Here is a 56,587-nt window from a genome sequence, read left to right as displayed (position 1 = left end):
GGAGATTTTTAAAAGATTAAAAAACTTTTTTTTTAAAAACCACCCTGTTCTAATCACTTTCAGCTCATTAACTACTTCTAAGCTATTAAAAACAAAACATTTGGAATGATAAGCTTGAAAATGTTGGGTGAATCAGTCTTCAATCCTGTCTGAATTTTTTTTTAATCATAAAGTTAAGAATGTAGGGAATCAGAAATAAACATTGAGGGAAAGTAAATTTGGAATATTGTAAATTTTCCAATAGAATTAATTCTAAAGGACAAACAGCTTTTTGCGGGAAATAAATTATGTTTTGATTTTTACAAAATAGAACAAACAGAAGCAATTTCATGATTTCAAAAACTGGTCACTAGAGGGGACTAAAGTTTTTAGGTAGAGCAAAGCTTTACAAGTCTGTAATATGTTGCAAAACGTTATTAGCAATAAAAATGCTGAAAGAGTTGATATTGAAGAAATGATAAGCGTAGAACAAATTTTAACTAACAAAATAATGATGATACTGAAAGTAGATTTACCAGTGATAGGCCAAGAGAACAACTAAAGAAAGGTCACATCTACAAAAGAAACCGACTGAGGTTTTACAATTTAAAAAGGAAATACAAATGAAAACACAAAGAGAATGACCTGGATTTTTTTTTTTTTACAAGAAAGGTTATTAAAGCTTTGAAGAGCTCTGTTCAATGGAACAAAGGCAAATCAAATCCTATGATAATATTTGAATTAAAGTTTTAAATTTAAGTAATTTAATTAAAGTTGCATCATAAGAAAGGATGAGGGCCAAAGAATGGAGGCCTTTGAACTATGGTGCTGGAGAAGACACCTGCAAGTCCCTTGGACTGCAAAGCGATCAAACTGGTCAGTCCTAGAGGAGATCAACCCTGACTGCTCTTTAGAAGGCCAGATCCTGAAGAGGAAACTCAAATATTTTGGCCACCAAATGAGAAGGAAGGACTCACTGGAGAAGAGCCTAATGCTGGGAAAGATTGAGGGCAAAAGAAGAAGGAGACAACAGAGAATGAGGTGGCTGAATGGAGTCACCAAAGCAGTAGGTGTGAGTTTAAATGGACTCCAGAGGATGGTAGAGGACAGGAAGGCCTGGAGGAACGTTGTCCATGGGGCCGTGAAGGGTCGGATATGACTTTGCAACTAACAACAACGAAGTTTGTTAACAAGTAAAGGGAAGAACAGTTGGTATAGTGGTTATGGTACTGGCCTAAAAACCAGAAGACCATGAGCATGAAGGCTGGTTGGATTACTTTGGGCCAATCTCTCTCTTGCAACCCAACCCACCTCACAGAGCAGTTGTGAGGAAAGGAGGAGAGAAAAGAGTATTATGTATGTTTGCCACCTTCAGTTACTTATAAAGTAATTAAAGAGGGATAGATTAAAAGAAGGTATGTTCTTACTTCGGGTAACCTGTTGCGCACTTTCTGCTGACACAAGGAATGAAAAGATGTTTTATAGATTTGTTTATGGATAAGATATAGAATATAGGGTTAAGAATAAATGTCTATAATATCAAAGGGGACGAAAAATAACTAAATCTGTTTATACTTGAAATGAAGGTTGGAAGTAACCTTTATTTCTTTTCTCTTAATTATGTCCTTTTTTCCTTCCTTCTTTTTTCTTGTAATCTTATTTTTCTATTCTTTTTTATTTCTAAGTTCAGTTTATATTTGAATATGTATTTGTATATGTATATACATGTCTTCTCAAAGAAAATATCAGATATTTGTCGCACAGCAAATTAGAGCTATGATTTAAGTCCTAAAAATGTTATGGATCATATAGGTACTCCTTAACTTACAATCACAATTGAGACCAGAATTTCCTCTGCTAAGCAATGCAGTTGTGAACTGAATTTTGCCCCATTTTACGACATTTTTTTGCAACAGTTGTTAAGTGAATCCCTGCAGTTGCTAAGTAAATCATGCGTATGTAAAGTGAATCTGGCTTCCCACATTGACTTTGATTGTTGGAAGCTGGCTGAGATGGTTGTAAATGGTGGTCACATGACCCTGGGCTATTGCAACGCTTATAAATACATCCCTGTTGCCAAGTGCCCAAATGTTTATCATGTGACCATGGGGATGCTACAACAGTTGTGTGAAAAATGGTCATGTCGCTTTTTTCCAGTAACTTTGAATGGTCACTAAACAAAAGGTTGTAAGTTAGGGTCTACCTGTATTAAAATCTCTGACAATCATTGATAGTAACAGACAAAGAAACTTCTGCATAAGAAGGCTGAGAATGAAAAGGCTAAGAATGATGACATGATAGATTATATAGTACTGCAATGAAATTAATGATATTTTCCTAGATCTACATTTGTCTGAAACGGATGTGGTTACATGCACATAGAATTCAAATGTAGGCTTGCAAAGTTTAAACCACAAGGAATACTTTAATTATGTTTCTAAATGTACTAGATATAGAAGCTGCAAGCTGAAGGAAATAAACTGGGCAGGAGACAAGTTTTGTTTTTTTAAGACATGTCAAATTACTTCACAGAATGAATTGCATTCAAGCCTTCAACAGAACAAAGTACTCTGTATTCTTTCTTTAGACTTTTTCATAAGGTAAATTAACATTTAACTCAGATTCTGAGAAATTACTTAAGAAGATGCTGTAGGGACGCTATGAAACAAAATGATGTTACGAAACATGATGTAATAAGAATCAAATGATTGTAGCAAATATATATATAGGCAACAACTGTATTGTATACAGAAGGTTAGAATTTAGGGATAAAATGGAACAGTATAGGATCAGTTAATATATAACAGCAGTTGGAAAAAGGAAATAGCTATTTATATACACACATACATACAATTCCTATGTTCCTGATAAAATTCTAAATGGCAGAAATATTATTCTGCCTTAACTTTATATAGAAGGCAATTTTAAAACGTTCTATAGCTAACAATACTCAGTCTGAGGTAAGAATTTAAATTCTTCTCTTTTCACACTGGTAGATCTTTATAAACTAAAGGACTTAATAATAACTTTATATAAGTGATGTGCCAAATTTGTAGGGTGAGATGTTCATTGATAACATACCCAAATTATAACAACAAAACAATACAATAAAAATCGGGGGGGGGGGAGTGATTATACAATAAAAGATTTCTACAAAAGCTCCAAATCTTATAATTTAGGGGAGGGGGGATGAAGTGCCATATATTCTTTGGTGTCAGGTCAATTCAATACTATAAGATTAAAAGTTAAGGAAATTGCAAATATATATTGTCTTCTCTTGAAAAATTAATGTTAATTATTTTTATAGAACCTAAGAGTATAATTTCAATTTTTTTTATCAGATTTAAAATAGCTTATGGTAAATCTGCCAGAGTTAAAAGAAGCCTGGGGTTTATACTTAAAGGAACAGTTAGACAATAATACATCTACATCAACAACTATACAGGAATTATGTCTTAAACCTTTGCATTGGTAGCATCAAACCCCAATAATAATCTCTTACCTTCTCAATATTCATTAAATTGCTGGTAAACCTCTAAAATAATCAAAGAGAATATTCTTTCATTTTTGGTGGGAATATGATAAAGTATCAGAGTTTTGGAATGATATTTAAAGAAATGTGTTACATACCTATAAAGGCAGTTAAAAATAAAATAAACAAAATATTCAATTCTCTCCAAAGCAGGTTTGCTAGAAATATTTTATGGCCACAATAAGAAATTACAAAGTAAAACAGCCTTTACGTTTTACATACTGTATAGCAGCCAAATTAGTTGCTGGAGAACAGTGGAAAGATCCAGATATTCCAGTACAGTAGATAGATGGCATGGTAAGATCTGGTCTATAGCTTTATTTGAAAATGTCTTTGATAAAATCTACCACATGACAATTCCAGTAGTGAAGCGTTGCTTTATAAGGAATGGCAAAATTTTAAATAAATAGTAACCTGTTGTGGCCCAGCAGGAGCCGCAGGAGCTGCAAACAGACTCCGCCAGCGCAGGGCCTTATGAGTCAGCTCGGGAAGAGGTGGAGGACCCTGGACAGGGTTCTGACTCCAAGCAGGGTGCAGAGAGGCTGGTTGGTCACCAGGAGGTGCCTGAGGCATGGAGCAGCGGTGAGAGCCGAAGGGAATGTGCTCATGCCTTGGAGTAGTGACAGGGGAGGTGGTCCTGGATGCCTGGCAATGCCGGGCAGATCGACGGAGAGAACAGCTATGCAGTTACAAAAGATAATTGGACCCAGGTGGTGGTAATTAGGCTCCTCTCAAGATTGTATTTAAGGAGAGACTCTGGGAGGAGTCTGGTTTGCAGGATTCAACTTCATTCTTAACATTGGAGAAGCTGTTATCTGTCTCTGTCGAATGAGTTGCTGCCAAGGTTCTTATCTGTTTGTTTATGCTTGGGCTTTCAGCCACCAAGATTTATGTTTCCTGCTAATAAAGTGCTGTGGAATTCCAGCTAAGCTTGTCTCGGCATTCGTTACTGGACGGAGGAGGGGGTCAGAACAGTAACCTAAAGATAGTTTGTGTCAAACGTTATAGGCCTATTAAAATCTATCTAAATTGAAATAAAATTTATATACACAGTACATAATTTGTCTTTGCCTTTTATTTCTTTAGTTTAGTATGTTTTACTGCTTTTCTGTGCTCCATAACATTGCTTGACATGAAAGGGAAAAGAATGGAGGAAAATCAAATATTTAGGTAGGTAGATATGAAGTTCTGTAGATCTGGAAATGGAGAAATTATATTTTTTATCTTACTGGCTGTTACTTCCCTTCTTTAATATTCCCAGGTTAGTTTTGAGGATATGCCTCATCAGTTATGTGCCGTCTACTGGCCTTTCTTTCTGCAAAAAGCCACTGAACTGGTGTGCCCAGAGTCATGGCACATGAAGAAACCAGAGGTGTGGTGCAGCAAGCAACTCCAGAGTCATGATTCTGGTCCTGCTTGCCATGCTTCAGCAATGTGATTTTGAGTGTTGCACAGCTCTGGAACTGCTAGAAACCCGAGCTATTGCATGCCAAGAAGCCCATGAGCTGCACCTTACTAAGAAGTCCACAAGTAGTCCATGAGTAGTGACAGCAAGCAGCCCTTGAACCGTGGCAAAGCAAGAAATGCCTGCTTAGGAGCCCATATCCTCCTGCACCCCCTTGCTTAGCTGGGTCAATCTCATTTATGCCTCTGCCACTGTAGAAACAGCCTTGCAAGAGCTTCACCACCTAGAGTAGCCCTTACACCCCAGCCTGATGTTATCCCCTGCAGAATGTTTCTGCAATGCCTCCCTATGCATGGCCAGGATGGGGATCCCAGTATAGGAGAAAGGCAGGCAAAGATGACAAAAGGCTTGGGGGGGGGGAGTGATCATAAATACAGGTAGGCTCAAATTTTTATAATTTGACAACAAGGATGCTGCATGTTAAATTTGAAGTCTGGTGACAAGTATTTTTTCAGCACTAGCCTTAATTTGGTTGCTGGATGAATGGACATTAAGCAAAGTCTACCTGTATTCCCAATATCCTCCTAGCCCATATATAGAAATTCAGATAAAAGTACATATATGGTAATTTTTTCCCTGCAGATTTGTTAACAAGTTCCTTGACCAATTATAAGAGGGATAGTAAATCACCAGAGTTTAATAAAGACTCCAGGCTAACAATATTTGAGACCAGGCATGAGATCCAATGCTTGAGTCCTGTTTTAGATTCAGTGTTGTATTGGCCATTTATCTTGGAGTAGGTACAATGGTCCTAAGGAAATTTGATTGGATGTTTTCTATTTGAATTCCATACTGTACTCGTGTGTCAAACTGGTGGCCCATGGGCCTGATGCGTCATATGCAGGCCATGCCCATCCCAACTCCACAAAGGAAAAGTCACGAAATGTCATGTGGCGGCAACATGATGCGAGTTTGACAGCCATGCTGTACATGTATCAATTGTGCAATTGCTTTGACCGGAAAGTGCTTAGTGCAGCCAGGCAAGTATACTTCCTTGTGTCCTGTACCAATAAGATGGGCTTGGTGATCTTTTCTGCTTTTGAAACAACATAGCTATTATTTTGAAAGACAAAGCTTATATATATATATAGGTAGGTAGATATATATATAATGTTTTCTGAGGTTTTCGCGGGTGTTAGTATGTAGGTCTCTAGTTGTTCGGGTTTTCTCCCGCGTAGAATTGGAGATGTCTTGGCGATATATATATATAGATAGATAGATAGATAGATAGATAGATAGATATAGATATAGATTATATATATATATATATATATATATATATATATATATATATATATATATATATATATATATATATATATATATATATATATATATATATATATATACACACCGTTTAACTTGTTCAGCTGTGTTATTTTTGATTGATCATTTGTATTTCTATCTTTGATTTAAAGAAACTAAAATTTTGGTTTTATCATAAAACCATATACTTATCTTTATAATAGCTTGACAGTTTTCAGTACATGCTTCAGGCCATTTTCAGTTTGGGGGAATATTAATACATCATCTACATAAACAAAGATTGGGAATCTTCTATCAGCAAGTTTAAGGGCACGAATGAAAGCTTTAAATTAAAGAATGCATATAAATATTGAACCACGATTAGGGTAATATATTGTACAACCCCGTTTCACACCTCTGGGGATGTTTTGATGTCATTAGAAAGCTCCCCCTGCTGACTGATCTGATTCTTAATTAAGTCCGTCTTTTCTTGCAGCTTCTTGGCCTTTTGGCTAAGATCAAGCGTCAAAAATTGCCTATAAAGGTTCTTGCACCCTATGTAACAGCAAATTTCCGGGTGCTGTTTTCTTTGTGCTAAGCCGACACAACAGCATTAATAATGGAAATGATGAGGCTGATAGCATCTCATTCATGCTCTCTGCGACCTACTTTCTCTCAGTCCTGGAAAGCTGCAGGCCCAGGAAGAAACCGGAGTGACGTCATAGGCATCACTCAAAGGTCTCCTCCCCCCCAATCCGCCAGGCATCAGCTCTTCCTTCTTCCTCCCCCGTCGATCTGAGCATCCGGGTTCTCAATGCATTATATTAAAGTAGGGAGTAAGAATAAGAGTAAGCATAGTAGAAACGACTGATAGTTGACTTTTGCCCGCCCGAGACAGAGAGAGAGAGTGAGAGAGACTCGGCTGCCAGGCGGAGAACGCATCCTCTCGCTCAGAGGAACGTTAAAAAGAAACGTTACGGCTCCCGCGCGCACACACCCCCGGCCTCCGTTGGAGGGCGTTCGATGCCGGACGCATGCGCACCAAACCAAACCCGAGCTCGGTCCCGGTCTCCTCCAAGTCCCGTCCCCCCTCGCCCAAGCCGCGCGCGCGCGCGGGAGGGTGGCTCCGCTGCGCGTGCGCCATCTTCGCTCTCTTGTTAGTCCGCCTGCCTACAGGAGCCGAAGAGCCGAGCGGCGCGGGGCGGGGGGGGGAGGGCGGGAGGAGAAGGAGAAGGAGGAGGAAAAGAAGCGGGGTGTCGTGGGAGGCTGAGCGTGCAGGCAGCCCGGAGGACGCCGCCGCGAGAAGGAAAGGCTTACGGGGAGGAGGGAGGGGGCGCGGGAGAAAGAGAAGCTGGAGGAAGAGTGAAGGAGGCAGGCAGGCAGGAGAGATGAGCGCTCGGTTCCTCAGGAGCAACGAGGAGGAGCAGCGGGAGCAGCCCCAGCCTCTGCGGCCGTGGTTGTCGTCGTCGTCTCTGCCGTGCGAATGAACTGAGGCGAAGCCCCCTTCGCCGGCTCGGCCCGGCCCGGCCTACTCCAGTGCTGTCCTTTCAACCCCCTTCTTCTGATAGCCGCCTCTCCTCCTGGCTCGCCTGGGCTGAAAGGTAAGCCGCTGCGGTTGGTGGCAGAGGTCGCGCCAAGGCCTGTGAGAAGGTAGAGGCCGCCGCCACCGCCTGGAAACTCGGGGCCTAGAAGCGAGACTTGCTTGTGCATGTGGGGATAGAGGGTGGGGGTGGGGGTGGGGGTCGGTATCATTGTAATCCCAGATTCCCCCCCCCCACCTTGTTAACCCAGCTGGCGTTTGGGAGAGAAGGGGGTTGATGGGCGGCTTCACTAAGGGAATTTGATACGTCAGGGCAGCTTACACTGCTTTTCTCTCTCTGTGTGTGTGTTGTGTGTAGGTGGTGCCGGCGGCTTCTCTTCTCCCCTGTAGAATCGTATCATATTGTTCACCTTGATTGCGTTGTTGTTGTTGTTGCTCGTTAATCATGGGATTGATACCGTTTGGAACCGCGCGTTGCGTTGTCACTGAGGATTTATTGCTCTGTGCAAGCCTTTAATAAAAGTAATAAACTAAAAGACCGTACCTTCCAGGCCCAGGTAAGGGCAGCCGGCAGGAAAACGATGAAGTTTAGGGAATAGAGTGACAGAGGTGGAACATGCGTGCCTTCAGTTTGGGGTGGCTTTTTGCTTCGGTCCCACCCCTTCCTGCCTGCTTTTGAAAGAGAAAAGTGTATAATTGGTAAGGCGCTGTGGTGATCTGGAATAAAAATGCTGAAATCAGGCATCATCTTGGTTAAGACCAGGCAAAAATGTAGAAACTGCTGCTCCCCGTATGTGTGAAATATATATATGTAAACTTTATGTCTATTAAAAACTACAAGTCCAGAATATATTTTGAAATGTGTACAGGTATTATAGGTGGAGAGCAGCTTTGCAGATGCCATTATTTGCATAGGTTTTTAAAATGTGTGTAGGAGGCATATATATATGAAATAACAAACAAGAAATATATATATGTGTGTGTGTGTGTGTGTCTAAAGCACATTTTAGCAATATTCAAATGTAGTACATCTTGCAAAAGTTATAAATGCATTCAAAGGCAGGTTCGTTTAGAAGAAAAGCCGGTTCCATTTTAGTATAATACATTTCCAGCTACGCTTTGTATGCTAATTGTTTATGATGTTTTCCATACATGTGTTGTAGAAAGTTCTTAAATGAGTTTAGACTCCCTTTGTTTTGGATCTGATTTCTCTGTGTTCATTGTTCTTGTCAACTCAGTCCAGTGATGACGTAGCATGATGTTGTTTTTTTCTCTGGAGAGACAGAAGTGGGCGAAGAACTCATTGTCTGCTAAGCTTTATTAAGCATGATTAAAAGCATACTTTCCCCTCCTGCTGCAAGCGTTCTGTCAATCAGACAGATATAACTGTTTAGAAGATTCCATATACTATAAGATAAGATTTGTGCTTGATCCAATTTGATGAGTAAATTCAAACATACAATATTTATAAAGCAATATACCTTACATGTCCTAATTGCATAGCTTATTACTGCCCTTTTAAAAAAAATGGGAAGGAGAAATTTATGAAACAAAAAAAAATTGAAATAAAATTCTTTTTTATGATATTTGGCATAGTCAATAGAGGCTGTAGGCACCATTATTTTCAGGTGACAGAATATGCCCAATGGGATGTAGATACTTTGTAATTCTTTAAAAGCCTGGAAGGTACCCTTTTAGCAGTCATTTTGAAATTTAAGATACTGTACAAGTTACTGTGGCTTGGTGTAGTCTCTGCTAATGTAATCTGTATTTTTTTAATCTATGTATGTAGATGTAATTTATTCTTTAGAAGTCCGTCAGGTAGTCTTGTTTTAAATATAATTCTGTAATTTAGGATACATGACTTTATCTTGGTCTACCTAATATAAGTCAAATTTTGTGTCTTTTATACTAGTACAACCCAAGTACACTTGCATGCATTTAATATATATTGTGTTAATGTAGCTTTTAGCATTGAGGAGAAATAAAACATATTGACACCCTGAGGTATAGAGGTATCATCTTATCTCTGGATTTGATTATATGTAGTTCCTATAGCTTAATATTGTCTTAGATTTAAAACTGAAATATTTTTTGAAAAGTTGAGATAGCTGGAATGCTGAATGAAGAAGTGTTCTTTTTATACACCTTGATTATATAATCTACACAGTTCTGGTGCTGATATTTTAAAATAAAGAGGTTTTTATATAGCGGAGTAAGCTTCAGAATGAATTTTCATATCAGAGTATAGGCTTGTAGTAGAAAGTATTTTAACATGTTTTGAACCTGTTTTAAGATATTCTTTAAATCATGTATTTATATGGTTTTATTATGTTGTAAACTGCCCAGAGTCACTTAGGTATAGATATTAAATGAATAAAATATTAATGTATGTGCTGTATGCTGAAGAAACTCTAGGTGGCTTGCAAAATATTTTATTCAATTAATATGGCCCACCCATCTCAATGTGGCAAGCAGAATTAAAATAAAAAACCTCCTATAAAATATAAAATGTGGGCAGCAGAGAAACAACTAAGACTATTGAAAAACAGGTCCCCGTTCACACTTGGCGTCCCAGGCTCAGGCACAGAACCAAATCTTTAGGGCCCTACGAAAGACCAGCAACGTCAAACTATCCTGATCTCTGGAAGGAGAATTAAATAGATATAGTAAAGCACTTATGATATATCAGATAAAAACTAAAAATAGTAATCATAATTTTATTACTTCTAATTTTGGTTACTTATCCAAATGTTTTCTGCATGAGAACTGCCTTTACCATCTTCCATCAGAACAAAAGGGTGGGGTTTTACCTGATCTCATGAGCCTGCTCTTGGCATGGAAGGGGGCTGCAACATCTGAATGCATTTTTCAGCTCTCAGCTTCCCCCATGGTTCCTCAGAAAGCATCCTTTCTCTCAGAACTAGTAGAATGGGTATAGTGTTCTTGGAAAAGTTGTAAACATGGTAAGAGAGACAATTTGATGCAATGGTTAAAGTTGTAGGACTAGAATCCAGGAGACTGTAAGTTCTAGTCCTCTCTTAGGCATGAATATTACTTTGATGGTTTTGGGCCAGCCACTCACTCTCGGCTCAGCTCATGAGAATGTTGGAGAAAAGCAGAAGCATTATGTATTTTATTTTGTAGTGCACAAAATAAAGATGGAATACTAGTACTGATGTTAGCAAGAGGCCAAGCTTTCCCTCATCAGCACTTTGAATCAGGCCTGGAAGCTTATTAGCAGCCTGTATAGCTCTGGCAAAATAAGATACCAACTAGTGCTGGTCAGCATGCTGAACAGCAGCTGCCTTTTGTGTCAAGTACAGCTCCCATAAAAGCAGCTTACGGTAATCTAACTAATAGATATAACATTGGCAAATTTTCAGCAACTAGCAGGTTGAAGTAATTATTGTTTTACTTGCAGATTAATGTTATAGGTCTGTGAAAGAATAATATTCTGTTTATTGAGGATAGTGGAAATTAAAGAAAATAATATTTATATGTGCAATTGATGAAGGCTAATTCTAAGCATGGCAGAATAATATTTTCTACCCAATGGAGCAGGATTGTCTTTAATGCAATATCAGCTCTGGAAAATTCCACTTCAACCCTTTAAAATCATACATGGTTTTCATAAACTTTATGAAACATTGGCAATCAAGATTTATTAATGTTTACTTGCTAAAATAGAATTAATATAAAGGATCCTAATTAATAGTTGAAATGTAAAGAATGGTTTACTTTCTTTAATTTCTCACTATACTCAGAGTGGGGAAAAGTTCCCATTATACATATGAGAAACTGAGGTTGAGACTAATGACTTCCTTAAAAGCTGCATACAAGTAAACTTTCAATATAATTTGAGAGGGTATTCATTAAAGCAGAATGTTAGTTAAACCTGCATGGGATTTTACGCATATGTGAAATTGGAATGAGATTTTGTAAAAATCTGTAAAATACAGATTCTGTCTTTTACACTGGAAGCCTAGTAGTTGAACTCCATTACATTAGGAGATTAATGATTTTATCAGATCTAAAATCAGCACACTCCCTATTTACCAACTTTTGTTCAAACTTTGATTTATTCAGGCTTTCATATAGTTTTCTAGACATGCATCTAGATCAGGGGTGTCAAACTCAAGACCCGCAGGCTGGATCGAGCCCGTGGGGTGCTTAGTTCTGGCCCACGGGGCTGCCCTGGAAACAGCAAAGGACCAGCCTGTAGAGCCTCTGCCAGCAAAAACAGAGCTCGCAGTCCTCCCAAGCTCCGTTTTTTGCTGGCAGTGCACTCAGGCTACTACAGGCACCTCCAACATGAGTGATGTCAAACTGGCCACGCCCACCCCTGCTCACCAAGGTCAAACATAACTCTAATGCGGCCCTCAATGAAATTGAGTTTGACACCCCTGATCTAGACCATTCATCTGACTGTAACTGTCTTACATTAAAAATGTCTAACAGAATACATTTTCAGAACAAAATAAGGTTTTTGGCACTTTACATTTGACTTTGGTTGTACAAGCAATTTGGTTGGATGAATTATCTTGGAAATAATATAGGGACTGAATAGGATGTGTTCTAATCTGGTTTTAGTTTGTGGAGATTTTTCTGTTTACACAAGTAGCATAAAGCACTAGAGTCAGGTGTTCAATTTTTTATTTATGTTTGTTATTTGAGATAATCAGTGACAGCTTCAAATCCTATGGGAGGTAAGGATTTTCACTTCTAACCATAATCTTTAAGATTTACAGACATATTAGCACCTAATGCTAGACTGTACTTATCCATGATGTATGTCCTAGACAACATGGAATACCATCTCTGGCAGCTGTATTCACCTTTCCCTGTCTAATTTTTCAGCCATTTTTGTTGTGAGTTGTGAGGAATCATTTTTTGCTTCATAAAAATAAATATCCATGGCGTCCAATCAAGTTGTGGTTAAATGCTGGATGTAGAAATCCTAATCTTTCTCCCACTCCGGAGTTTTGTAATATAGGGTGAAAAATGGAATTAGAGATGCTGTCACAGAAATAGTTTTACTTTTCAGCCATTCTTAATTACCTATGGTACATGCTCAGAGGAAGAGTCAACTGTTGAGTAACTCATATCCAGATGACATACCAGTTAAACTAGGATAAGTTAAAAACAAGTTAGAATTTTGGATTGGGCCAACCAGATTAATGTTTTTCAGTAATGGGATCACACTTCTACAGGTAGTCCTCAACTTATGATTAGTCACGGTATCCATTCAGAGTTACAATGGATTTACGTGAGACTATTTGCAACCTGGTTCTGAAGTTCTAATGGCTGTGCCACCCCTGTGGTCGCATGACTGCATGTCAGATGCTCTATAATCAGCCCACATTTATGGACATTTGAAGCATCCCCTCATCACATGACCTCTTTATATGACAGTTTTGCTGAAAAAGCATTTACTTCCAGTGTTCTGCAATACCATCTCATAGCAAACCATTGGTTAAATTAAAACCAACAGCATTCATTTAATGACTACCACAAAAATGGTTGTAAAATCAGATCAGTCATATGGGTGACTGCACTCCCCCCTCCCCCGTGCTCCCCATGCATGTGCGTTAGAGACCCAAAAACCAGCTGCCCAGTGTGAGGCACGCGCGCATGCGCAGTGGAGCTGAACTGGGCCAATGCTTCACATGCCGGCAGAAAGGACTCTGCATGTCACCTGTGCAATGCATGCCATAGGTTCGCCAACACGGGCCTATGGAAACAATCGAGTCAGCCACTGAACTATTTATTCTCTCAATACTTTTAAAGACATTTGGTCCCCTGAACCATATGAGCTCCTAAAACCTTTCTAACTTAGCATTGTATATCAGCAAATCACAGAAAACCTATTTCAGTTTATTTTATGGATTGTACCTGTAATGTTAGTATAGAATCTAAAGTTACTATAGTTTAAATAATTGGAATAGCTTGCTGTCTTGAAGTATAAATAACAAACAAATAAATCACACAGAAAAAACCTATGTGACAAATCATGAAGCCAGTTCTCTATAGTTCTACACACATAATAATTAATAGTTTAATATAGCAAATTCCAACTACATGCTCCCATGCTTGTTGGACTACACATGGATGTTTATATGTGTGTTTTTAAGACAATGTTCAGATGCTATTTATAGTAAATCAAGTTGTTAACTAAAAGGGTTTTATTAGTATTTTAATATTAAATATTAAAAACAAAATCTAAAATAATTCTAATATTTCTTACTATGTGGTATATATTGTGTAGTTTAGAAAAATGTAAATTTTAGTGATTCAAAAATACCTTGCTCAATAGGCACTAAAGAATGGAATCATACTGTTTAAATGAGTGGTGTTGATTTGTTACACTGTATTACACTTAATTTGTAATCTTGTCCTTAATTATACAATCTCTGCACTATCCATCTCACCTAAATTACACTAGCATAATATAATAAGCACTTGATGGGGAACCCATGGCACGCGTGCCACATGTGGCACTCAGAGCCCTTTCTGCAAGCATGCCAGCCGTTGCCCAAGCCCAACTCCATTGTGTGTGCTTGTGCGCCTCCCGCCAGTCAGATGGTCTTCGGATCTCTGCCATGCATGTGCAGGGGTGGGACACATGCAGAGGATGCCTGTACGCATGCAGTAGGGCACTCGCATTGCATTTTGGGAGTTTGCACACATCCATGCGTGTCCCCCCCATTTTGGACCTCAAAGGCCACCTGCACCAACCTGGAAGCCAAAATGGGGCACAGGCCCCCCTGAATGTGTGGGGATGTGCATACATTCCCGGGAGGAACGCGTGGGTTGTGGCACTCACATTGCATTTTGAGGGTTTGTTAGCGCACACATGCACATGCTTTGGGCACTCAGCACCAAACAGGTTAACCATCACTGGTATAGCAATTCCTGCTTCCAGGGTAATAATAATTGGCACCCAGCTTTTAATTCTGGTAACTTTCAGAACTATGAGATTTAGTTTCAGTACAGTTTATGTTCAGAAAAAGAAACCTCCCAGAAAGGATTCCAGTTTATACACCTTTATAAGATCATATGAACTTGGATGGCTTTTGTAGACTATCCATCAGTTTTCTTGGCATGGTGCTAAAGTGATTTGCCATTGCCTTCTGGAACAATATTTTACTTTCCTGTGTAACCAGTTATACTGGACTCCATGTTGGTCTTCCATGCAAGTACAAACAAACACCAAGTCTGTTTAACTTTTTAGAGAAGCTTAATTTAATTTTATTTCTTCTTCAAATTATGGATGAATGGAGTTCAGTTATCCTTCTTGCCTTTTAATTTTGTGTGTGTAATGGCTTACAGATGTAGAAAATTTCACACTAGTTCAGTAACAGTAGTTTGAACTTCAAAATTAGGTAGTTACATTTGTTTTCTTTAGTTGTAGTGATTATAGAATTTCAGAGATAGAATTCACTGTCTCGTGGCATAGGGGCTGCCGTAGTTTAAAAGGATCTTATTGGATTAGATTATCATGAAGATTAAAAATAAATAAATTGTTGCACCGAGAAAGTAGTGACGACCCCTTCTTACTGCCACTGACAATGTGAATTGGTGGAATTAACACACTTCTTTCAGGGTAAGGAAGTGCTACTCGGCTCATACAAGGTAACTTATTCCAATCCTGTTTATTAGTCAAGCATGAAAGAAAACATGGTAGTGGTTTTCAAATAATTTTAAAACTGCTATTAAGAATATTAAGAAATACTGTTTATCAGTGGAATATAAATATATAACAGATTATATATAATTATGTTACAGAATACTAGAATCAGTAATGGCCTTCCTTGCTCATTTCTTCCTAGTGAAGACAAACTTGAAATGATCGTCTGTACATGTTCAGTATAATACCAACCAGTGAGTTATTTTTTTGTAATTCTCTCTTAAGATGAGATTTCCTAAGTTAATTGTGCAATGTGAAACAATGTAAAACATTAGTTCATTCGAAATATAAAATATTACTTGACTTGAAAGTAAATATACATACCCATACATGTATATTGTAGTTCCACTCTTTAAAATAGTTTAATTCTTGAGTTGCACTTGATTTTGATTTGTTCTGTAAAAGTAGGTTTTTTTCTGATTTAAATATTTATTTTACAATTACCATTTGACATTTTTAATAAGTATAGATTTCATCCTTTCCTCATTATTTTTTTGTTTTTTCTTTATTCATAGGGTCTATTAGCATTGACAATTAATTTCCATTTTTGTGTTCTAGCTTCCGCTCTGTTAATAAAAGAAAATATTAACAAACACAAGTTGAATAAGTAACAGTTTCAGAATAAATGCCTGCAGGTTTTTTTTTCATTTTTTGGAGAAGGAGAATTTAGAATGGTCCCTTAGGTTTTGACAGATTTAATAAATCTACTTTGTCCCTTAACATCTTCCTCCCACCAATTAAAAATACAAAATAAATTCATAAAGATGATTCCATCTACTCTCTGCCTGATATAAGAAAGCCTTTCATAGGGGATATGGTTCTAATTCCTGTTGACTTTTGTAGGGAAAGGGATTTATGTGAAAATCTATGGAATAATATACTCTATAAACTTCCATTGTATATTATCTGAAACAAAAATATCTATCCTACTGGAAATTGATGAAAGGGAATTACATCCCCCTCCCTAGAAACAAAAAAACCTGTTACCATTTTCAAGTTCCAGACAAATCGAGGTTAGCTTGATTTAGGGCACTCACATTGCATTGATATCTATGGCATCTGAAGCACCATATCACAAGAATGCAGTAGTGATTTTAAATAAAGCATTTAATTCTCCAGCTAATTTGACTAAGTATATATCTGATCTATATCTAGTTTCCCAGGGGCAATTTAACACTGTGCTGGTGGTTCATGTTAACTTACAAGGCCTAAGTCTTTTTTATGTACTGAAATAAATCTATATTCTCTATTTTCAGTTAAGTCCAAACATACTTTATAGTTACATTCATTCCAACATTTCTCTCACCTTCCACAATTTTCTTCCCTACAAAGGTTTTCCACAAAGCTACTGTCACCTCAAGCCTCATTGGACTATATGATGTTTTTGTTTATTTTTAGCTACCATGCACATGGTTTTTTTACTTGTTTACATTTATCCCATTTGAAGAGAGATTACAGTAAATCTTCATTGTATCTTTTTGTTACTACAACTTTTAATTAGACTTGGTCATTCCTAAATTAAGATGGATTTTCGTATAGTTTAAAAAGTGCATGTTTTTTCCCCCAAAAATCTCACTGTTTATATTTTCCGGAGCGAGGGACAGGAGGATCCAGTAGAAGGTATTAACACGCCCAATTGGCCAAGAGACTGGGATGAAGCTGAAGCCACGCCTCTGTGCTCCACCCTTGACTCCCAGTTTCATCTCAGTCCGGCCAAAAAATGAGACCTATTTAATTTTTCTCCTCCAAAATTGATCTCTACTGAACCCTCCTTGCCTCTGCAGCCTCTGGAAAATTTCTCCCTGCTAAGGCCAGTAAGTACCTCTGTGTGGTTATCTTCCTAGCCACTAAGCAGGTTGTTTGGAATTGCTGGGGGCTGGGAAAGCTTGATCGGCATTGTGGTGGCCATTTTGGACTCCACTGAGCACATAGCGCCGGTCCTCGGGCCCGGGGCAATCAGGAGGCTTGCGGGTTCGGGCTTTCCAGCCCCACGACCTCCCGTCGCTCAAATACGCTGGCTGAAGTCTTCGGCACTGGATTTGAGCCGTAGCGGCTCTAGAGAGCTGGAAATGGTGCGAAGAGTCCCTTCGGAGGGCTTTTTTGGAACCGCACAGCTGCAGGAAGACACGTGGGCGTCCGGAGCCGAGGCAAGCCTCAGCAGCAGCCGCTACTCCACACCGTACTCGGTGTTGATATAGGGGCTGCCTGGATGGAGAGGAACAGCCTTCTTTTTGCCCTGGCTTATTCTCTCCATTTCCTGTGCAGCTGAAGAGGAAGATTTGGAGGCTTCGCAAGGAGGGTGAGTACTATTCCCACATGGCAAAGATAGTGGAGGAGGTGGGAAGGTCCCCTTCACCCCCATGTTCCCCTCGGGAGGGTCCTTCCAGGCAGCGCCCCACTGCCTCTGCCAGGGCTAAAAAGGCTGCTGTTGCCTCTCATCTCTCACGTGCCACCCAGAGGAATGAGCTTAGGAGGCACAAAGCCATCTCCAAGACCTTCTCTAGAGCAGAGAAGTTGAGGGCCGAGCAGGATAGGCCCAGCGCTTCTCCCTCTTGCTCTAGATCTCCATTGGGGAGGTAGGTTTCCTGCCCCCCCCCCCGGGCTCCCCGGATTCCCTAGGGACGTTTTTGAGGAACTTTTCTCCATCAGCACCCCTTTCCTTGGAAGACCAGGAAATGGATCTGGAGGATTCCTGTATTCATGAGGATTCCTCAGGGGATCAGGCCTTGCCTAGGCCTATTCTGGCTCCCCAGACTGAGGCAGCTCAGGATCCTGGGAATTCCTTCTGGGATTCCCTGGATGTGGATAATCTTCCCAGGGGGTCGCAGAGCCTTATTTAAAGGGCAATCTCCTCTGGCATTGCGGCGGGCTTCCAGCAGCAGGCAGCTAAAGCTCAGGTAGCGGATCAAAACAAGACTCCTTGGACTAGCTCCTCTCAGGCACGCCTACCTCCGCTCCAGTGAGCCGCCCCGTCCCCTTCTCTGGTTAGTGAAGGTTCAGTGTCAGGGGAGAAGGCCCAAAGGGATTCTGAGCTGTCTGAGGACGCCAAACCGGAACCTCCGGCCTTTACTGGCCTTCCCCCCCCCCCAAATTTATTCCGATCTTTCCTGAGCAAGGCACATGCTACTGCACAGATAGAAGAGAGGGAGAGGAGTAAGGAAGCAGCCAGAAATGGAGCTAAGGAGGAGGCTACAGAGGGGTCTGCAGCAAAGAAACCTCGGGGCCTGGTTTTCTCTGAGCCCAAGGCTATTAAGGACGAGATTCCTGCTCCTCACCTCTTCCTGAAAGTGGTGAAGAAACAATGAGAGAAGCCTGCAGTTTTCCCTAACCCTAGCAGTAATGATAGGCGTTTTTATAATATTAAGCGAGATTTTTCCCAAGTCTTGCAGCTGCCCACTGTGGATCCACCTGTGGTCGCGTTGGCGTCTCCTGCTTCTCCGGTAGCAAAGGATGTGACTGACAACCTAAAGGTGGATGACAGAAAGGCGGAGATGACGCTCAGGAAGACGTTCCAGTTTGCGGCCTGGGCCATCAAGACTGCGGCATCAGCTTCATTCTTCAATCGCACGGCTATTTTGTGGATGGAGAAGATCCAGGAGTGCATTCCCCCGGAAGATGTGCGGCTGCACCAGGACGTGAACAAGTTAGTGGCGGTGGCTCAGTTTTTGTCAGATGCCATGTTGAATGCCATGAAGTTTGCTTCCAGGGCTATGGTATTGTCCATCACCTCTTGTCGTCTTCTTTGGCTCCGGAGTTGGCAAGCAGACAGCAAGTCAAGGTGGCAGATGGCGTCGGCGAACTATATGGGGGCTCCCTGTTCGGACCTGCTCTTGACCCGCTCCTCGTGGAAGACAAGAATAAGAAAAAAGTCCTACCCACCTCGGCCTAGAAGGCAGAGCAAAAGCCCACTCCGTTCTACCGCAAGCTCTCCTACTGGCCTCAGGAACAGGAGGCTCAGCAGAGCAGGTACTCTTCCCCCAGGTCAGAGAGGCAGCCCGAGCCCCAGTTACAATAGGGACAGGCCTCAGTTTCAACAACAGAGTAAGCGTCCCTTTCGAGGGGGAGGTGGTCACCCTTACCGCCGGGGCAAATAGGTCGGGCCCGACCCCCACCCATTGGCGTTCACCTGGCTCTCTTCTCCGAGGCCTGGGTGAAAATTTCTACAGATGCCTGGGTACTCAGTACGGTCACCCATGGCCCTTGTTTAGAGTTCCTTTACATTCCTCCTAATTTTTTCTGCTTGTTTCCCCTGGCCAAATGCATAGAAAAACGCAGGCTGATGTGTCAGGCTATTAAACATCTGCTTGACATCGCAGATGTCCCCTCGGACCAGGTGGGTCAGGGTTCTATTCAAATCTGTTTCTTGTACCCTAATCTTCGGGGGGCTGGAGAACTATCATCGACTTGAAGCTGCTGAACCAGTATTTGGTTTACCGCAAATTCAAGATGGCCTCTCTTAAGTCCATTCTGGCAGGTATTCGGGAGGGGGATTACATGACTTCTATAGCTCTGATGGAGGCTTATCTCCATATCCCTATACTCTCGGATCACAGGCGCTTTCTCAGGTTCTCCTTCCTGGGGCGCCATTACCAATGTAGGACCCTACCATTTGGGTTGTCTTCTGCACCCAGGTCTTTCACCAAGGTGCTGGCGATAGTGGCGGCATACTTGAGGGAATTTCCCATTAGGTTGCACTGCTACCTGGATGAAGGCCTCGTCCTGGGGGTGTCCCTGGGCCAGGCAAAGGGGGCTCTTTTGCAAGTTATAGGCACACTACAAAGGTTAGGGTTTTTTGTTAACTTTGAAAAGAGTTCTCTTTCCCCATCCACTAGAATCCTCCACTTGGGGGCGGTTATAAATTCCCGTTCAGGAAAGGTTTTTCTCTTCCCGGACCGTAGGTCCAGTTTGGTTAAAATGGTTAAGCAGGTCCGCAGGGACCATTATGTTCCCATAGCCCTTCTCTCCAGCTTGTTTGTGAAAGTAATTTCCTGCATCGAAGTAGTGCCGTGGGCAAGACTGCATGCCAGGACTTTGCAGTGGCGACTCCTGCCGTTCCAGAGAGCCAGCACCAGCAGCTTGCCGGCCAGGGTCAAGGCCACCTCCCAAGTACTGATTTTCCTCAAGTGGTGGCTGTCCCCAACTTTGCTCCAGGGGTGCAACTTCAGGGACCAGGAGCGCCTCGTCCTCACCACGGACGCCAGCTTGTTCGGCTGGGGGGCGACCCTGGAGTCTCAGTTGGCCCAGGGTCGGTGGTCTTGGCAGGAGCTCCGACACAACATCAACTACTTGGAGCTCAGGGCCATCTACCTGGCTCTTCGACACTTTCGAGCCTCTGTCGAGGGTCATCACATCCTGGTTCTCACCGACAACGTGGCAGCCAAGGACAGATCAGTCGGCAGGGTGGCACACATTCCAAGGCACTGCACGCCGAGGCAACATCGCTGGGCAACTGGGCGGAGAGGCACTTGCGGTCGATCCGGCCAGAGCACATCACGGGGGTCGTCAACCATCAGGCCGACTGGTTGAGTCAGGAGACGGTGGACAACGGAGAATGGAACCTCTCCCAGGAGCTGTTTCAGAGTGTTTGCCAGAGGTTTGGACGACTGGTGGTGGCCCTCTTTGCCACTCCGACCAACACTCATTTCCCCCGGTTCTTTTCTTGGTTCCCAACTTGGGGAACAGCACTGCATTGGCCGTGGAGGGCCTGGTTTGCGGACTTCATGACTCTGTCAGTCTGGCCTCCATGGCGGATTCCAGAGGGAGAAATAGAGCTGTGCCAGGGGAAGTTAGTTCACCCATAGCCACACTGACTGCAACTAGCCGTGTGGAGATTGAACGGGAGCAACTGAGGGAAGGTCGCTACGGGTGATCAGGACCATAGAGGCCTCGCGCAGACAATGCACTACAAGGATCTATGACTCCACCTGGGCTTCCTTCATAGCTTGGTGTCAGGCCGCCCAGGTAGTGCCCACCAGGGTCTCGGTTCCACGGGTTGGATAAGGGGCTTTCCCTGGCCACCATGCGTAGGCAGCTTGCTATGCTTGCTACAGTTCTTCCTGGCGAGGGTCCTGTTTCTCTCACTCAATTACCCATTGTTAAGAGGTTTCTTAAGGAGGTATCCAACGTGCGACCCCCAGTGTTCCATAGGTTCCCCACATGGAACCTCCCTACTGTGTTGTGGGCTGTCATGGCCACGCCCTTTGAGCCGTTAAGGACAGTTAGCCTGAAGCTCCTAACACTTAAGGTGGTGTTTTTTAGTGGCTATCACATCGACTACACGAGTGTCAGAGTTGGGGGTGCTTTCCTCCAGGGAGGTTTGTGCGTGTTCCACAGCAACAGGGTTGTGTTACGGTTAGATCCAGTTTTTATGCCAAAGGCAAATTCTATTTTCCATTGTTCCCAGGAGGTTGTACTTCCGGACTTCTGTCCGGATCCGGTTAGAGAACATGAACAGCAGTGGCACCGCCTGGATGTTCGGTGGGCCCTGCGTATATACTTGAAGCGGACGGCTTCCTTCTGGAGGTCAGAGGCACTGTTTTTGTTTTTCCAACCTTCATCGCTGGATAAAAGGGTTACGTCTTCCACCATTAGTCGGTGGATCACTTAGCTATTGCCCTGGCATACGAGGCCCAGAAGTTGCCTGTGCAACATTCAACGAGGAGTGCTGCCACCTCGGCAGCTTGGGCCTCGCAGGCTCTGATAGTCAACATTTGCAGAGCAGCAACGTGGGCTTCATCATCGCTGTTCATTCGGCATTACAGGTTGGATGCGTTCGCATCGACTGATGTGGCGTTCGGGCATAGGGTGCTACAGCAGGTCATTGCAGATCAGTAGTTTTCCCGCCCATGGGACTTAGCTTTGGTAGGTCTCTCTACTGGAGCCTCCTGTCCCTCGCTTCAGAAAATGGTAGTTGGTCTTACCTGAACTCCTATTTTTGGGGCTGGGACAGGAAGCTCCAGTTCCCGTCCTAGGTTAGTTAATCTAGCTGGGGTGGGGGGAGTTCGCCTTTGTGCCTTGTTTTCAGGTCTCGGGGGAGCTCGCTTCGATGAAACTGAAAGTCAAGGGTGGAGCACAGAGGCGTGGCTTCAGCTTCATCCCAGTCTTGTGGCCAATTGGGCATGTTAATACCCTCCTGTTCCAGCACCAAAAATAGCAGTTCAGGTAAGACCAACTGCCATTCTATCATTACGAGGACTGTCATTTATTTATATTCCTTTTTGTTTAACTGGATGCTGTCCTGAAAGAGCACCTGTCCTCTTAAACCTGATCTCTAAGGTGACTTTGATGATAAAGTTATTACAAAATTACAGTTATTACAAAACTTTTGAAGGTTAACAGTGACTGTTTTTACAACAGACTAAATCACATTTTCATTTTGCTTACAGTGTTTTCTGCAGTCAAACCATTTATGAGATTGTGGTTAAGGAGCTGTGCCTTACCAAATTTATAACTAGGACTTCAATTCTTAACGTGTTTTACCCACGATATAGCAGGATGAAAATGAATAATAGGCTTTGCCAGTAGAGAGATAATGAAAAATGTTCATTAGGCTACAAGTCATTTTGCACAGAAAGTTTAAAAGTTTTTAATTGATAATGAAATCATAACATGCAATATACTGTATATTGTTGGATATATTTGCCAGAGTATGTTAATAATAAAATATTTAAATGAAGAATGCCCTGTTACAGATAGCAGGAATGCTTGCATAAATAACACAGTTTACAAATTATTTCCTGTGGCTGTTTAATGATCAAATGACTCAATACAGGATTATATTCCTTTAAAATAATATTTTAGCCATAATGTATGTTTTGAAGCAGATAACATTTCAATCCTTGGAAATATTTTATATATAGAATTTTTGGTGTAATATTAAAAAGGGCACTTTTTATGAATGTTTTTAGGTTCCTAGGATTAACTAATAATTTCTCACAATCCCATATGGGACTTCTTATAGATGCAGCTCGCATGATTGTGAATTAGTTTTTTACTTCAGCTTTTTTTAGTAATAGCTTTTAATACTGTTTTGATATTATTCTAGATTTTTATATGATGGGCCTTGATGGTTTTTATATGATGTTAGCCACCTGGTGTCACTGTAGCAAAATGGGCAGTGTTAAATATCCAAGTTTTTGTCTAGAATGACCTGCTTATGAGGTAGCATAAGCTATCAAGTGAGTGATGTCCCAGAGTCACTAAGGGAACTTCCCAGATCATTGGCCCAGCATCTTAACTGCTAAATCATCATTCCTGTTTCACATTGGCTCCCAATCTCCAGTACCATATATTAGAATATCTGCACTACAAGTGTAGAGGTGAATCTGTTTTATGGATCAAATTAAGTCCCCTACATAACCTGCTAGGCTGGATAATGCCAATTGCTAGCCTTTGAAAAGGGATGTGTTTTGCTTTAATATGTTCCGTAACATTTGTATTAATTTCTGGTTGAAAAAATAAACCTTTCTATGGGAAATCACATTTGCATTTCTTACAGAATTTTTTTCTCTCTGAAATTCTATAGGAACAGATGAAAGTGACAGAGGGGGTGCTATAAAAATCAGAGTTGATTATTACAGTATTGGCATGGTATTAGAATACATTGTCTTCCCAAGTCTAGCATTCTCACATCTCTCATCATTATTGTTTGTCTGGTAATGGTTGCTGGGAATTACAGGCCAAAAAACCGAAAGCTCAATTAGATCACTGAGGCCTTGTAAAGTCAGTAATAATCTTAACATCAGTCAGTTAAAATGACTTTTCTTTTCAGCTGTGAATATTCAGGCACATTAATGATCCATAAGGTCTTACAGTGTGGATACCATGTTTGATCTAATTGAATCTGGAGTTGTGTTTTATTACACAAATATCTGAAAATATTATTATTCAGCGCAACAAAAGGTGCAAGGGCCATTGTTTATTTCTGAATAGTTTGAACTTTGGTTTGCTTTGTTTATACTAACTCCAAATATTTTGTTAAAAGACACATAAATAAAATACATCCATAGTAACAGTTTAAATATTTGTATAAATATACAAAGCATGCCTAAGACAGAAGTCTATAAATCTGCAAAAGCAAAACAGTTGAGCTTCAACTGACATTGTGTGATTCAACATAATGGACTAGGACTATACTACTACATTTCCATTTTGAGAATCTTTTTTCTTTGATAAAGGAACCTATGGCTAAATTTATTTATATATATATCCCCCTCCCACCTCTCTTTCTCATGACAGTTTAACAGCAGATACGTTTATCTCCACAGATTTGAAAGAATACATCATGGGAGCTTTTCTAGACAAGCCAAAGATGGAGAAGCACAATGCCCAAGGGCAGGGCAATGGACTACGCTATGGGTTAAGTAGCATGCAAGGTTGGCGAGTTGAGATGGAGGATGCACATACATCTGTGATCGGCCTGCCCAATGGACTTGATGGATGGTCTTTTTTTGCTGTGTATGATGGACATGCTGGATCCCAAGTTGCCAAATACTGCTGTGAGCATTTATTAGATCACATCACATGCAATCATGATTTTAAAGGATGCGGTGCTTCACCATCTGTGGAAAGTGTAAAGACTGGAATCAGAACAGGTTTTCTGCAGATCGATGAACAAATGAGGCTACTCTCAGAAAAAAAACATGGTGCAGACAGAAGCGGGTCAACAGCCGTGGGAGTCTTGATTTCTCCCCATCACACTTACTTTATCAACTGTGGAGATTCTAGAGGTTTACTTTGTAGAAATACAAAGGTTTATTTCTTTACACAGGATCATAAACCAAATAATCCACTGGAGAAAGAACGTATACAAAATGCAGGTGGTTCAGTAATGATTCAGCGTGTGAATGGATCTCTGGCTGTATCTAGAGCACTTGGGGATTTTGATTACAAATGCGTTCATGGGAAAGGCCCCACAGAGCAGCTTGTCTCTCCAGAACCTGAAGTGTATGAAATTGAGAGATCAGAAGAAGAGGATCAGTTCATCATATTGGCTTGTGATGGTATCTGGGATGTTATGGGAAATGAAGAGCTGTGTGAATTTGTCAGATCAAGGCTTGAAGTCACTGATGATCTTGAAAGAGTTTGTAATGAGATAGTTGACACCTGCTTGTACAAGGTAGCCAGAAGTTCTATAGGAAATGCACTTTTATTACATTAGAGGTTTTTACATGGGGGTAAAAATCTATATATGCTATATATAATCTTGGAAAGAGTTCCTTTGTGGCACATGTGGAATTTAGAAAGGGGTACTTTGCCAACTAATAAATTGGCCTGGTTATTTTTATTCTACATTATTAAGACCATACAATGCCAATAATGTGTTTACTTAAAACTAAACTTACTTTGCTAACATATTGCTGAATTTGCATTGTATTTTGTATATTTTACAATGTAAAAAATGGATAGTTAATTTATTTGAAATTTGAAAATTACTTTTATTTTTAAAAAATGGTGCAAAGGTCTTGTTTGTATGATAGATCATAAGGAATTCTGAATCACTTCAGTTCATTTACTGTTGTTGTTTTTTTAATCTTAAGAGCCTTGGGAAGCTACAACTTTATACTAAGAATTGCTGGCGTGTGCAGCGATATTTAATTTCTATGTTGGGCTGAATTTCATTATTTGCTTTGTTTTTTCTAATTTTTTAAAAAATCATCTATGAGATATACCATGTTTTCCAGAAAATAAGACAGGGTCTTATTTTCTTTTTACCCACAAAATATGGCTTGGACCTTATTATGAGGGGAGGATTTATTGTTTAGGGGTTGCCAAGCAGCTGCTCTCTTGCGAGCGGGCTCCCAAAGAGCCGGGCACAGCCTCATGGTTGAATGGCTGTGTTGCACTGTCGCAGCAGCGCAACACAGCAGCCATGAAGTGACCACGCTCACAAGCAGCCCCCGGCAAACCCCCTTTCCAGCCGGGCACAGCACCATTCACTGACTTAGGGGTATCACCAAGTCGCGTGAGTGCCTGTTCGCCGCCGCCCGGCTCCCACGGTTTGGCACCTTCAAAATGCCAGTGAATGGCGCTCTGCATGGCTGGAGAGGGGGGTTATGCGAGTAGCTGTTCCCCTTTCACTCACACACTTCCCAGCCTCACAATGCCCAGGCCCAGCTCTCCCCGCAGAACCAGGGTACCTCCGCCGCTGCCACCGCATACCTTTATCTGCGGCTTCCAAACCGAGTCTTCCGACACTGGCTGCTCTGGGCATACGCTCTATGGTTTTGGGCCAGCTGCCAGCAGAGTGTACAACCATAGAGCATACGCCCAGAGCGGCCACTGCCGGGAGACTCGGTTTGGAAGCCACAGAAAAAGCCATGCGGCGCCGGCGAAGGTATCTTCCTCTGCAGAGAGAACTGGGCCAGGGCATCATGAGGCTGGGAGGCGCGTGAGAGAGAGCGGAACAGCTGCTTGCATAACCCCCCTCTCCAGCCGTGCAGAGTGCCATTCACTGGCATTTCGAAGGTGCCAAGCCGCGGGAGCTGAGCAGCGGCGAACAGGCGCTCCCGCGGCTTGGCGATACCCATAGATCAGTGAATGGCACTGTACCCGGCTGGAAAGAGGGTTTGCCAGGTGGCTGCTCATGAGTGTGGTTGCTTCATGGCTTCTCAGCCATTTAACCATGAGGCTGTGCCCGGCTCTTTGGGAGCCAGCTCGCAAGAGAGCAGCCGTCTGGCAACCGCCCTCTTCAGCTGGGCACAGAGCCTCGCACCAACCTAGCGGTATCCCAAAGGTGCCAAGCAACACAATCACCTTTGCCTCCCCCCAAGTTCCTGCGGCTTGGCACCTTCTGGATACCACTAGGTTGGTGAGCGGCGCTCTGCCTGGCCGGAGGTGGGGGTTGTACAGGGGGCTTATTTGCAGGGGAGGGCTTATATTTTTGCCCATCAGAAAAATGTGGCATGGCCTTATTATCAGGACATGCCATAATTTTGGGGAAACATGGTATGGAGAATTTGAGTGAAATATTAACTTAATAATTAGAAAGATCCTGGTTTAAATTTCATCCAGAGAAAAGAATTGATCTTAAATCAGGCTTCTTCTAATTATTAAGCTAGTTAGAAACAAGTAAATAAATTACTTTGATAATCATCAGAGACAATTTATGTCTTAAGTTTAAAAAATAAGATAGGTATATCTATATTCTAACTATAAATTAGGTTGAAATGAATTTTTATGTGAAATCAAATATCATAGAACAGTGTTCTCTTTCATATCTTAAACTATCCTTTTCTGTCATGCTATAAATATGAAGATACAATTGATAGACTTACAAATAGTGTGCTTAGAAATGTTTTAAAAAATTTGAAACTATTTCTTCCTTCCCTTTTCAGGGTAGCCGAGACAACATGAGTGTGATACTGATCTGTTTTCCAAATGCACCAAAGGTATTACCGGACGCAGTGAAGAGAGAGACAGAGCTGGACAAGTTCCTGGAAAGCAGAGTAGAAGGTGGATCTTTAAGAAAAAAATAAGTAATTTAATTTTAAACAAAACCTGAACAGCCAAGTTTTAAATATTTGTTTGTTTTTTCAATTAAATCCTTACGTGCTGTGGGATATTTATGACACATATCACTTAAAGGTACTTTTGTTGCCTTTTGTTACATGTGTATATCCTATTAAAATATGGGTCCTTGACTGTTCTGTTTACAATAGAGGAAAACACATATACAACATTTTTGTTAGAACCATTATCAGCAATAAATTTAGGTTCCAAACAATTTCTAATTGATATTAAAAGAGCATTTAGCTATCAACAGTATTAAATTTAACAGAATACTCATTAAATATATGTATCAGTATCTGTTACAAATGTGTGATAATTACAAGACAGCATAATCATAGTCTTGTAACTTGATATTAATACAATTTTGTACAATGGAATTCAAAAACTATTTTGATTTAAATCTTATTTTGGTTTAAATCATGCATTAAAAGATGCATGCCAATCTCTTATATAGCACCTTTTATATGTGCAGTGCAATCCTGTGCTTTTATACATGGATGTTAAGTATGTTCAGAAGTAAGCTTTTATTCAAATTACTAGTTGTAAAGAATACTAACATGGACAAATATGCATTTCTTTTAAAAAAACGAACATAGTGTGAAATTAGATTAAGTCAGAATTCATCATACCTCTGAAATAGATGTACTGACCAAATTTTATTACATTCAATTTATATGAATGTAAATTGAAGGTGATTTAATTATACCTTAAGACCATGGAATTATGAGTTTGAATAGTGGGAAATTTTGTCCGCTTTATTGACCTTTGAGTTAAACATTTCATACCTTTTTTATGTTATAAAAGCTAACTGTCAGTTATAAGCCTATCTACTAATGTTTGAGATCTTAAAATTCTCTTAGTGAAGTACCAACAAGTCAGTGTGTGCTACAGTGGCTAGGAGACTAAGGTAGAAATCAGGAAACTTCTGGTTCCTGTCTCATCTTTACAATTAGCTCATTAGATGGCTCAGTCAAAACACACTTCGTTGACTCTCTCCCTTCCATATTCAAGAGGGGAACATAACACTGATATATCTGATATAAAAATTACATTAAGATAATGTTTATGAAGTGTTTTAAAACCCTGAAAGCACAATGTGATAGTATTAAACCTAATATTAAAAGCACATGAATGTAACACTGGAGGAAATTCAGATAGTGATTGCTAATACTGCATTTTTTTTCTACAGAATCACAGTCTGTGCTTATATGATATATTGCAAGCATAGTAAGTGAATGTAATTAATAAGAGTGGAAAGAAGTATTATGTAATGACAACCTAGTGAAGCTGTGTCTTATGATAAAGTCTATATATTATCTGGATAATAGCAATAGCACTTTGACTTATATACCGCTTCACAGTGCTTTACAGCCCTCTCTAAGCAGTTTACAGTGTCAGCATATTGCCCCCATCAGTCTGGGTCCTCATTTTACTCACCTCGGAAGGATGGTAGGCTAAGTCAACCTTGAGCCAGTGAGATTTGAACTTGTGGCAGTCAGCAGAAGTAGCCTACAGTACTGCATTCTAACCACTGCGCCACAACAACCAGACATTGGGCAGTTTTCTTTATCTTGAGATAAAATTATGTTCAATGTCTGCAATCCAAAAGGTCCCCATCCTTCCAAGTGAAGACCTTATTTTTCCTAAAAGAAAATTGCTTCTAAGTTTAGTATTGATTTTGACATGCAAATACTTCAAACAACAGGATTAGTTATGACTCAGTAAACTGTTTTGGTATACGTTTGGGTGAACTTTATTTGCTTTGCCCTTCATCTGTCACAGGAGCTCATCACGTTTTTGTGGCCCCCTTGATTTCGATAGAACACATTTCAACAAACCCTGAGTTATATCATATATTTTCTTCCTTCCTTCCTTCCTTCCTTCCTTCCTTCCTTCCTTCCTTCCTCCCTCCCTCCCTCCCTCCCTCCCTCCCTCCCTCCGTCTGTCCGTCTCTCTCTCTCTAACACACACCAAAAAGACAACATAAGCATTTTGCATTGTTTTGAAGTTTTCTGTTTAGTCTTCCACAGAGCATCCAATTACTCTTTGAATTTGCTTTGAGTTCAAAAGTAATTTGATGGATTTCAAAAGGGATAACTGTGCCAAAGAAAACTGTTTGTAAATTACAGGCAGTATTGCCTGGTTTCTAACTTCAGGACTCTTGAAGAACAATTGAGATTATAATTGTTTTTGAACTGGGAATGGTTAAAATTTGAAATATGTATTAAACCGGGGTATTGGCCCCTCTTGGTCTATTGAAAAATAATTATTCTGGTTAATAGCTATGTTCTCTTTTGCACAATTCTTGGGAATATAAAACTGTTTGGTACAAGAAATGATACAGCTGCTGACTCATCCAGTTATATGCTTAATATACTATTTCTATTAAGATGCCAGAAAAGGCGAACATTAAAATTTAAAATCACCACATTTAACACACACACACACACACACGTGTGTGTGTGTGTGTTTAATTGAAATAAAATTGAAGCTTTTAACATTTAATAAGAGGAAAATGAACAATAAAATTAGATGTAGTCTTTTTTTCAGGATGGTCAAACTTCAAAAAAAGTCAACTTTAGGATTCATATTTATTTTTTGAAAAGCTGCTTTGTTGACTGAGTTACACTACTATAATATATTATAAATTATGCCTTTATCTGTGTTCTGATCATTTATATTTATTTTGAATACATTTAATTATAGTTATGTAACAGTATTTATGACACTCAAACTTTAATACTAAGTGTGGTTCCTTAAAATTGTATTTCAAAATGTTCTTCTGATATGCTAGATACTAGGACTAGCCTAATAAAATTAAGTCCCTCAAATACAGTTGAGATTGCAGACCTCAAGGAGATTTTCTTAGAGCAAATTTTCAGTTTAGTGGGATTCTCACGTGTAATATTTCAGGGGTTACACTGGAAAATTTCACTATTTAAACATGTGTTTGTTTCATAGATAGTTATTGACAAGTATGCTGTAATACCCATCTTCAGTAAAACACGTATATTTATATAGAGAGATTTCCTCTTACTGAGAAAATGGTATAAGATTTCTGGATACCAGAAAGTTCTTGTTCTCTCACATTTGTAAAGATAAAGTATTTCCCAAACCTTTTTTAAAAAGTACAATGCCCATTTAATTACGGTACTGTAAATTGCTTTTCTAAGCTCCACCTGTCCTTCAGTGATCTTTTTGTGCTACATTTGAGAAAGTATTTTAAGTTAACAAAAAGCAGCTGCAAGATACTATAAAACCAAGGCCAATAAATTGGTTACATTTATGCCATAAATTATTTGTGACTGTTCATATTTCTATTTAGTTCAAATGTATTTTAATGGAGAATGTATTTCAAATGTACTACAGTTTTAGGTTCTGAAACTCTGTAGTTTAGGTAAATTGAAATCCCTTTATTTTTGTACAAAAGATAACATAGCTTTAGAATGGTGTAGCCAATACCAGATGTTCACAATTCACAATAAAATACTTTATAAAACAATTTTGAAATCTTTGTTCTTTATTTTGTGTTCAGTAGCAGACATTTTTGCTTTAAAAAGTTGGTGAAATTAAAATTCTGGCCCTACAGTTTCACCTTTAAAATATACAAGTAGTCCTTGATTTCCGACCATAATTGAGCCCAAAATTTATGTTGCTAAACAAGTTAAGTGAGTTTTGCCTCATTTTATGATCTTTCTTGCCACAGTTATTAAGTTAATCACTGCAGTTGTGCAAGTTAGTAACACGGTTGTAAATTGAATCCAGCTTCCCCATTGACTTTGCTTGTCAGAAGGTCACAAAAGATGATCACATGGCCCCGGAACCATCATAAAAATATTCTAATTGCCAAGCAGCAGACTTTTGATCACATGGCCATGGGGCTGCTGCAGTGATCATAAGTATGTAGGACTGTTATGTCAATTTTCAGTGCCATTATAACTTTATAAAGTCACTAAACAAATGGTTGTAAGTTGAGGACTATCTGTACTCACTCTCATTTGTCTCACAGTACATCCAGGATCCAAGAAACTGTAATTAGTTACCCTCACCCCCACCTCCAAAAAAGTAGTTTCCTATGCCACAACAATTGACTTTTAAAACTTAGTGTCGAGATCAGTTGTTCTTTGAGAGAGGAAGTCCAGTGATTTCATTGCATTAGCATAAATCCTTTGAATGTAGCTTTATAATCAGCTCTTCAACTCCTGGCCATTGTGAAATATTGCTATTTTAGGATTGTCGAGAATTATTGTAAAGTTATATAACTACTTAAATTTTCTAGTATGCTTCCTGTTGTTGGTATGTATTAGCCTACAGATGGGGCTAGAATATTTTTAAAAAGTTACTGTCATATACTTCAGAATTATTTCATCAATTGTGTTCTTGTTTTTAAATTTCATTTTTTTTTATATAGATCAAAATTATGAAATTATTTCTTATTTTATTTTGAGTGGAATGTTGACATATATCTGTTTGGGAAACTATGGACCATAAGAACTTAATATACTATTGGTTGGTTAAATATGTTGATTTAAAGCTATTCCACAATTACCAATAAAAACCCATTTGATGTTATTGATTATCCATAGTTACACGCAAAATCATATGCACCCCTGGACTGATTGCATGTCTCTGTGACTTTATTAAATATAATATGTTTTGAAGAAATTGGAATGTACATGTACTATTTATGTACAGTTGTTTACAGTTTCAAAATAAGAAAACCGTTATGATGGCAGATATAGAGATTTGGACACCCAACTGATTCACTTCTGGATTTCTTTATTATAAAATTGTTAGTAAGACCCATAAAGGTGATTGACTCATTCCATTGGACATTTTAACTTTTCAAAAGATATAAATACTTTTCTCTCTACTTTTAATATATGTGCATTTGAAAATAAAAACAGTTTACTTTAAAAAAAATAGAATAAGGTTGCAACCTTAAAAAAAAATCCTCTAAATCAGTGTTTCTCATATTTGGCAACTTTTAAGATGTTAAAATGGCTGCCAACAGAATTCTGAGAGTTGAAGTCCATCCTGAAGCCAAGTTCAAAAAACACTATTCTAACTGTTTCTAGCTAGCAATTTCAACTGTCAGAAACATGGTTAATAAATAAAGTTACATGGAACATTTCAAGTGAAAGCAAGATCCGAAAAACCAAAACAAATCTTTCTTAGAGCAGCTTCAAAACTAGTTAAGAACCAATAAAACAGAATCAACAGACCTTGCAAACAAATGCTGAAAAGTGAAGCTGTCATTTGAATAATTTTCCACAGGTCCACTGAACAGTGTTGCTAATACAATTATGATCTGCATGGGAGAGTTGCCAGGTGAAAACATTTTATTTGCATGCATCACATAAGTTGCAGTTCAAAGTATGCAAAAGATCAGTGTGAAATGTTTTTAAGCAAAGTGCTCTGGATTGATTAAACAAAAACAGTTAACAGTTTTTTTTTGGGGGGGGGAAGTATTTGCTGGGGGAAAAACACCTTGCTATCCATTAAGCACAGCAGTGACTTATGTTTTTAAGTTGAATGGATATAGGTAGTACAGGAAATACTATGCAAATGAAAGCAACAATGGGTTTAAGTAAAAAGCAAAACATTATAGAAGAAAATGTCCCAATTAGTCAACAAATTGAAGCTGAAAAGAGATTGGATATGTCAACATCAGCGATCCAAGATAATCCTCTAAATCAACCTTGACAATACTTACAGGAAAGAATGTTAAAGATTTTGGTATAGACTTCACAGTCCCCAGACTTGAATATTATTGAAAATTTTGAGGGAGATTTCAAAGATGCAGTGTGCGCTAAGAAACTGAGGAATTTATTAAAAATTTTCAAGGAAGAGTGGGAAGAAATAGCAGAAACAAAAATATGCTAATTACAACAAATGTTTAGAAGCAGTTATTTTTGCCAAAGGGGATGTAACAAAGTACTGATGGAAATGGTGTCCAAACTTCTTCTCTTACTACTTACTTTTTCTTATTTTATAAACAATTGAACATGAATATTGCATACACATTGTTATTTGCAGAAATGTTTCATGCAATTATATCACAAATCAAAGTAAATATTCACAAATAAAAATTGTAATCTTTTTAATGGTTTGTACAGGCAGTCCTTAACTTATGATTGTAATTGAGCCTGGAACTATGGTTGTACATTGATTGAAGCATAATATGACTGGACCCAATTTTTTTAGCACTTTTGCAGTGGTTATTAAATGCATCTATTTTCCCCATGAGCGTTTTTTTTTAATCAGAAACCAGAAATAAATGCCAGAAACCAGCAAAAGATGTAGCAGTTGCAGTCATGTGGAAATGTATTATAAAGAAGAGGTGATTGCCAAGCACTCAAAATGTGTTCATGGAATGTCTGTGAGGCCATTGTAATTTTGAAAATGTGTTATAAGTAGCTGTGGAGTGGCCCATCATAATTGGATAGTTATTAAGTGACCAATTGTAAGTCAAGGACTACCCACAGATCTGCATATCTATGAGAAAGAGAGCATGTGTGTGTGGTATCCAGTTAAGGAATCTCTAATAGGTAATCTCAGAAATACCTTGAACTGTATCTTAGAGGACTAGCTACCATGTAATAGAAACATTACTGGTAAAAATTATTTTTAAAATTATTTTTTATAATTTTTCTTGATTTTCTGAATATTGAAGCAGAAGAGCAGAAATTATTTTAGATTAGTTATTGATATTCTGAAAAAAGATATCTATGAAATGTGCAGCTTTGATTATTCACCGACAGTAGATTGAAAGTGTTATAGGTCTTAGAGTTCAAATATTGTTTAAACTGTATTGTTTAATTGTTGTAATTAAACAGTTTCTTGGTAGTTACTGTATTTTTCAGAGTATAAGACGCACCTTTTTTCCTCAAAAAAAAAAAAAAAGCCTGAAAATCTGGGTGCATCTTATACATTGAATACAGAATTTTTTTGCCTCCCGAAGCCCTGCCCCTTTCACCAAAATGGCTGTGCAAACCCTTATGGAAGCTTTCAGACAGCTCCTGGGGGATGGGGAAGGCAGACATGAGCAAAAAATGGGCAGTTTTTTCTGTTTTTTCCCCAGCCCCCAGCAGCACTCTATAAGCCTCCATAAGGCCATGCATGCAATTTTTTTTGGCAAAAAAACAGGGCCATTTTTGTGAAAAAGGGCCATTTTTTTGCTCTTTTTTGCCCCAGAAGCACTCTACAAGCCCCCCCCCCATGTTTTTTATTTGAAAAAAAAACAGGCCTGTTTTTGCGAAAATCTGGTCGTTTTGGGAGGTTTGCAGAATGCAAATTTTTTTTTTCTTTTGGAAAGCTTTTTAGTTAGAGTGATGGATGAAAATTACATTGATCAAGTGCTGTGCCAGCAGAAACAAGTCTTGGGTTGTCAGCAATTTTCTTCTCCATCACATGGATAAATACACCTGGAAACATCTACCTACCTACTCTCTCCTACCTACCTACTGTATTTCTCTCTCTCTCTCTCTCCCTCTACCTACCTACCTACCTACTCACTCACTCTCCCTACCTACCTACTGTATTTCTTTCTCTCTCCCTCTCTATCCCTCTATCTACCTACCTCCTTTTTTAAAAAAAATGCCTCTTCAAAACCTTGGTGCGTCTTATACTCCGAAAAACACGGTAGTACATTTTATATAACGAGCATAGGAATTTGAGTTTGGTGTAACTTCCATTATTTTATAATTCTTTTTTTCAAAGTTAGCATGCACTGAACTGTATGATTTTTTAAAAATTTTAGTTTATTAAAATAAAGACTATAGTTTATAAAACACTCTCCAATCATTGTGGAATTTGAACGTTATTGATTAAAAATGCTAATTGAACGTATCAGTAAAGAAGTGATCTCTTCTGGTAATTCCAATCATTAACATGTCAGTATTCAGGGGTGCTAGAATACTGATATTTTTATGTAATTATTTAATAAATACATTACAAACTTCTATCTATTTTTGAATGAAAGATAAACAGAATCAGGGATATTATGAAAAGGTAGAGTATCTGTGAGCTGCAGTTCTGCTCAAATTTCCTAGGGCAAAATCATTAAAAAGGCAAAACTTTTGAAAGTTTTGAATTGTCTTTGATTAAACTAAATGTTGCAATGTTTTCTAATTGTGATTGAACTGAATTTACAAGAAGATAACTTCTGATTCCCAGAGATCATAAAGAAGCAGGGTGAAGGAGTACCAGACTTAGTCCACGTCATGCGTACATTGCAAACCGAGAGCATCCCAAATCTTCCACCTGGGGGTGAATTGGCAAGCAAGTAAGTTTGCACCAGTGTAAATATGCTTTTGAGTTTAAACAAGGTATATATATTTCATAAAATCTGCCTTAAGGGTGATAAAATATTTTCAATAACATCCATCTATAATCACAATCTCTTTCAAATGTTAACACAAATGATGAAAGAGGCGAAACTAATATAAATTGCAAAATGCTTTGTGCTCAAAATGCATCCTTTTCACTTATGTATATTAAAGAAAAAAATGTATATATATATTTTAAAAATGCATCCTTTTGAGTTTGAAATTAGCATGAAACAATCATTTTGAGTATGAAGCCAGAGCATTTCAAGTATTTTGGGTGTATTTTAAACTTGAAGCAATATATTTCCAATTTGAGGCAGGCTTCTTTCATCTTCCCAAAGCTCAAAATGACCTTTCTCTCTCTTTTTTTTTTTTTTGAACTTGAAATGGGGTTTTGACATTGAAATAGTTTATGTTGTTTTAAAAGGGATTGAATTCAGATCATTATAAATTTGCTGCTCCTGCTCAGTTGCATACTAAATGCTAAAAATAAAAGACATCAGTATCAGCTAATTAAGTGATATTAATTTATAAATGGTCTTATTTCAAATAAAAGGAATTAATGGCGTCCAATATTTTATTGTCTAGGGAATATAACTTTAAAAGAGATAATACATTCAGCTGTGTGTGAAATTTACATCAAAATGTGGTATGAAGTTAAAATATTGTCAACTAGACAATTAGTAGAACCTTTGGCATTATATGACCTGATGGTTATATGTTCATTTCCGAGTTCAGCTAGTGTGTTGCACGAAGATAATTCAATGTCTTTCTTAATTAAGCTATTGTTGGTCCTGCCGTTATTTTAAGTTACCAAATAGCTCCACAGTTACTTTTTTTCTTTGTTTGTTTTTAAGGTCATGTTCTTATTTTATTTTAATACTCTGGAATTTTTGATGCCACTTTGAATTCCATTTGGCTCAAATATTATGTGTGATTTGTTAATAAAACTAGTCATATTGGTAATGATAATGATGTTTCTATTTTAAAACTTTAAAAAATCATGTTTGACTACTAGGAATTACTGTCCTTTAAAATTTGTTTTATTTTGGTTTTTCTTTACCTGATTTAGACGGAGTGTGATTGAAGCCATTTATAACAGACTGAATCCTTATCGGAATGATGAAGCTGTGAGTATTGGCACCACCTAGCAGTTTTCCCTTATTAATTCTGACTGAAAAATTACTTTATTATTCAGTCATTAATTTTACTTTGTTAGTATAAATTGTATTCACTAAAATATTCTTTTCACAATGTTTAAGCTTAATAAAGTACTAAACTGAAATATCTTGGAAGATTTTATTGCTTTTAAGTTAAATGACCAGCTATAATTCACTGACAGAAAACATACTGTGCTTTGGAGTTAGTTATTTAAGGGTGATGTTTGCTCTCAATAACTTTTATCTTGTGTTTTGTTAAATTTATAATTTGTCCCAGAGTAGAGAAAAGAAAATCAAAATCCTAAAATTATGGACATATCTACCACCCTTTTCAGTCTGGATTATCCAGAAATTGCTGTAATTTTGGGCGCTCCAGACTTTAAAGGGTTTGTTCTCTTTTCTTAAAGGACTCTGCAACAACTGATGATATGTGGTAAAATGCCATCTAAGCTGTGGAATTAGCACCAATTCTCCTAATGGAAAAACTTACCCAACCAACAATGATCCTTCTTAGCATCCATTTCATACATGCTTGAAGGGAAGTGATGTTGGTATTAGTGAATACATCAGAAAACAGCAGTTCAACACTTATCCCAGGAATAATCTTGTTTTTGTGTGTGAAGCAAACTTCTGTAAAAGTGATACTGAAACTATGATGCTGTAAATTGGACTCCAAGCAATTTTATGTTGTATGATTTTGTTTTGTAAAGTGCAGTTGTGGTTGTCCAGAATGCTTATTTCATAATGAGCTGTTTTACATCGTAAATGAAAGGCTTGGTTTGTTGTTTAACGCAACAGTACTCTAGCTCTTTCTATTTGTTTTTGTGATTCTGGATTGCTGGGAGTAGCAACCTAGCCAGCAAAATACTCAGGAGGTGCATGAAAATTTTGTAAAGGAAATTTGATATAAAAGCAGATTATTGTAACTGTAATATGGAAAATAACTGGAACACAGTTAATTTTCCTTCAGACTTTAATTGTTTTTTTATCTTAAAATTATGGCAGATCTAAAAGTCCCACTGAAATGTGTGAAAGATTTCAGCAAAAGAAGAAAAAGTTCACCAACTTTACGAGAATGGCTATTAAATAGATCATGGGAGCTAAACACTTTTGTGAATTGCACCTTTTTTTAGAGAAAACTTTTACCTTCAATTAAGTATCAATTATGTTAAGAGATGGTATCTTTCTATATTTAGTAGGAGCATGCACCATTTTATTAGCCTGATTGGCTGGATTGGCTGCTGTTCCAAGTAAAAATTCTTTTAATTCCATTTTATCAATAAAGCTTGATTTAACAAGAAATTTAACAAGAAATGTGTAACTCTTTCTCTTTCCTTTTGTCTTCTGAAATGTTCATAAATAAAGTGTCATGTTGATAAATATTTTTATTAAACAGTTGCCCATTTATGAAATGGGAAGAACTCTTGACTGTGCCCGAGGCACAAATGGAGTTTATTTTCTAATTAGTGGGCATAATATGCTTTGAGAAACAGAATGATCTTGTTACCTGAGTTTTATTTCAAGATTTTAGTTTGATAGCATTCTATGAGCATAGTGTATACTTGCTTCTTAACGAAAACTAATTTGTCAGAGAGCCTGACAATTTTATTTTGACTGAACGGTAGGTGTGATTTGAAGTGCATAGATTCAGAATATTTAATTGTTGAGTTTAATTTGCTTTTAAAAAAAATGAAATAATAAAACTAATTTGACTTGAATTTTCCTCTACTGAAAACAAGATAACTTGATTATGTGTTTGCAGAACTACTGTTTTACGCACCTTGTATTTTCTTTTTGTTTTTTTCAGTTGAGGATATTGCATGATCATTATGTATTTCTTTAAACTTTCAGCCAACTGATGCCCCTCCAAAGGAAAATCAACAAAATATATAAATAGATAGTAACAATGTAGCTAGTGTTTTTTAAAAGGTGTAAAACATACCTTTTTATAGGAAGCAATGTACAACTCACGTTTATATCCCTCCTTCCCTAATTTTCAGATATACATTTGTTTGTATATAGAGCCTTAAAACTATTGCAGTTAGGAAATGTTGAAAAAGTAATGTCTAAGGATTGTTATTATTATAATCACAAATATTTTATTTCTCTTGTTTGGTTGTTTAATATCACTGTATTCAGTTTCTATTCCTTTGAAGCATGAATGAAGAAAACATAAGCACTATTTGTATTTATAAATTTAGAGCAGCTTAGGTAAAGCAGCAGTCCCTCATCTACCTACATTAAATGCTTAAAATACAGTTTTGTTGAGTTCAGGCAATAAAATTGTTAAGTATAACCATATACACCTAATTAAGAGGCTATATTTGAAGTACTAATCAATTAACAAGAATGGGTTGGTTTTAGAGTTAGAAACAAAACTCAGATCATTATTTTTTGTGTATATTGAAGTATACACATATGTTAAAGGTGGCAAAAACTCAGATCAGAAACAAGTTTTTAAAATTCTCAAATGGAAAGCCATATGATTAATATTATTAATTGTAATAATAGCACATGTTTAAAAATTTGGTGTTGATGCAACGTCTTAAAAGAAAGATGAGAACAGTTAATCTGCTATTGTTTACCATCGTTCATAAAAGTATGAATTGACAGAAAAGAGGTACAGCAGTTGTACATTGGCCTAACTACGCTTGGCTCTTTAATGGGGTCAAGGCACTGTGTTACTAGACTTTATTATTACACAGCAATTTTACGTATTAAAGTGAAATTAAATTCATATAATCCATGGATTACAAATTTTAGTAAGGTTATTCTTGTTCACCAAACTGCAAAAAATAAAAACGTGTGTGTGGTTTTTTTTTTTCATTTTTGCAACTTTTTTAAATGCTAGAAATGTCTGAACACCTCAGGGGTAGTCCAGCATAGTTTAAAGAATTGTGTGCTACAGTATTTATTTCCCTAGCCAGAGGTGAAAGAGTGGATGCCTGTCTGCTGATGAAATAAAATAAAACAATGGTCCCAACTTTTGCCTTTTCTTTCTATGCATCTTGTTCTCTATATAGTATTTTTCACAGCATTAAATTTCTGGTATAGTTTAAATGGAGACTTTTGAGAACCGATAAATTTAAGGTAATTTAAGACAATTCTGTGTTAAGTAGCCTTAAACAATGATACTCCCATCATTCCTTATTTTGGGGGAGGAGGGCGTATTTGAATTTGTTTTACAAAAGTCATAAATAATATATTAAGTATGATTTAGTTCCACACTATTAAGTACCCCAACATTTCTCCTTTTCCAAGCATATTCCAGGGAGCATACTTCTAGGGAAACTGACCCTGGAATGGAGACCTTCTTTCCTTATCAGGGGTCACTTGCAAACTTCCCTGGTTTTTCATGATTGCCCTCAAATGAAACAAGGATTGGGGGGGAGAGTGCAGTCTTTTGTTTAATTCAGTATTTCTGGTTATTTCAGCAGGTGTCAGCACTCTACTGAAGTGGCCCACTGTCTGTAAATGAGAAGTTGGGAAGTGTAATAAATGAAGTTAGACATTCTGTGAAATAATTCATTTTTCTTTTTCCCCATGGGGAAAAAAGAAAACCTGTGACTTTCCATCAACATATTCCTGGCAAAAATCATATAAGAAAAGCAGATCATATGCTTTGTCATGGCAAGGGATACAAAAGCTATAACAAAAAGCTATAAAAATATCACCACAAATGCCTTTCATCTGCCATTGAAGGGAGATCTCCTCAAACAACCTAGCCCACGCTTGGGGAAACAACCAACTTGATGCCCAACTCCAAACCAATGGCTGGCCTCCCTCCACAGTCTCAGTTGTTAAACAGGAGGAGCGAGAGCATCAGACCCTGAGGCCCTTTATAAGCTTTGGGGTTTGACCTCTTCCCCCATTAATATTAAATGGAATCAGCTGCAGTGAAGGGAATCATCAGAACGCCACCTCTCCACTGACCCTGCTGTCAGTCTGGAAGCATACCATTGTTGCTGAGGGATCCAGAGGATCCAGTGTCGGCATTATTCCCATTCTCCTACCAGAAGTCATTGGTAAGTGCTATTGATGCAGTATCAATACTACGTCTTGTACTGAAATCCAAAAGAAGAGTATATATACGGTAATCTCTTTCATCCAGAAAGGTTGGAGACCTGGATGAACATTATGTAGACAAAATTACTGGTTTGGTATAGAACACCAAAGGGATGCTAGGGATGTTGCATACCTTGATCTCAATAAAGTATTATGACAGTCTCGTGTGATATCTTTATAGACAAGATGGACTGATGGGTAAATCACAGATTCATGATGGGCTGAACAAACATTTCATAAAGGGTTGTGCACCAACATGGAGGAGGGTATTGAATTGGGTCCTCAAGTTTCCATCTTTTACCTCAATTCTGTTTAACATTTTGATAGGCTGTCCAAAGGGCAGAATGGACAGGAGGCTTTTTAAAGTTGCAGAAGATACCAAGCTAGAGTGATTAGAGAACAGAATTACAATTCAAAATGATTTCAGCAAGTATACATATTAAACCATACTCAACTGTATGATGCTCCATGATGCCTAGTAAGGCAAATGGTTACGGAAAATCATACACACAGATGCAATATTATGGAGATGTAACTTGACAGCAGTGCATGTAAACAAGATCAAGGAAAACTACTGGATGTCAGTAAACATGAGTAAGCCATTTAATGCTACAGTTAAAAGTGAAGAGTCATTTAAAAGTGCATTGAAAGAAGCATTATATACTGACTAAAGAGATACTAGCTTCATTGTATCCTGCACTAGTTAGACTGCAGTTGGAGTACTGGGTCCAGTTCTGGGCATCAGATTTCAAAAAAGAACATGATAAAGCTGGAGAAGGTTCAGAGAAGAACTACAACAGGGTTGGGGTGTATGAAAATCAAATCCTGTGAGCAAAACATTGGGCACATGTAGCTTATAGAAGGAAGGCTGAGGGATGATACAAAACACTATAAATATCCAAAATGTTTTTACATACAAAAAGGTCTCTGTTGAAACAGTAGGGCAAGGTTCGGTGGGTTTTAACATGAAGGAAAGTTCATACCGAATATCAGAAGTTGTCTCCTGATAATAAAAATTGTTAAGCAGTGGAACCATCTGCCTGGAATAGTAGTGGACACCCTGTTTCTGAGTGGTTTAAATAGGAAGTGACTGGCCATCTGCCAGGAGTAGGCAGAAATAGTTTAGAATCATAATTGGAAAGGCCATCTGGATCATCAGTTCAGGCTAATGCTCCATGCAGGGATCCAAATTTAGAAGTTCCAAAATAAAAGGCCATCTAGTCTCTGCTTGAATGCATCTGATGAAAGGGACATGCCATCTTGATATTTAGTTTCATTATCAAATTGCTCTTCAATTGGAATCTGCCTTCCAGTTACTTAAAACTATTATTCTATGTCCCTCATTCAGAAATGAGAACCAGCCCTGGCCTTTTATGTGACATCCATTCAGGTATTTACAAAAGTGCTCTCATATTCTCCTCAATTGACTTTTCTCAAGGCTGAAATAAGCAGCTCCTTTCATGTCTCTTTGTAAATTTCAAGTCTTAATCATCCTCATTACCCTTTTTCTGAACTTGTTTTCACTCTTTATAAAATGAGATGCCAAGAATTAGATAACAGTGCTTGAATCGGATCTTGTCAGAACAGAATGAAATGAAATTGTTAATTCCTGTGATTTGGAAAGTAGTCTTCTATTTGTATGGCTTATTTATATGGTATTTGTCTTTTTTACAGTTATCAGACTTCTGGCTCATGTTTAATTTTGCATACAATTTCTATTCCAAGATCTTTTTCACAAGTTCTATTGGGTTTTACCTGTTTTCCCAAAGGTGGTTTGTTCAAGAGGCAACTGGACTTTCTGATTTTTCTTTGAAGACATTTTGCTTCTCATCCAAGAAGCTTCTTCAGCTCAGCTCAGAGCTTGGATGAGAAGCGAAACATCTTCAAAGAAAAAAACAGAAAGTCCAGTTACCTCTTGAACAAACCACCTTTGGGACAACCATGACCTGGATGACCAAGAAACTCCATAGATGTTTTATATATTTGTTTGATTTTTTTATTGTTTTTAGTGTCAGGCCTGGAAGCCATCTTTTGCATTGGGCCTTCAGACCTGCCACATACAATGTTATGGGAAATTGGGAGGGGGATTATATGGAGTATCGAAGATTATATAGTCAAAATAACATGCGTTTCTCAGAGTCAAGGACGTCTTGCCTTGCACCTGGAGTGGTGTGACTGGGAGGCATCTCCAGTTGGGATGGTGCCTGATTGGACATGTGATAGACATGTGAGTGCTGGACAGGGATGAGCTTTCGTTTGGGTGGGGAAAACCTGGAAGCTTTCAGATTTGGGTTTTCCCTGATGTGCCAATATGACATCTCTAATAAAATGGAACTTTGAGGAACCTCAAGCCTCGGAGTCTTCTTTCATTAGGGGTGTTACTTGGAACCCTGACATTTAGATGGTTTTAACTGTTTGTGTTGTACAGCCCAGAGTCGTGTTTGTGAGAGGGGTGGCTACATAAATTAGAACCATTGAGGACAGGTTCATGACCCACCTTCAGCAAAGGAAGGAGGAGGAATGTCAGCTATTCCTCATCTTTATATACATGGACAGTTGTCCTTATTGCACAGATCCACCTTCTTTAATCTGGCTCATCCAGAAGCTTTGAGATTGCAATTCTTTGAATCTCAAGATCAGAGAAAGTTAGCACAGATGGACTCCATCTCTTCCCTTCAACTTCTTCCTGGGCCAGAAATAGAAATCTAGGATTAGGCTAACACTGATTAGGAAAGGGCAATTTTTTTTGTGCCAGCCAGTTTCACCCAATGATTTGAGTTCTATTATTTAGGTGAGAAATAGAAAATGACACTCCATCCCTTCTTCCGTACCACACATAATTTCAGACTTTTCTGTCATCTTTGTCCTCAATCACTTATTTCCTGCATCATAAAGATACCCATGACCACCTTAACTGAATGCCATTGCCTTCTAGCTCACAGGAAAAAAACACTGGATGCTATGTCTCGCTTAAATACAGCATGTATTTAACTTCTCCCTCCTAACAGCAAAGAACCTATTTCTACCTGCAGTCATGTTTATTCACCCCAACAGTGGGGTGGGGTGGGGGTTGCATGAAAAGGTGGGCTATCCTTATCCATAAAAATAAAATCCAAGGCATAGGCAGAAGCTAAGTCATGTGTTGGTACCTGTCATCATCTGATTGTTTTGTGTCAGGTTAAGCAGAGTGAATTTCAACAGTTAATTGCACAGTTGGGCAAAACACTAGAAAGAAACCTGGCTTTCTGTCAGGTTTCCCTCCATTAAAATTATTGTCATTGTTGCTGCTTATTTATTTATTTAGTCATTGATTAGTTAAAATCACCTGTGGAAGCAAAAGGGAGGGGATTGAGGCAGGGGAGTGAACCGGCCACATTCTATTACCTTCCCTTTGTGCCTGTTCTCTGGCAGAGATAATGTGACAGCAAGCATCTGGAGATGTCCACAAAGAAGTGTTGAGGATGAGTCCTGATTATATAGATCTGGCACAAGTTGAATGGAACCGTTGCACCTGGTGCTATTAATTGCATGCTTGAAAAAGTTGGCATGAAAGAAGGGGAAATCAATGTTTTAAAAATGGACAAAAAACTTTAAGTGTTTACTTGGTAATACAGTGAAGCAACATCTGATGCAGTCAGAACAAAGATATTATCGAAGGAATCTGTGTTCCTCACAATTTGCCCTCTTTGCTTTACTTTCTCATCCCTCTTCTTGATTTTTTTGCAGGCTTCTTTAATAAAAGATTTTATTTTTAAAACCCAACACTTTAGAGATTTTGCCTTCCTTACGTTTTTTGCTAACTATAGTGTTCATTTTTTTTCTAGACAGTCATTTTTATTTATATTCTACAATTGAGAGGTGAACTGAGTTTAGCATTTTCTTTTTAAAATGTTGAACCTTTTGCAGATACTGACTGAATTCTTGAATAGTTGTCAAGGATTTGATTTCTAATTCATGTAATGTTTAAAATTATAGGTTGGCCCAGAATAATCACACAAAGTTGATTGCCATTTGTAGTTTTGGGCATCTGATAGATTTAATTCTACGGGACAATTTTTGATTGCTGACAGTTCAGACGATTTCAGTTTGGAGGCTTTTGTGTTTAAAATATTCAAATTTCAAATAAAAAACCCCAAAATGCAAGCCTGAATTTTAAAATTTAATAACTTAATTGTACAATAGGAAAGATGGACAGATTTTAAATATTAACAATATCTAACTGTTATTAGAAGAATAGGGGACTACAAAGGAGTCGGTTTTGAAGAAAGGTGTCATAATGCTGTAATTTTTATCCACAATGGTGACATTGACGACAGATATAACTCAGCCCTGGAAAAATTACAAGGTTTTCTGTCACCCATCAGCGAGTTAATTACTTCACTCTGTAAATTTATAGTCAAAGTAATAAAAATAATAAGTGGAAAATAAATAAGTATAACTGTTTTGGGGACCTATAAGCGAGTGCAAATATTTATCTGTGCCAAAATAACACATTCTCTATATGGGGTCTGTTTGCAGTAGGATGTTCAATGAAAACTCTACAGAGCCCTGTCACAAAAACATGTTGTGAAGTACCTCAAACAATCATTTTTGAAATCCTGTGATGTCTGCAGCCACAGCACACTAGAGACATCCAGATTATGATGCACCATAGACTCCATTATAGATCTATGAACAGCCAGGGCTGGTTCATTGACGGAGCAAGTATCAAAGGGAAAGACCAGTGAACGTGCTCAATGGAAGATTCATTCATTCATTCATTCATTCATTTATTGAATTTCTAGGCCGCCCAATCTCGAAGGACTCCGGGCGGCTTACAGAAATGAAAAGTATTAAAAAGAATTAAATGGGAACAAGGCAAAAATGGTTCAGGAACTAATCTCACGTTTGCTTTCCTGATTGGAAGAAATAAGTCAGTAACTCAAGAATTTGGCTTTAGGATAAAAATGAATTAGGACAATAGTGATGCCTTCCCCAATGGTGAACCCTCTGGGCCCATGGCAAAGTTTCCACAGTTCTCAGCTACCAAGGTGGACATCAGAAGAGCACCAGGATAGGAAAGGATACATCCAGATGTGTAAACCAGCTCACTGAAGAGGAATTAAAAAACATACCAATTTGTTAACTTGAATTTGCCAAATTTAGCCTGATAAACCCTGTGCTGAAGAACTGTGACTCAGCAAATTTCTTCAGTTCTTTTGTATCTCCATCTCCTGTTCCCTCTACCTTCGAAACTTTTAACACCCTAAAACTACGACCACAATTGACCCAAAAATTTATGTGGCGAAATAAGAAATTTGTTAAGTGAGTTTTGCCCCATTTTACATGTGTCCCCATTGCCACATTTGTAAAGTGAATCAACTGCCGTTGTTAAATTGGAAATACCGTTGTTAAGTGAATCCGGCTTTTCCTTTGACTTTGCTTGTCAGAAGGTCACAAAAGGTGATCATATGAGACACTGCAATGTCATAAATATGAACCAGTTGTCAAGCATCCAAATATAAATCACATGACCATGGGGATGCTTCAATGGTCATAAGTGTGAAAAATGGTCATAGGTCACTATTTTCAGTGCTATTGTAACTTTGAGTGGTCACTAAACAAACCGTTGTAAGTCGAGGACTACCTGCAATGGAAAGAAAGAGAGGGAGCTCACAAAAAGCTTTCAGGTGTTTTTTTTTTAACAATGTGCAGAGCCAGAGACATCCGCATATCTTTCTGACCTTCTATTCCCTCCCTTCTCCCTCCATATTATGATCTAGTTCTTGTCATGCTCAATTACTCTGTGTAGTCATGAAGGTGACACTAACGCAAACCCACAGCATCCGGCTTTGATCTCCTGGAGGCAAGATATCTAATGTCAGTAGGGCACAATCCCATTCACATTCAGAGGGATGCATTAAATCTTTTTACTTGGAGGGTTGTCAACAAAAGCCAAGCTGCCTGCTATCAGAAGCACTGAGCGTTGCTCAGTCCCTCCGAAGTTTTTAGTATGTGCATTGATACAGAATGGATGGTTACTAACCCTCCAAGGCATCCGTGTTGAGGTCGGGAACTGCTGATTTAAAAAAAAAAAAACCAGCCATCAGGAAAACAAAATCAAGAGCCTCCTCTTCTCAGTATCCATTTAAAAATAATGGGTGGGATTGCCTGTGTTCATTATATTGCATTACTAATATGTGCTTGTTTTCCTAATGTTCCTGGGAGGTCTTCAGCTCCATATATCTCCTCAAATAATGCCAGTGTGACCAAATGCCAGGTCAACTAAGAGCTAATGAAAAGGAAAGACAATTTTCTGTTACACAGCACAGCCATCCGAAAAGGAAAGGGATGCAGAGGTGAGTGATTTCTGCCTTCTGAGATTTCCTGCTAATCTCAGTGTAGCCTCACCTGTGTCTTAAAGCCTTAGCGGTCAACTGAACTGAAAGATTGTGTGTATGATGACTTCTTGTTTGGCCTGACGGGGAAATGCAATTGATATCTGTGCGATTCCTATTGGTAACAAGATGGGGGAAAGAGTGGCACTATTGAACGGCCATTCACCAAATTTAGTCCTAACTAAATGTATAATGGAATGTATAATTCAGTTTCAGTTACCTTTGGGCAAGAAGTCCTCTACTGCCCAGGCACTTTCACTCTCTCATTGGTTTTACCTATGCAACTAAATCAGACCACTGGTCTGGCTAATTCAAGACTGACTGCACAAAATGTGAGTCTGCACAATTTAAGAAAGGTGTTTCTTAAGCCTATCCTGGCATTGGCATCCATCAAAGACTATGGAATCGTGCTTTGGAAAAAGGTAAAGCTAGAGCGTCCTCTCCAAAGCACGAGGCCTGGGTAGATTAATATGGAGGATAGGCTGTTATCCAAGCAACAGATCCCCCCTTCTCCACGTTGCTGAAATAGTCCAATGGAGCAGCAGAGCTGATACTATTGGTTCCAGCTGTGTCGCAGGAGTTACCAGAACGTGGAGGTACACAGTCACGAACTGCTTCCGGGACTCTGGCTCAGGATTTTGCCCCAAGGTTGACTCCTGAAACCTTTTCCAGTAGTGGAAAAGCCACAAGGCAGTGGAGGTTTGTAATCAGAGTTTCCCTTCTCCTAGAAGATGGTTCTGCTGCTTTATCTGCCTTTGGGGTGTAAAGCCCTCTTCCACCTTCAAAACCATTGACGGCTTCTCTTGTAACCCTGGAAAAGGGCCCTTATGAGGTGCCACCAGCCAGGCTAGCTGGACCAAGATTTTTTTAAAGAGGTGTTACTCCTCCATCACTCACCCTTTGTCCTGGATTGTGACAGGCAGAGTCTGGCTTCCCAAATTTTGGGCCCAGGATGGCAGATTTAAGCCTATCCTAAGGCTGTTGAATTTAAAGCAGGTGTTTTACACTAGCCTAAGAAGACTAGAAATAAGGAGGAACTTTCTGACAGTGAGAATCAATCAATGGAACAGCTTGTCCTCGGAAGTTGTGGGAGCTTCATCACTTGAGACTTTCAAGAAGAGATTGGCCATTTGTCAGAAATGGTGTGGGGTGGGGGTTGGACTAGATGACCTATAAGGTCCCTTCCAACTCTGTTGCTTATCTGTTAAAAAAAACCAGAAGGAGAGGTGGGAGCAAAGAGGTGATCCATGGGTTTTTTTTTTACTTGTCACTGACTCTGTACTTGGAGAGAGCTGATTTACACCCCTGAGGAGGAGCAGGTTCCTCTGTGGTTCAGCAGGTGTCCCTCTCCAAGAAGGAGCCATGTGATGATTTTAGTTTAGGAATAATATATTACTTTTGTTTGGGACAGGGCTGCATTCCTACTCACAATAGCAATAATGTTTAGGCCACCTGGAAGAACAATAAGCTTTGCTTTTCCAGAAATAAAGGCACAGCTAATTTAAAAGCTTTCTTTCTTTCTTTTTTCTCCCTCTCTCTCTCCCTCCCACCTTTCTTTCTTTCTTTCTTTCTTTCTTTCTTTTCTTTCTTTCTTTCTTTCTTTCTTTCTTTCTTTCTTTCTTTCTTTCTTTCTTTCTTTCTTTCTTTCTATCCATCTCACTGAAAGCATCTCTAGGCAGTGCATAACAGATAAAAAACAAGAAACAAAAACAAAAATATTGTTGTGTGCAATTGATTTGATATTAATAGATGTCACAAAACCAAAAGATGCAAACCATAAGGAAAGGGAGCATAAAAACGATCCTCTCAATGGAGCCATCTGTGTAACTTTCCAGTTGTCTGAGAGTCGAGGGCCTTGAGTGATGCCTTTTGGAATATCAAAAAGGATGGAGATAATTCATGGGGCGGGAGATCATTTTCCATAATATGGGCATCGTGGCAGAAAAAGACACATCTCCTAGGACCCACCAAATGAGTTTTCCTAGCCAACGGTACCTGCAAGTAGCTTACTCTGTTGGATCAGAGATTTAAAGGCACAATGAAAAAATAAAAAACTTTAAAACGAATTGTGCAGAAGCAAACTGACAACTTCGTGGCACAGAGGTGTAATATCAGAGGTGGGTTCCTACTGGTTTGGCCCTGTTCGGCTGAACCGGTAGTGGTATGGCAGTGTGGGTCGCTAGAACTGGCAGCAACCCAGGCCTGCCACACCCCCGAACCAGTTCTCTGGTCGGCGCCGTTGGCACCACCATTTTGTTTTTAAGATCTGCACATGCACATAACAATTTTAATTGAACTGTGCATGTGCGCACATCGCACATCCAGCACACACACAAAGTGCGCGCACGAGCAAACTGGCAGTAAAGCCGGCCAGAACCTACCCCTGTGCAATATACACTATTTTGGAAGTACACATAACTCTGCGTGCTGCTGCATTCTGTACAGTGGTGTGTTTCAAAAAATTTTAGAACGTCTTCTGTAGGTGTGGCCTGCTTTGTGGGAGTGACTTGCTGGCCATGTGACTGGGTGGGAGTGGCTTGCCAGCCATGTGACCGGGTGGGAGTTGCTTGGCTGTCATGTGACTGGGTGGGCGTGGCCAACTGGTAAAATGTGGTGAAACTCACTTAACAACGCTCTTGCTTAGCAACCAAAATGTTGGCTCAGGAACTCTGACATTGAAGTGTGCAAGTTTTAAAGCTGTCAAGTTAGAAGACTCTTGCACTCCTAACCCTTTATAAAAAAAACCCAGGGGTGTTCAAACTTGACAGCTTTAAGACTTGTGGACTTCAACTCCCAGAATTCATCCTCTTGCTCTTCAACTTGATGGTGTGTGGGCAGGTGGGGGGAGGGAGCTGGAACCAGTTCTAAACTGCACTGTAGATTTGTGGAACCTCTTCTATAGAAGAGGTTAGAACTGGCAGGAACCCACCCCTGATTCTATACCAGCCGATTCTCTTTGAGGGCAGCCCTATGTAGAGCACATTGCAGTAGTCCAGTCTGAGGGTGACCATGGCATGAGGGATTGTAAGTAGGGTCCGCCAATCCAGGAATGGGAGCAAAAGATGTTCAAGACAAAGCCATGACTGCCACCTGTTCCTCAAGCAGGAGTCCTGAGTCTATTAGGACCTCCAGCTTGTACACCGAGTCTGTCTGAGGTAGTGCAACCCCATCTACGCACCAAAGATGCTTTTTCAGAAGGCAACTGGACCTAACCCTTTGTTTTCCCTGGAAGACATTTTGTTTCTCATCCAAGAAGCTTCTTCAGTTTTGAAGAAGTGAATTGTTGTTACTGTTAAGTGAGTTTTGCTCCATTTTACAACTTTTCTTGCCACAGCTGTTAAGTGAATTGCTACAGTTGTTAAGTGAGTACCACAGTTGTTAAGTGAATCTGGCTTCCCCATTGACTTTGCTTGCAAGAAGATCGCAAAATGATGATCACATGACACTGCAACGGTCATAAATATGAGTCAGTTGCCAAGCATATGAATTGTGATTATGTGCCCATGGGGATGCTTACAGTCATAAGTGCAAAAAACGATCGTAAGTCACTTTTTCCAGTGGCATTGTAACTTTGAACAGTCACTCAGTGAACTGTTTGTAAATCAAGCACTCCCTATAAGCTCTCTTGTCAAATTGCTGGGTTTTATTTAAGTCAGGAGCTCAATTGGAAATATTTTTGTTCAAAAGGCTGCATTGAATAGATAAATATTATTAGTACACGATTTAGGAGTATAAGATCAATGGAAATGTGCTGTAAAGTGTAAGCTTGTAAAAAATGACACTCAGCGCAAATAAACGCCATTGCACCTTGGTAAATACAGCAGCAACCATGAAGGCAATTCAACTATTGTACATAGAACGCATTTCTTTATTCAAAGAAAGAAATAACTATCGAATATTAAATTACGATGCTTGTGTGTTCCCTTTTCTATAGCTTTGATTTCAGCATCATCCCTGGAAACAGTGGCTGCTTTTGTGTAATCAGGGATTCTGACTCACAGGGAGGCACCATCAATAGTGATTATTTCCATCTCAGCTGCCCCATTATAGAAGTTGTGCTTTGGCAGCTGAGGCAGAAAAGTTACATTTTCTGGTTGCGTAGTTGACTCTGTAGCAATATAGTTATAGAAATAAAGCACATGGTTGAAATTAGTGTTTTTCAAACTTGGCAACTTTAAGGTGTGTGGACTTCAACTCCCAGAATTCCTCAGCCAGCCATGGCTTGTGGGAATTGAAATCCACACATCTTAAAATTGCCAAGTTTGAAAAAAATCTGGTTTGGATGGGTGGAGGGGGGAAATCCATTTAGAGTTTGGAAAACTCAGGTGTAAGAATGTTGCTGCCAATCCAAACAGAGAGGAGTAGACAAGAGTACAAGACTTAAAGCAGCTCCCTTGGTTTTTCCACTTCCTAATTCAATGTAGGAAGAAGATGGAGGCCAAGCTGTAATTCTGATCATTTTGTACCCATTGGCTTAGACTCTATAGACCAGGGGTCGGCAACCCACGACTCTGAAGCAGCATGCGGCTCTTTCGGCCCTCTGCTACATCTCCCTGTTGACTGATCCCACCACTGGCTGCCCCCCCACTCCCCTCCCAGTCACTCCTCACCTGGCCTGAGAAGGTAAGGGCAACAATGGGGGATGGAGACTCGCTCCATATTCCAGAGTAGGGGCAAAGTGCCCCTGTACTTGCCTTTGCACAGCAACAGCATTCTGTCTTTGTCATGGTCCATTTGCGCTTAAGGCAGGCCTTGCCTCCCGCCACTTCGTGCTTGGAACTATAAGACGCTTCGGGCTTGGAGCTGTATGTAAGCCACTCTGGCCTGAGAGCTGTTGCTGCCTCCATGGCTTGCCTGCTGCTCTCGCAGTGCCTTGCACAGCACAGTGAAATTTAGTGCGCTTTATAATGGGGGAGATGGGGTCCCCTCCTCCTGGAGTCCATTACAATGCAGAGCCACAATGCGACCCAGCTCTACTCGCCCCTGGCAAGAGAGACAAAGAGAGAGAGACAAGACAGAGAAAGAGAGACAGAGGCAGAGATAGATAGACAGACAGACACACATACACAGAGAGAGAGGTGAACAACACACCTGAGGCCAGGTGTGGCAAGAGGTGGCTGGGAGGGGAGGGGTGAGGTTGGGCTGGACAGGGCAAATAATTTAACAACTGGTTCTCTGCCCTAATGACTGGCTGGATAGGTGTGGCTGGAGATCATGTGACTGGGTGGGAGTGAGTGACGTCAAGTTGCTCATACCTACCCAGTCACACCAGTTGTTAAATTATTGGCTCCCGGTGTTTTCTGTGAGAAACAGGTCCAAATGGTTCTTGGGGTGTTTAAGGTTGCAGACCCCTGTTATAGATTGTACATTTTTCTTATACTGTGGAACACTTTATGATGAGAAGGAACTCATAACAACAGCAAGTGCCTAGTATTTTCAATGCTGCATTGGGCAGGATTTTTCCACTTTCAACACCCTCTGTGTGAAGAAGACATCAGGTTTTACAGTCACCTCAGGAGAAAGTAATTCCATGAATCGAAATAGGTGCCTTGGGGAAGGAAAATATCAAAATGGCAGCCATGACTACATAATTGAAGCTCTGGTGTGTCTTTGGATTGCTATCAGGACTCTTGTTTAAAAATCCCATCCTCCTACAGTCCACAGATGTCCTGGAGCTTAAGATAAAATATTGTATGTTTGAGGTCTGTCCAAGTTAGAGGTTGAGGAGTTCATGCCAAAGACCAAATTTGCTTACACATTTGTTCCAACAGAAAGATGTGGCTTCTCTCTACAATACAGCTAAAATAATTCTGATGAGACCAATTAAGGAAACATTTCAGAAAGCCACTGAATTAAAAAAAAAACCTTCTTTTAAATCTTGAGCATTTTTAAAAAAAATTGTATATTAGAAAGAATAAATACACATGGAAATGGACAGTCATCATAGGTTATTTTACACAACCGGTTTAGATACTACTCTTTTAGATAACCCTTGACTATCTCCACTCCATACTTTGAAGCATTATTAATCTACATAATTCAATCAGAGCATAATACTGAAAACCATATTTTGGACAGCAGAAATTCCCAGCTTTGCAAGCCTCAAGGAACACAAGAACTTCTGGAAATGCTTCATCTACTATAAAATGTCTGCAAAGGTCTCCTTTCTACAATGATGACTTGTAAAAATGGAACTTTGATCACATGATCATGGTCACCGACTATATTGTGGACATTTCTATATTTTTAGGTTGCTTGATCTTGAGATGCCTGGGGCTGCAACAACTCCAACAACTGCTTATCATGACAAATAGATTTGCAGTTGAACACTAGGAGGCTCCAGTACCTCATCTGAGGGTCAACTGAAACTGCAGGTTGGAAATATTTCTTTTGTAGAAACAAACAGACAAACTTAGCAGCCAGAGATATGGAGAAGATCCAGGGCAAATCTGAGATGTCAATGTGGGAAACTTCCTGGGACTTTTTAAGTAGCTTTGAAGAAATCTAACAAAATTGAAATTCAATGTAGAAAAAATTAAAGTCTTACACTTAGGGAAGAAAAACCAAAAGTATAAATACAGATTAGGTGAAACCTGGCTTAATAGCAGTAACTGTGAGAGGGGCCTTGGAGTCCTTGTGGCCATTCAGTCAAATATGAGCCAGCAGCATGTGGTGGCAGCCAAAAAAAGCCAATGCAATCCTGAGTTGCATTAACAGAGGGATTGAATGAAGATCAAGTTGGGTACTAATACCACTCTATAAAGCCTTAGTAAGGCCACTTCATCCAGGTTTGGTCACCATACTATACAAAAGATGTTGAGACTCTAGAAAAAGTGCAGAGAAGAGCAACCAGGATGATTAGGGGACTGGAGACTAAAACATACAATGAATGGTTGCAGAAACTGGGCATGGCTAGTCTAGTGAAGAGAAGGACCAGGGGAGACATGATAGCAGTCTTCCAATATTTGATGGACTACCACAGAGAGGAAGAGGTCAAGCTTTTTTTCAAAGCACCCGAAGACCAGACAAGGAGTAATGGATGGAAACCAATCAAGAAGAGATTCGAGCTAGAAATAAGGAGAATTTTTCTGACAGTGAGATCAATCAACCAATGCATTCAGAAGTTGTGGATGCTTTATCATTGGAAGAGACTGGACAGCCACTTGTCAGAAACAGTATAGGGTCCCCTGCTTGAGCAGTGGATTGGACTAGATGACCTACAAGGTCCCTTTCAACTCTGTTATTCTGAATGTAAACACAACACCCTGCTCCAATCCATTTCTCTCCATCTGTATTGGATTTCAACTTTTATGTACCTTAATTGGTGTGAGCATTATGGCAAGCCAAAATCCACATCTTCTAGAGAGCACCAGGTTGGAAAATCTAATATATTAATTTCCTTCCTTCCTTCCTTCCTTCCTTCCTTCCTTCCTTCCTTCCTTCCTTCCTTCCTTCCTTCCTTCCTCTCTCCCCCTCCCTATTTTTAAGAACAATATTGTCTTTATATATAGATATGCTACCTACACATCCATAATCAACCTCTGAAATTCAGAATTAGAGCAATGTATTATCTAATACTAATGGCACCTCACTCTTTTCCTGGTGACATTTGTCTTTTAAGGAACGGAACGGTTGTCTTAAGTCTCTACAAGGCATAAGTTACTCACCTTACTTAAATTCACTCCATACCCCTAAATGCAAAAAAAAGGAAAAGGCGAAAGAGAGCAGCACACTATGTGGGGCTGACCTTGATGATAAAGTGAAAGCTTTCCGTAGCACATAATCCAGTTACACAATATTGGTGGGTGGGATTTCTAGGAGCTTTTTAGTGTAAAGGCATCTGAAAGGCCCCAAATTAGGGAAGGTTGGATTAAATACATACTGATTAGTCATTCCTTTCCATTCTTCTGCCTCGCCCTTTTAAAAAGCAAACAATGAAAGTAGCAGGTTTTATTCATTTGCTTGCAGACATTACACTTCTTTTTCTACAGTGCTTATAGATCTGGAAACTGTGTCCCATATTTCAGAACAGATTGCTCCTAAGGTTCATTTTCTTAGCATTAACATAGAACATAAAATAATGCAATTGGAAAGGACCTCCAAGTCCATCCCATGCCTAAGCAGGAGACCCCATACCATTTCAGATAAATGGTTTTCCAATCTCTTTTTGAAAGCCTGAAAAGTGATGGAGTGCCCACAAATTCTGAAGGCAGACTGTTCCATTGGTTGATTGCTCTAACAGCTAGGAAATGTCTCCTTAATTCTAGGTTGCTTCTCTCTTTGGTTACTTTCCTTCATTGCTTCTTGCCTTGATTTTTGGTGCTTTGGAAAATAGTTTGCCCCCCTTGTCTTTGTAGGAGCCCCTCTGATATTGGAACACATTGAGAGACCGCCTGCTGCCAATTACCTCCCAAAGACCCATTAGATCGCACAGGGTCGGCCTCCTCCGGGTTCCATCTACTAGCCAATGCCATCTGGCTACGACCCGGGGGAGGGCCTTTTCTGTTGCAGCTCCGGCCCTTTGGAACGAACTCCCCACGGAGATTCGGACCCTCACCTCTCTCCTGGCCTTCCGAAAAGCCGTTAAAACCTGGCTGTGTTGGCAGGCCTGGGGTTGATGAGCTCCCTTCCCCTCTCGACAGGTGTGGTTGTTGGTTATTTTAAATGTCTGTTTTGTATCTGTATGTTCCCTTT

The 56,587-nt window shown here is 39.4% G+C and overlaps 1 protein-coding gene across 5 annotated transcripts; it reads left to right on the top strand.

The window, feature by feature from the left end:
• The first annotated feature begins 7,449 nt into the window (after nucleotides 1-7,449).
• Nucleotides 7,450-40,434, top strand: PPM1A (protein phosphatase, Mg2+/Mn2+ dependent 1A). Of its 5 annotated transcripts, none has more exons than XR_015698337.1 (6): nucleotides 7,450-7,822; nucleotides 24,718-25,568; nucleotides 27,787-27,904; nucleotides 29,151-29,188; nucleotides 36,140-36,248; nucleotides 37,364-37,380. XR_015698337.1 is itself a non-coding variant. In XM_087727595.1 (6 exons), exons 2-6 carry the CDS (start codon nucleotides 24,735-24,737, stop codon nucleotides 37,832-37,834), a joined length of 1,167 nt encoding a protein of 388 aa, XP_087583721.1. In that variant the 5' UTR covers nucleotides 7,451-7,822; nucleotides 24,718-24,734; the 3' UTR covers nucleotides 37,835-40,434. The 5 variants fall into 5 exon arrangements, 4 of the variants coding, with proteins under 4 accessions (XP_087583743.1, XP_087583721.1, XP_087583735.1 ...); XM_087727595.1 differs by lacking the exon at nucleotides 29,151-29,188 and adding an exon at nucleotides 37,787-40,434 and having other exon boundaries at nucleotides 7,451-7,822; nucleotides 37,364-37,421; XM_087727609.1 differs by lacking the exon at nucleotides 29,151-29,188 and adding an exon at nucleotides 38,457-40,434 and having other exon boundaries at nucleotides 7,452-7,822; nucleotides 37,364-37,421.
• Nucleotides 40,435-56,587: the final 16,153 nt, after the last annotated feature.

Source organism: Thamnophis sirtalis, unplaced genomic scaffold, assembly GCF_051295495.1.
Source record: "Thamnophis sirtalis isolate CommonGarterSnake01/CBP01778 unplaced genomic scaffold, rThaSir2_p1.2 scaffold_1, whole genome shotgun sequence".
NCBI lineage: Eukaryota > Metazoa > Chordata > Lepidosauria > Squamata > Natricidae > Thamnophis > Thamnophis sirtalis.
Note: the sequence above shows the minus strand (reverse complement) of the source record. Positions and strands in the feature narration are given on the sequence as shown.

Coding starts and splice junctions, on each gene's coding strand:
- PPM1A (XM_087727595.1), top strand. CDS start 24,735: ATGGGAGCTTTTCTAGACAAGCCAAAGATGGAGAAGCACAATGCCCAA. Junction 27,905..36,139: donor CCTGGAAAGCAGAGTAGAAG/GTGGATCTTTAA, acceptor TCTGATTCCCAG/AGATCATAAAGAAGCAGGGT. Junction 36,249..37,363: donor GGGGGTGAATTGGCAAGCAA/GTAAGTTTGCAC, acceptor TACCTGATTTAG/ACGGAGTGTGATTGAAGCCA.